Genomic DNA, 72,089 nt, shown 5'->3' with positions numbered 1-72,089 from the left:
TCTTTTCCATCTCCTTTACTAGAGGAGGAAAGACAAATTACGATCTACATTGAACAAAAAAACAAAAACATGGGGAAAGTTCTAAGGGACACACCACACAGCCCAGCATAATTCATGCCTACACAGCTCAGAAGAGAAAAAGAAAAAGATCACTGTGCTACATGGTCTACATCACAGAAATCAATAAAAAGTTATTGCATCACCTGTTGCCCACAAGTGACTGACTTCCTGTCGGGCAAATTTTGGCATATATTTTGAAGGTACTAGAATGATGTAGAGGGGGGTAGAGAACGGGGAGGCCAATTGGAGCTGAACAGGATTCCAGGATATGTCAAAGGTCTGAAATTCAATTATCTGACATTTTAATGTACCTAAAGAGACTGAGGTCACTTCCCTAGCTCTAGAGTGTTTATGCATATGTATTTATATCATATTTATAAACACAAATATGCATATGTAGATCACAGATGTATATAACATGGTGGCTCTAATCCTATCCCTCTGAGGCTCAGGTATGTTACACTTTATCCCATCCTGGACAAGTCACTTCATTTCTCTGTGTCTCAGTTTTCTCATCTGTAAAATGGAGACAATAACAATACCTACTTCCCAAGATTGTTTCGAATATGAACTAATACAGTGATACCTCGGTTTTCATCAATAATTCTTCTAAAAACAATCATTGAAATCCAAAACCAATGAAAACCAAGGCAATTCTTTCCAAATGAATCAATGTAAATTCAATTAATTTTTAGACCCTCCAAAATACATACCAAAACACATTTTATACAGAATAAATAGTGTTTAATACTAAAAACAACAATAAGAAATTAACTTGAAATGAATATGAAAGACTAATGTGAAGAATAAATGAACATTTAACAGGTCATTTACCTTTCTGAAGACTCTTCTTGGTGTATGGAAGACAGCAAGGAGGAGGGAGAGAAGTTATTGTTTGAAAGGAGAATCCCCCTCCATAAGAACCTTAGGTATCATGGCATTATCTAGAAAGACTTTGGATAGAAGCTGACATGTAGAGGAGTTGTTATCTTGATTATGTCCCTCTTCTCAGCTGAAATACTATGGGGAATTTCTAATTGACTGAGATGAGATATCTCACTCCCAATAAGAGGGCTCATTCATTTCAAATAATTAGGTATATATTCTCCTGCATATACTTCATCTGATTTTCATTTTCCTATCTTTATGGATAAATGCATTTATTTGCTTTCCAACATATGTATTGTTCACACTGAGCAGGAGAAAGCATGAGTTGTCCTTTGTTTTTGCAAAATTAGCATCAAGGTCAAGTGGGCATACTGACAAAATCCAAGGCAACTGACAAAACAGAGACAAATTTTTCACAGAAAAAATCCACAAAAACTGAGACCAACAATAACCAATGTCAATAAAAACCGAGGTATTACTGTATTTGTAAAATGCTTAGCATTATGCCTCACACAGAGCAGGCACTTAATAATGTGTGTTTGCTTCCTACTCACCTCATATTCACATATAATATATACACATATGTGTATTCATATCATATATATATATACATATACATATATACAACACACTTTATTAAGGTATCTAGACCTAAGATTTCATCAGTGTGAGGAATTTTCTCCATCATTTCATATCTTCAATTAATTCTTAATTCATACATTTTATACATAATTTAAATTGTGGTTGGACTGAGATATATTAATTATGTGGTCTCCAGGGATTTACTAAATCTCAAAATGAATTACTAAAGTAAATGGAATTTATTTACAATATTTACAATAGAAGGAAGATATTAAGGAATGAGAGAGAGAGAGAGAAGAGAGAGAGAGAGAGAGAGAGAGAGAGAGAGAGAGAGAGAGAGAGAGAGAGAGAGAGAGAGAGAGAGAGAGAGAGAGAGAGAGAGAGAGAGAGAGAGAGAGAACTCTGGCTTCTTCTGATACCAATTAGAATTTCTAAGCCCCAGCCAGGGGAAGAGAGTCTCAAGAGAATGGGCCTTTCCTGGAGGCTTTATGCCTCCAGAAAGGCTTGGTCACTAAGTCAGCCTTTCACTCACCAATGGTGACAGTTGAAAAGAAGTCTGGGTGTCTGTCTTCCAATCACTCCTCTGAGTCTGTCTTCTAGTTACTCCTCCAAGTCAGTGCCCAACTGTCCGAATACCTGAATGTCCGAATGTCCATCTTCCCCCCAGCTCCGAATGACTGATCCTTCACTCTAAACCTGGGTGACTGATTGTGTTTCTTCAGTGTTTGTTTCCTCTATTTTAAAGACCTTTTTTTCTTGTGTCAGCTCCCCTATTTTCATGCCTACCAATCACAGCAGACACTTTTCTACAGGACCTTCTTTGGTTAGATTTTCTCCAGGACTGTCCATTCTTTAGTTCTCACCTTCCCTGGCTAGATTATATCTTTTTGGGTTACTTAACACCTTTTTTTGGTAAGTTCACCTTTTGTAGTTACTTAACACCTTTTTGTAGTAAAAATCTAAAATAGATTGTAACTTACAATTCTAGTTTCACTATAAAGGAAGAGGTACATACCTTCATTGTTACAATCAGGAGATTACAATTTTATCTTTACAATAAAGAAAGAGCTAAGTATCTTCATTGTTACAATCAAGAGATAGCTAAATCCAGTCTTCACACCATTAAAGAGGTTGCCTCAATTATTGAGAAGTTATGTTACTTACTCAGGAACACACAACCCGTGTGAGCCAGAGGCAAGATTCAAACTCCCAGTTCCTAGACCATACCAAAGTTTAGGTATAACTTGTGTCTAGGATCTCCTTCTAAGGGATTAACAAGTTTCTTTCTAGAAAAGGTTCTCCTCTACAAAGTAGATCTCAAGTTTAGGATTGCTATGTATTTCCTATATTCCCCCTACACACCCTATACCTCCTTTTTCAGGGCTGCTTTCCCACCTTTGGTGTCTACCTGTCACTCAACTCTAACCTATGGCTCCAAAAAGCTTGACTAAACATTGAAGATGCCAAGATCATCCTCCTTCTTTTGAATAAGATATCCCATCCAGAACTGTATTCTAGTCAAGGATCACTCTATCAAGCCTCAGTAATAACTATTGGGTTTCACTGCCTCCTTGTGTTAGGAACTCTGATTCATATTGTGTGGTGCCTAAACTTTGGGCATAAGTATATAAACAAACAAATGAGAGACCATAGGTTTTATTACATGACTTCTCTCTTGGATTTTTTCCTGGTTGTCTCAATTTCTATTCTTTATTTTCTTTCTCTTCTTTTTGTTACTATACTTTTTGGTATCTAGCTGGGTAAAAATACATATTTGCCTCCTTCCATAATCTTTTTATTCTAAATTTATTTTGACTTGATTTGCAAAAATATTTTAAAAGGCAAATACATTTTTGCAATCCTTTGTTTCATACATTCCAACCCTGCATTAGAAACTATAGTGCACAGATGAAAATTCCATTCTCGCATCATCTTCTTATCCGATTCATTTCCCAAACCTTTTTTTTCTTTTCTGCAACCTTATCTTTAATGGGGAGAGTTAAGGAAAACACAAACTGAGCCCCTATTTTATTCTGTTTCTTGCTCTACTTAACAAACTTTGGCAATAGTTCTTGATTCTTTCTGGCAGTATCATTTGTGACCCTGTGAATGACTGGAAGTCGGTTGTATTGATCTATTTAGACAAGTCTTAGGAAGTCATATGCTATGTCTTGGAAACATGCCATAGGAAGACAACAGACATCTCTATTGTTATTAGATCAGAAAATAGCTACCTCAGGACCTCCTGAGCAGGGAATCACCAGCCAGAACTATTACATTCCTCCTTTGACTCATAATGGATGAGTTCTCACCTGTTAGATTCTTTGGCTCCACTCTATCATTCCTGGGAGGATAAAGAGTTGCTTCCTCCTCAGATCATCCAGTTCTTTTCACTTCAGGAAGGGCTTCAAATTTCCTTGAGTTCCAAACACACAATGTTTCTTTTCTTTCCCTTTCTCCTCTATGGGATTCTTCCAGACTCCAACCTCTTGACAAAGGTCAAGTTTTCCTTCTGCCAATTCTAACAATTCCTCCTCCATATCTCCCCTCATTATGCCCCAAAGCTCTGTTTCTGGTTTGGGGATTTCTCTTTTTTAAAAGGAACATATCATTATACCTGAACATCTGGAACACATAAAGCTGTTTCTTCATCCTCTCTTACAAGAAGAAGACCAGCCTACACATGGAACATAGATAATAGTTCTTTGGTTATGGAAGAAATACAATCATCACACTTTCAATACAAGTCCCTGCAATATTAGTCTTCTCCCCATACTGTTTTGGATTCTCCGTCTTGTTTTTGGATCTTCTTGTAGCTGTTTACATCTATCTTCTAAACATGTGTTAAGACATTTACAACCTTTTGTCACCTTTTAACAAATTGACAGCCATGTCCAACCTTCTTTTCTCACAACCAGCTGACAGGCAAACTTACTTCATTTTGCTTCTCTGACAAACCTCTAATTGTTTCTTCTGATTTGTTTTACTTGGCTTTCATTACTTACCTTACCCCACCTTCTCCTTGAATCCCTCTCTTTAGAAATCTTTTCTTTAGTCCTTTTCTTCCTTCAGACTGAGAGTTTCTCTTCCCAGTTCAAATTACTTTCCTCAGTTATCCTCAAGTTCTCCCAAATTTCTGCTTCCCTAAATTCCATCTCTACCCTTCTGCATAGATCCAAACCCTTCAAAGTCATCATTATAACTTTTTTTTTCTAAATAATCAGGCTAGGTCTTTCTTCTTGTGTTCATCTTCCTTTTACTCATCCTGAAACTCTTGAAAGTAACAAATGGGGGGCAGCTGGGTAGCTCAGTGGATTGAGAGCCAGGCCTAGAGATGGGAGGTCCTAGGTTCAAATCTGGCCTCAGCCACTTCCTAGCTGTGTGACCATGGGCAAGTCACTTGACCCCCATTGCCTAGCCCTTACCACTCTTCTGCCTTGGAGCCAATACACACCATTGATTCCAAGACATAAGGTAAGGGAAGAAAGAAAGAAAGAAAGAAAGAAAGAAAGAAAGAAAGAAAGAAAGAAAGAAAGAAAGAAAGAAAGAAAGAAAGAAAGAAAGAAAGAAAGAAAAGAAAGAAAGAAAGAAAGAAAGAAAGAAAGAAAGAAAGAAAGAAAGAAAGAAAGAAAGAAAGAAAGAAAGAAAGAAAGAAAGAAAGAAAGAAAGAAAGAAAGAAAGAAAGAAAGAAAGAAAGAAAGAAAGAAAGAAAGAAAGAAAGAAAGAAAGAAAGAAAGAAAGAAAGAAAGAAAGGAAGAAAGGAAGGAAGGAAGAAAGGAAGGAAGGAAGGAAGGAAGAAAGGAAGAAAGGAAGAAAGGAAGAAAGAAAGAAAGAAAGAAAGAAAGAAAGAAAGAAAGAAAGAAAGAAAGAAAGAAAGAAAGAAAGAAAGAAAGAAAGAAAGAAAGAAAGAAAGAAGAAAGAAAGAAGAAAGAAAGAAAGAAAGAAAGGAAAGAAAGAAAGAAAGAAAGAAAGAAAGAAATGAAACTGGCCACATTAAGGTTTTCCTTGAAATCTCTTGATTTGTGGACCATTCATTCATTAGTTATCCCTAACTCTTGTACTAAGACCTGTCCAGATCTTTTGCTTATCACTTATCTCAGAAGTGATATATATGCCACTTTGGAAAAACTTCATTTCAAAATTTTTGTAGCCCACAAAATATTTGCTATAGGTCACTCTAAACTTGAGACATCAGAGTATCCCATGACTGACATAGAACCCCAGAAAAATATTAGTTTTTAAAAGCATATAAAAAGCAAAAAATAAAAAAAATCAATATTTGCCAGTGGTTTGACTGACTAATGTCATAGTAAGAAAGATGAAACCATTATCCCCAACCTGTACTTTTATATATTGAGAATCTGCAGAAATATTTCTTTATCAGATTATTTATCTTAATATACCTTACTTCACTATTTCAACATCAGTGGATCCCTGGCAAAACAGTAGGAATTTGATAAATACTTATTGAATCAGATTGGATTGAACTAAGTGAATCAAATCAAACCCATGATCTCTTTACTTTGGATATTCTTTCCACCTACCCTCTCCACATTTTCTCCTTTTGAGATTATTGCTTGTGTCTTTCTTTACATCTTTCATTTAGAAGCTGTCCCTGTGCTGGACCTTCCTCTATATCTTTGAATGTTGTGAATTTGTGAATTCCAATGCAACCTTCCTTCTGTCCATTGGTCTTTCCTCTTCTCCACATGTGACTGTCCATTCCCACTACAGGTCTTTCACACCACCACCAGCATACAAGCAACACAAGTAATGTGTCTTTTGCTTCTTGTACCCAGCATAGACCTTTCTGTTATCTTTTGCACCACTTGAAATTTATTTAACAGAGATTTTTTAATTAAGTCAAATTAGGCAAATCAATGTCAAAATGGGGCTCTCTAAGATAAAAAAATGGGAAAGGGTTTGTTTGTACAAAAATATTTATAGCAAAAACAAAAAGATTTATATTAAATCTTTGTGGAGACAAAGAATTGGAAACTAAAGGGATGTCCCTCAATTGAGGAATGCTGAACAAATTGTGGTATATGATGGTGATGGAATACTATTGCACTATAAGGAATAATGAACTGATGATTTAGAAAGAGTTGGAAAGACCTCCATGAACTGATTCAGAGTGAAATGAGCAGAACCAGGAGAACATTATAAACAGTGACAGGAATATGGTGAAATGATCAGATGTGATAGACTTAACTATTATTGCAATATGATGATCCAGGACAATTCTGAGGGACTTATGAAAAAGATTATTATCCACCTCCAGAGAAAAAAAAACTATTGGAGTAAGAATACAGAGAGGAAGTATATGATTTTTCACTTGTGTATTGGTTATATTTTTAAATTTTTTTAATCCTTACATTCTTTTTTTTGTTTTGTTTTTGTTTTTTGAAATTTTTATTTAATTAGTCAATTTAGAATATTTTCCCTGGTTACAAGAATCATGTTCTTTCCCTCACCTTCCCCCACCCCCTCCCATAGCCAGCACACAATTCTACTAGGTTTTACATGTGTACTTGATCAAAACTTGTTTCCATATTATTAACATTTGCACTAGGGTGATCATTTAGAGTCTACATCCTCAATCATAGCCCCATCGACCCATGTAATCAAGCAGTTGTTTTACTTCTGTGTTTCTACTCCACAGTTTTTCCTCTGAATGTAGATAGTGTTCTTTCGTAGATACCTTCAAGTTGTTCTGGATCACTGCATTGCCACTAATGGAGAAGTCCATTACATTTGATTATACCCACAGTGTGTTTGTCTCTGTGTACAATGTTCTCCTGGTTCTGCTCCTCTCACTCTGCATCACTTCCTGGAGGTTGTTCCAATCTCCATGGAATTCCTCCACTTTATTATTCCTTTGAGCACAATAGTATTCCATCACCAACATATACCACAATTTGTTCAGTCATTCCCCAATTGAAGGGCATCCCCTCATTTTCCAATTTTTTGCCACCACAAAGAGCACAGCTATGAATAGTTTTGTACAAGTCTTTAAACACTTACCTTCTATCTTGGAATCAATACTGTGCAATGTTTCCAAGGCAGAAGAGCAGTAAGGGCTAGGCAATGGGGGTTGTGACTTGCCCAGGGTCACACAGTTAGGAAGTGTCTGAGTCCAGATTTGAACCCAAGACCTTCCATCTCTGGATCTGGCTCTCAATCCACTGAACCATTCAGCTTCCCCCAGTATATGTTTTAAGGTTTTGGTTTTACAAGAGTATTCACTTGCAAAAATGAGTAATATAGAAACATGTTTTGCATGATAATATACATATATATATATGTATGTATATATATATGTATATATATATATATATATATATATATCCCAGGTTGAATTGCTTGCCAGTTCTGGGAGGGAGTGGGAAGAAGGGAAGAAGACAATTTGGATTACATCACTTTGGAAAACTCATGTGGAAATTTGTTATTAAATATTTTTCAAATGGGGCTCTCTGCAAGTGGCTGCAGTACCCATGACATGTGGAAGAATCTGTGAAGAACTCATGCCCAAGTCACCAATGTATTTTAAACATTAAGTCAATCAAAGATGATGATGGTAATTAAATGTCCTATGGATAAGGAGAAAGAAAATAATTATATTGTGCTTTTTCTTCAGTCAAAAAAGCAAAGAGAACTATGGCTTGATATTTGAGCATATTGTCCCCAAAGCTTCTGGGCCACCAGAAGGACATTGGGTCTCCTACTGTCTTCCTTTTTCCTCATGGTTATCTTCACAGGCTTGCTCACATAAATCTGGCCTGAGAAATGATGTACAGCAAAAAAGAAAGAAAGAAAGAAAGAAAGAAAGAAAGAAAGAAAGAAAGAAAGAAAGAAAGAAAGAAAGAAAGAAAGAAAGAAAGAAAGAAAGAAAGAAAGAAAGAAAGAAAGAAAGAAAGAAAGAAAGAAAGAAAGAAAGAAAGAAAGAAAGAAAGAAAGAAAGAAAGAAAGAAAGAAAGAAAGAAAGAAAGAAAGAAAGAAAGAAAGAAAGAAAGAAAGAAAGAAAGAAATGTGCCTTCAAGATGACAATGAGAAGTCCTGAATTTTCAAGTCAGTTTTCAGAGGACAAATGCAGGAGGCTGCTGGGTGGGGAATATGAGCCATACTTTGCCCAAATAGATTCTGTGTCTCCAAACTGTGGCTAAGATCCATCTGTTTGTCATTGGGTACAAGACAATTGGAGACAAAATGCCCTGTCAATGAGTTTGGAGAGGGAATGGGGGAGATAAAACAATGGAAATGAGGTCCCCACATCTACCAGGCTTGCAACAAACAACTGTTCATCCATGACACAAAAATTTGGCACTGGACTCTTTTCCCCTTCCCAGTCAATCCTGCCAGATCCCAAACATGACTATTCTACCAAAGGGATATAAAGACAAAGAAGAGAGGTCACTTGGAATACTTTTCTTTCCAAAGAAATGCATGCCTCAAAAAATAAAAACTCATTCCCATAAAATGACCCAACTGGATGAAATCAATTTTGAGAAAATACACATTTGGAGACATCCACGCCTTACTTTGAGCCTCAGTAAAAATGCCACTTTCTTACAGGAAGTTCATCCCAGTTCTTCCCCTTTAGCTTCCCTTTATTTGCACTATATCTTTTTGAAAGCATGCTCTCTGTCTCATGAGAATGTAAATTATGAGAGGATAGGAATTGTATTTCTCTCTAACCAGTACTTAACATAGCACTGAATAAATGCTTGTTGACTAATTACCTGATTCAACAACTTTCCCTGAGAGGGCAGCACCATGAGTGACAGTAAAGGTCATGAAGGGCAAATGTGGACTTTAGTGAGGAGAAGATTTCTTAACAATTGATGTTGTTGTTGTCATTATTGTTGTTTAGTCATTTCAGGCATGTCTAACTCTTCCTGGCCCCATTTGGGATTTTCTTGGCAAAGGTTCTGGAGTGCTTTTCCATTTCCTTCTCCAGCTCATTTGACAGATGAGGAAACTGAGGCAAAGAGGGTTAAGTGACTTGCCCAGGATCATATGGCTAGTCAGTATCTATGGGCACATTTGAACCCAGGCTTTCCTGACTCCAGGCCCAGTGCTCTATCTAGTGTGACACCTAACTGCCCTCCTAACAATTAGACCTGTCTAAAGTGGATTAAACTATCTTCAGTAGTTGTGGTACTCCCTCACTAGATTTCTTAAATCTCCAGCTAGATAGCCAAGGGTCAGCTGTGGTAGAGTAGAGGTTCTTTTTAGGGTATGGGACAGCCTAGCTGTCTTCTCTGCTTTTCCTCCTGAGAGCCTATGATTTTATGGAATCATAGCTCCAGTAGTTAGGAAGTCCTTCTTTCTTCTGCAAAGGTACACCAACATAAAATAGGGAAGCAGTCAAATGGTTTAATGGATAGAGCCCTGGAGTCACAAAGATTGGAGTTCAAAACCAGTCTCAGTCACTTACTAGCTACGTGACCCTGGCCAAGTCACCTTGCCACTGCCTGCCTCATTTTACTCATCTATAAAATAGGGATGATCTACCTCCCACAGTTGTGGAAAACAAATGAGGTAATATCTGTAAAGCACTTTGTACATCTGAAGGCACTCTATACATGCTAACAAGCATTATTAGTAGGGGCAGAAAAAGAAAATTTTTTTCCAACTCTTGCTAATCTATCACACTTCTTCCTCTAAAATCCCTCAAAGAAACTCCAGGAATCTGAATTAGAAACTGATAGATAATTTCTCAATCAACATTTAAAAAATAAAAATCAACATCACAGAGCATTTAGGTAGCACCGTGGATAGCGATGAGTCTGGAGTCAAGAAGAGCTAGTAGGGGTTTGGGGTTAGATTTAAACTCAGGTCTTCCTGACTTCAGGTCCAACCCTCTCGTCCCTGTCTATCTCACTTTCTTCATCTGTAAAACTGGGAATAACAATAGTACCTACCTCACGGGCTTGTTGTAAGCATCCTGTCAAAGGTTTTGCAAATGTGAAAGGACTATTTGTAATGTAAACATTATCACAATCGTTATTATTATTTATGTTATTATCTTCCAAGGTGCATGCCAACCTAACCACACTGTAGATTAGGTCCCAAAAAGCCAAAGCTTAGCACTCCCACTTTATCCTCTCTCCCAGCTATCTACCCCATGCTGCCCAAATTGATACTATTTGTAGGTTATACATATACATCGCCTTTGAATGGTGACCTCAGCACCATTAGGAATACAACCACCAACACAGGTATGCCCTGTGTCCTGGAGAGGAAGTGTGGGATAACGGGAAATGTCACAGTCAAAAGACCTGGGTTTTTGCTTCAGCTCTAACATCAGTTGAGTAATACTGGCAAGTCCCTTGGAGGACTTCCTTCAAGGGAAAGCTGAATAAGTAGTGGAGATGCTTTTCATTACAAATTTCGTAAAACTGTCACTTTTCTCCAAGTCTCAGTTTCCTCTCCTGTAAAGAGAGACAAGCATTCTCTTGTGCAGAAGGTACTCTGTAATCAGTCTTGAAGTTTAATAGAAAAGGACCTGTTTTCTGCTCAAGTAGTCTGCCTCTGAGCTACAGCCTGAAGTGTGAGCTAACAGTCTTACTCAGGGCCATATGGGCATCTGGCAGGGGAGAGAAGAACAAGCAGCCCAAAGAAAGGACCAAAGATTTAGAGACTCAGATCAGTTCACATCAATGGTCCACTCGTTGCCACTCGACAGTTTTGCTTTCTAATCAGTAACCTGGCCCCAAAACCCGGCTTCCCTCTCATGTCCCTCCTTGGGATCTTGCCACTCTGTAGACAAGCCTTCATGGCCTTTCGGTTTATAACTGCTCCCAACTCAGGACCTGCCTCCCTGGCCCCGGGTACGCTCCCTCCCCTCTAGCCTCAGACCTGGGTCAGCACATGCCAGCCTTGCTTGGACCACAGCCTCGCACACAGTCACAGGCTAGTCTTTACCACTGAATGTGGATGGACACGTTGAGGACGGTGACACACCACAGAATGAGAACGATCAGTCCGCCCTGAGTTAGAGGATCAGAGAGGCTGACGCAGCTGATGACCCACTCTTAGCCTCAGCTTTCTCGCCCCTCTTGGAACTGAGTTGAAAGCAATCAAATCAAACATTCCCCCTCCGGCATTCTCTCCAGGATAATCGGTAGGACGCTTAGCCACCTTTCAGGGAACTGCGTTACTGTCTCCAGAGGGACTTCCTCTCCTGTGGAGCCAGCATGACCTCTCTCTGATGGAGGGGAGTCTCAGAGAGATCGTGACTCGTGTCCGGTGTCACAGGGCAGCAAGGATCCAAGTTGGGATGGTACCACGAGCCTTTCTGTCCTCTAGCCATTGCACCACTCTGCCTTTCATTATCTCATGTATGATAAGCTCCGGATGTGAAGACACCCTATTAAGTTTCGTTGTTCCTGGTAAGGGGGACGAGGGTGAGGAGAAGCTCTGCCTAGGAGGAATCTAGGAAGACTGCCAGAGGGGGTGGGATGAGAAAGCCAGGTGTCGCCTATTCCTGTCATCACCAACAGGGACCCTTTCTTCACGCTCTCTGCTGTACACATCCATTTGGCTGAAGAGCGAGGTAACAGCAGAGCCGTCTACAGCACTCCAAGGTGTGCGAGGCACTTTCCATGAACTCATGTGATCTTTGGTGAGCTGGGCGCTATTATTACCCCCATTAGAGCAAGGATGAAAGCAACCACTCAACAGAGAGGGTAAGAGTCCTGCTTAGAATCACAGCGTTATTAACACATTAAATCAGATGCTCCAGTGGACAGAGCGCTGGACTTGGAGTCAAGAAGACCTGAATTTGAACCCTGGCTCCCACACTTACTTGTTGTGCGACCCTCAGGCTTCGTGGCTTCATCTGAAAAACAGAAGAACCTCACAAGGGGCAAACTGTGAGGGTCAAGAGAGAAAATGTTCATAAGGTACTTTGCAAACCTCCAGGAAGACGATGATTCTCATTTCACAGATAAGAAAACTGAGGATGAGGGGAATTAAGTGACCTGCCTGAAGACATACAGCTGGTAAGGGTCTGAGGCATGATTTGAACCTGGAGCTTCCTGGCTCTGAGTCCAGGGTCCTAAACACTGCAGAGTTGCTTCAAAGAATGTGTGAGCTCTGGAGAGGAGTCTTTTCATAGTGAAGCTATGAAGGGAAGACAGCTTCTCTGGATGACCTCTGGGCACAGGGGAGGCCAGGCGGAAGAGAGAGGGTGGAAGGGAGGGAGTCAAGGGAGGGGAGGAGATCCTACCAGCTGGAATTTCAACTGGCAGGCAGGTTTCTGGATGGGGAAATGAAAGGAGTTTCAGTTGGGCGCCATCCAACAGGACCCAGGGCCGGAAGAATGGCTTGGGGCTTGCCATACGAAAATGAGTTATGTAAGCGGAACAAGTGGCTCTCTCTTTCAGGAATGTCTGATACAGTTTCACAGACTGTCAGAAGCCTTGGCGAGCCAGCCAGGGATCAGACTCTCCATCCAGTTCTCCAAGGCCGGCCGACATTACCCACAACCCTTTTAGGTGTCCCGCCCTTGGAAGCGGGGGGCGTTCGGGCCAAAGACCAATGGATGGGAAGGCTTGGCTGCCTCTTGGCTCTTCAGGGAGCCTGCCTCCGGGTCGGGGCTGCAGGCCGAAGAGTGCCCAGTGTGGGAACCCTTCCTCATCGCTCCCTGGGTCACACCTGCTCCCAGCGTAAATAGAACTCCGACTCTGACCCTGGGAGCCTGCTGAAAGCTGCATTGTTTCCAACAGGACTGGGGAAAGCATTATGAATTGTCCCTCAGAACAGCTTTGCACTGGGGGAGAGATGGATTAAATGGCCTAAGAAGTCTGGCCTGGCTCTAATTTCTTTCATTCCATTGAATTCTTCAAGGAACTAAGTTAGGTTGGGGGTGAGGGGAACGACATGTTTAGCTATCCCAACCAAAATGAAATTCTTCTCTCTCCAGGGCTGCTTAACCCTAATGTCTCGGGGATTCACTTAATGGGGCCAGAAATAGGTGCTACCCAGACACTTGTTGTGGGGTTCCAATGAGCTCGTATACCAAAAGAGCTTTGATAGAGCCTTGATGGATTATTAAAAATATACACTGTTAAGCCACACTCTGAGACGCGGCTTCGTCATCTCATCCCCTTGTAGTGGCATAAAACGTGGATCGCCATTGATTGCAAATAGCACACTGAGCTTGAGAGCTAGAGAGAATCTTAGAGGTGGCATCAGATCCTTTTGTTTTACAGATGAGCCAACTGAGGCAAAGAGGCCTGCCAAATGTCACACATAGAGTTAGAAAGGCCGGATGGACCCACCAACTCTGATTCCACATCTAGCCTGCTTTTCACTCTACCCCACTGCCTCAAGTGAGAATACAGCCAAGGATGCTCTGGCTGCTGTGATTTGAGAAAAACCAATGCATTCCTTCAATTTGAGCATTTAACATATGATCCTCAAATTGATAGGATTTTGTCAAATGGATCCTAACCCTACAGAACATAAGTGGGATACTAGAGCATTTTTTTTAGCTCAATGGGCCCCAGTTTGCTCATCTACAAAATGTGGGAATTGGATCAGATGACTTCAAAGCTCCCTTCTAGCTCTATATCCTATAATTCCCTCTCTTATTTCACGAGATCATAGTTTTAGAGTTGTGAGGAACCTTAGAGATTGACTAATCTATCCTCTTCTTTTAGAGATGATGAAAAGGGAAACCGAGAGAGGTAGACTTGCCTAAGGTCAAACAGAAGGTCATTTAGAGCTAGAGGAGGGACCCCTCCTTTAATAAATGGGGAAACTGAGGCACTAAAACTGCCTTATCCAGGGGAACAAAGGTAGTGAGTGGTAGAGCTAGGATATGAACTCAGGTCTTTTGAACCTAATCTAGGGCTCTTTCCATTAAGATTTGTCCCACTTAATGGAATAAGGAGAGAAAATGATTTCTTTTCTTGCCTTTGCAAAGTGGGGCTACTTTATACACACAGTCATAGTTTTCATGAAGTGAATGTATCTAGATAAATAGTGCAAACCCTGCCACATTCAAATGCAGAGTCAGGGAGCAGGTCTCAGTGAAGAATTAACTGGACTTGATATCAAGAGATCAAGTTTCAATGCCCGGCTCTAAGATTTATGGGACATGTGGTCTTAGGTGAAGTCCTTCAATTCTCTAGTCCTGATTTCATCATCTATAAAGTACAGATAATTTTATTCATTTCATACATCTCAGGACTGTTGCGCATAAAGAGTTTTGCAAACTTTCTGTCTTTTAAAAATGGGAGGTATCATTCAATGATGAATCTGTATTCTGGATGTTCTTGCTTGCAGATGTCATTATTATAGCTACATCAAGCCTAAAGAGTAAGCTTCCTGGAAAAGATGAGTATCCATGAAAAAGAGTCTGCTCTGACTATCTATGAGGGAAAGACCAAGTGGATGAAGTATATCTGTTTCCAAGAGAGGAGGAAAGTCAGACAATGAAGGGGTTGTGGGCCATGAGAACAAGAGAGAGAAAAATGAAGACTGTGGAAAATTAAAGTGTGGCAGATGGAGAGATTATATCAGAAGATTATCAATAGAAAGGGGAATTTTAGAATTTGTAATCATAGATATAGAACCAGAAGGGAACTAGAAATCATATAGTCCAAGACCACATTTACTGATGAAGAAACTAAGGCTCAGAGAGAAGAAATTAATTATTCAAAGTCATGGCATAATATACAGCAGAGTTGGCTCCAAATCTGGCTGTCTTCCCAGCATTCCATGCTTCCCTGTACATTTAAGATCATAGCCCATTGTGGGGGCCAATAAGGTCTAAAATGTAGTCACCATCATGAGTGCTAACAAAGGATCAAGATGGAGGTGTTGTGGTGTGAGAAGTAGAACTACCATGAATAGGCACCAAGGATTAGAATGGAGAAAAAGGTGGTAAGCCAGGCACTGAATTCCCTGAGAAAAAGGGTGAGTGACCCAGAAATTGGTAGATGACAACCACAACAGTGATATGGCTGGAGAGAATGATCTTCCAAGAAGGGGAGGTTCTCAAGTAATGCCAGGATAGACAGGGCCTTTAATGAACTACCTGCTACTTTGAGGCCTATGAGTCAAGAGAGAAGGGCAGGTCAGCACTAGGAAGGGTGATGAGTAGACCTAGAAGACTGATCAAGTTCTACTCCATGAGTAGAACTCATGGAGTTCTAGAAGGAAAGAGAGGTTGCTTATATGGAGGAACTGAAGCACTGTTCTAGAATGCACAATGGAATGAGACAGTAGAGGATGATAGGAAGGAGAAGAAAGGAAAAAGTATTTTTTTGGACTTAGTTTATTGATAGCAGTGCGGAAACATAGGGATTAAAGGGCAGGAAGAAGAAACTCATAGCTCATTGGAGTAATATCCAACTCCTCGAGGACAGGCACTTTTCTGCATTTGCATGTGTGCTCCCAGGGCTAAGTACATTACTTAGAATGTAGCAGGCACTTATTGAGGCTATCCACTTTGACTCCATCTTGTCCTCAGTTTCATACTTCAAATCACTTCAGCATCATTCCCCATGATCTCCTCTTTGCTCCAGTCTCTGAGGATGAGGTGACCTGTGGAGAGAGAATTAGACTCTCTTAGTTTATTTTTAATGAAATCCATCAGCAACCTTTAAGTTAATCAAATTAAGAACTTAAAGCACCCCTATTTAGCACCTAGCTAACCATTAAGTAAGAGAGTTGATGAGTCACACTGTGATTAGTTCCCAGGAAGTGGGGGCACAACAGGAAGTGACATCAAGAAAACTACTTTAAAAAGGCCAGCCTGAGCATTCATTGACACCCTCTGCCTCGATGAGCTGAAGGGAGATTCTTCTTAGATTCATTCTGCATTGGTGACCTGGACTGGAGGAAGACTCTTGGAAACAGTCACTTTGTCCTAGACTTGTCATTGCCTGGAGCTCTCTAAGCTGGAGAGGCTTGCTGGGTGAGTGACTCAGGCTGAAGGAAGAGGCTTGCATGGGTGGATTTCTGGCTGAAGATGCCACAGGGACTTCCATGTAGAGATCAGGACCTGAGGGAGTCCTTGCAGAGGGCTGAGCCAGACTTCACCAGATCAGCACTTTGGCTGGTAGACTAGACAAGGCTCTGTCTCCTTCCTACCTTTCCCACTTATCGTAAATAAAAGCTGCTAATAGTCATTTTTGACTTAAGGGCTAATATTTTATAAATGGCGACCACAATCTCACTTTTATAACTCTCATATTGAGTCAAACCTAATTTAAAATCTTACAGACCCTTCTTATCAGTGACAGTTTGCATCTTTCATCCCATCCACTCTTCTCTAGGAGCATGCCCCCTCTCTGTCCTCTGTTTCTGCCTAAAAGCATGCCCAGATCTTCCCCACGCCTAAAAACCTTCACCTGACCTTGCTCTCCCTTCAAATTATCGTCTTATATGTCTCTTCCATTTTTCAGCCAAACATTTAGAAAAAGCTATCAATAATCTTTGTTTCTACATTTTCATCTTAACTCTTGAAACTTGGCTTCCATCCCCACCATTTGCTCGAAGTTGTCTCTTCAAATGAGATATTATGTGTAAAGTGCTCAGTTCAAGTGCCTAGCTCCTAATAGGCCCATAATAAATACTTCTTCTCTTCCTCTTCTTCAAGATCACCAATTTTTACTTTATTGAGCATAACTTCCTCATCTTCCCAGCCTTTCCAAAACAATCAACACTATTGAATACATGCTCCTTCTGGACACTCCTCCTCACTTTTTCTTGTCATGACTCTGTAAAGATTCTCTTCCTTCTTTGCCTACTGTATAGGAGAATCATGTACAATTCTGATGTGAAGAATGTCCCAAGGACTGTCCCAGTCTCTCATCTTTTCTCTTTTGGTGAGTTCATAAGTTCATAAGATGACTTATAAATCAACATATTCTCCATATTACAAATCTCCACCTGTGTATCTTATAAGGACATCAAAGATAATTCATTATCTTTTACCCAAAACTCCACTCTACCTTCTCGATTCCCCATTTTTGTCAAGAGTGTGCCCAATCCCTTCCAATCTAGTTGACAACAAGAAGTCTCCCACTCCACTCTCATATCCAATCAGTGGTCTATTTCCCTTCCTGGGTATCTCAAATGTCCATCCTCTTCTATTACTATCACAACCACACTTAAAATTTCATGTCCTCACCCTTGAACTATTGAGATAACCTCCTAATTGATCACTATCCCTCAAGTACTCTCCTTTCTTGAATCCACACAGTTGACAAAGTGATATTCCAATAATACCAGTCAATGGCCTGCTCAAAAAATCTCCATTTGTTCTGTATTGCTTTTAGAATAAAATTCAAAATTCATCTGTTTGGCATTTAAAGGTCTTCACAGTTCAACTAACTGACCTTTCTAGGCTTATAACCCATCACTCCCCCTCATGTACTCAACATTCCAGAAATTTGGCCTTATTGCTATTCCTTATATACAACAGCCCTTATACACAACAGTCTCCTCTTTATGCCTTTACTCAGACTTTTCTCCATTCCTGAAATGCATTCCTTCCTTACTTCATCTCTTAGAATTTCTAGCCTTCAAAGCTCAACCTTCCCTGATCCCCTTAGCTACTAATGTCTACCACACTGAAATTACCTCATATTTACTTTTTTCTTGTATATATATATTTTTTATTTCAGTAACAGTGGAAGGGTCATTTGTGTAACCAAAGAGTTATTCAACGATTCTGATTTGCCCCTTCTTCACCTTCCTGTTGATTCATTGCCTAGATAATATTTTCAGTAAAAATGTTCTTTCTCTGCTTTAAGAAGCTTTATCAAAGGATTTGTAATTCTTTCTATATTTTGTTAGCTCTAGGCCCCTAGCCAGAAATAGGGATCTGGCAAAATATCTCAGTGTTAGATATCTCTTCTCTGGGGATATTACCCACATGTGCACACCCAACTGCCTCCTTTCAAATAAATTTCCAATAAGTACACACAGACTAGCAAAGGCCTGTGGTTAACACCATTCGTAGAGGCAAGGGTAATTGGTTTGTTTTTTTTTAATGTAGGAAGTGGAGCAAGAATCAGACTTTCTTAGAAGGAAAAGTTTCAGGCTTCCACAATGGATGCCAAGGGGAGAACGGAGATATAGGATTACTGCCTTGGAGTCCATTGGCCAGAGCATTGTTTTCAGAAAAAGTCTATAATCTCACTCTCCCTGTGCCTGATCTGCACAAGTGTCTTCACTCCCAGAGACAGTTTCTCCAAACGAGCCCTTTCTTTCCGCGGGCTGCCATTGCCTGCTCTCCCAGCTCCTTCAGGCTCCTCCACTTTCTCCAACTCCATTTGTCTTCTCATCAGGATCCATGTTCTCCATTGAGCCTCTCTTGTGGAACTGTTTCCTTTCTGATTCCTTTCAGAGATTCATTTACACTCTATAACTGGATCATCTGGGGTGGAGGGATTTTTCCAACTAGCTGAACTCCCTTTTATCCTACCTCCTTCAAGTGATCAGGTATGTGGAAAGCCAACTCCCTTCCACTTTCATGTGTACATAGTATTTCCCTCTCTGAACTGCAAACTCTTGAAGTGCAGAGACGTGTGCTTTGGCCTTTCTCTTTCTAGTACCTAACAGAGTATCTGGTATGTTGGGGGCGCAGCAAGGTGGTGCAGGACAGAATGGCAGGACTGAAGTCAGGAAGACTCATCTACATTAGTTCAACTCTGGCCCCAGATACTTGTAATCTGTGTTGCCCTGGAGAAGTCACTTAAGCCCTTTTGCCTCAGTTCTTCATCTGTCAAATGAGCTGGAGAAAGAGATGGCAAACCACTAAAGTCTCTTTGTCAAGAAAATCCCAAATGGGGTCATAAACAATCAGTCACAAGTGAAAAATAACTGAATAAGAGAACATTCTTGACTCCAGGCCTGGAACTCTATCCACCTCACTACCTAGCTGCTCCACTGATCCTGCATATAGTGTTGATGGTGGTGGTGACTGAAAAGATCAAATGATGAAGGAGGCCAATGGTCATGGCAACTATTTGGGCATCTTCTCAGCAAACCCTTACAGTGCCTGCAAAACCATTCATTCAAAACCATGGAAACTCCATTTGCTTAAATGGCTTGAGTCCCAGAATCTGAGCCAAAACCCAGGACATCTGCAGCTTAGATCCCATCAATTCCTTTCCTCTTTCTAGAAGAATGTGCTGTAACTTAACCTTTATTGGCGACACCTGACCTTTCCATTCTCAAAAACATTGAGAGCATCCTCAGAAAGAACACATGTTACCGGTATGTCATTGTTACTCTTTTGACAGTTCTCTCAGACTGAGAGGCTAAAGAAAGTACTAAAATTCCTCTGCCTGTTTTCCCCATAAACAACTGATCAATCTCCTTTAGAATGTCAGATTTCAAATAGCAGAAATGAAGGCAATGGTGAAAGGAATTAAGAGTGAACATGGATTACATGAGAATAACAGCCCAATAAAAATAAATTATCAGGTCCCATAAAATGCACAAGTGGGCTGCAAGTGTTGGACGAAACATACATCATCAGCCAAAAACATGTGGTACCAAGCCCCAAGGAGGGGAGGCTGGGTAGGGCTGAGGAGCAACTGTTGTCTTGTATCAACTCTGCACCTGCAATCATGGATGGAAAAAGGGGTGAGCTGGTGAATGTTTAACAACCATCTTTCCTAAAAACAAAATGCATATTCTACTTACTTTTAAGTTTAAGCTGCATGATCAGCATTTTATCCATCACTTTTTAATGTCTAGACACTCAATACTAGATCAAACCTTGGTTTATGACTTGGTTTTGCTGATTTCCCAGGTGTCCAGGCTCTCACCAAAAATTTCAGTTAGTTCTCCTGACGCAGGCTGGAGCTGCCTCCAGCACCACTCTGACTAAAAGAAATTTTACCAGTCATCTTGACCCGCCTTTTCATTTTATAAGTGAAGGACTGAGACCCTGAAATAAAGGACATCCACAAAGACACACATGATAAACAGGGAAAAAACTGGAATTCAAAGAATGGTCCCCTTTCTCTAAAGCTGCTGTTCTTTTCAATTCCCCACAGCTGATTCTTGGAAAACTAGCTCCATCCAATTCAAGCCAGCAAACAGCCATTAAGGTACAGTGCTAGGCACTGAACACAAAAAGACAAAAATGAAATATTCTCTGCCTTTGAGATTACATTATACTGTTACAAAAGTCATTCTACTCATACTGCAGTAGGTTTCTGTTCTATTCAGAACATACTTTTTTTGCCACCTTCTGTCTCAATTCACTTTGTTATTGTTCAGTCATTTCCATAGTGACTGCATTTGAGATTTTATTGATGAAGATAATGCAGCATTTTGCCATCTCCTTCTCCAGATCACTTGACAGATAAGGAATTCGAAGCAAACGAGTTAAGTGACTTGACCAGGGTCACACACCCAAAGAGTGTCTGAGACCAGATTTGAACTGTGTCCCTCAGAGACACCTTCAGTTCACTATTGAATGAAAATATCAAGAGTTTTATACTGTTCTTGGAACAACTTTGCAAGGTAGATACTATCAGGATATTATTTCCATTTTATAAGAAAATGAAATCTCCATGAATTAAATTATCCCAGGTTATAAAGCTAGTAAGCAATGCTAGACATTTACACCCGGGTCTTCTGACTACAAGTATAATGCTTTTCCAATACCCCACAATGTCCTGCAGGGTCACTATGGGTACATGATTTTAGAAAATTCTCCCTTCTAATGTGTTTTTTTCTTAACATTTTCATCTGCGTGTATATCCTCTCCAAACTATTGCATGCTTCTTTATATTAGGAGAGGCAAGATTATATGAGAAAACATAATTTTTGCATATTAGAAACCTTATTGAGGAAAAAAAGAAATAATGGAGAGGAAAAATGAAAAATGAAAAGAAAGAAAAAGATAGAGAAGATAAGGGAGATAATAATAAATTTCCCCAAACCTGAGCCATGATTGAGGTAGAACAACTGGTAATTGGCCCCAGGAAACCAAAACCCAGGGGATACTTTCTCCCAATGTGATAGAGGAATGATCCAGAGACTTTGAAGGGCAGAACCTGGCAGCCATGCAAAGGTTTGCATCCACAGCAGGGGATGGTGGAGGAGGCTTGGAATCTTGAGGGAAGAGAGATTCCAGGTGGGAGACAGTTGATCTCTCTCTCTATCTTGAGAAAGCCAATGTGGCAGTTGGTTCAGAGATTTCTCTCCTGAACTACTCAAATCCCTCATTGAACCCAATCATCATTTCCGCCCTCCCCCCCCCCCAGACACCAAGAATTGTGGCAGAACCTGAGAAGAATAAGAACAACATCACAAGATCTCACACAGCTCCTGTGACCCCCTGGGTCTGGACATTGGCTCTGCTATGATAGACCAAGGGTCACAAAACCCTGAATCTCTCAGAGACCAGGCTGGCAAGCCTGAGTCTCTCAACTTTGTCAAAATTGGTTCTGATCTTCTTTTTTTTTTTACCTTTACCTTAATAGAAGAATGATAAGAACTAGGCAATTGGAGTTAAATGATTTGTCCCCAGATCACATATCTAAGAAATGTCTGAGTCCAGATTTGAACCCAGCTCCTCCTGACTCCAGCCCTAGAGCTCTATCCATTGTGCTTCCTAGCTGCCCCAGTTCAGACCCTTTTAAATCTCAAGTGTCATCAATGACAAGTTAGTTTTTTCCTATTTTTTCCAAGCAAGAGTCCTATTCTTCTCTCCTAGATTTGTATCAACTGCAGATTTTGAGTATACCATCTATGTCTTCAATCAAGTGACTGAAAAAGCTATTAAATAGCACAGGACCAACTAAGCCCAGATCCCTGTGGTGCTCCACTGTAGAACTCTTGCCATTTTGACATGGAACTATTATTATCACTTTGAGTCCAGCCATCCTGAGACTACCTAGTTGTGTAATCATCCAGTTTATACATCTCTATCTTGGCTAGGTGGCATGGTGGATAGAGTGCCTGGCATAAAGTCAGAAAAGTGCAAATCTGCCCTCAGACACTTGCTTCCTGGCTGTGTGACCCTGGGCAAGTCACTTTACCTTGTTTGCCTTGGTTCCTCATTTATAAAATAAACTGCTGAAGAAAATGGTAACCATTCCAGTATCTTTACCAAGAAAACCCTAAATGGGGTCACAAAGTGTCAAGCATGGCTGAAGAACAGCAAATCTAGAGAATAGCATGAGATATTTTATCAATGGCTTTGCTAAAATCAAGGTAAACTACAGCTACAGCATTCTCCTGTTCCACTATTTTAGCAATCCTCAAAAAAAAGAGAGAGAGAATAAAGTAAGTCTGTCATGTCCTGTTGTACTGAAATCATACTAATTTTGTAATCTCTTCTTTCTTTTCTAGATGTTCGTGTTTAATTATGCATTAACTTAATTTAATTTCCCATGAATCTAAGTCATGCTCACCAGAGACTACGTTACAGACTTTTCTCTTTTCCATTTTCTAATTAGCACATTTTGGAAATGCCTCTCATTTTTTTTTACTATCCTTCAAATATCCCTGCCAGACACTCACCAATAATATCTGCCAATTCTTTCAGAATATGGAAATAGACTTCATCTGGGTCAAGTGATCTAAATTCTTCATTGTGCCTCTTTTATGATGAACATGTGGGATGGCATTAAGCAGAAAGATAAAGAGGAGAAACAGACATAGGTAGGTCAAGCTTAGCACCATTAGGAGGCATCTCCATGCTAATTAAATCATAAACTCATTTGAGCCGCAGAGTAATATGTCTCTACCCACTATAGAGCTCTCAGTTGCCCTTTGGGTGACCCAGAACTTTGATTCATCATAGATTGGTTTTCTTTGAGCCGTGGCCACATAGAATCACAAGAAGAATGCTGATAGCCCTTTGTCTTAGGGAGAAGTTTGGGGTCACCAAAACTACTCAATATCAAAAAGTCAAAACAGCTTGCTCTCCTCATCGTCTTCAGCTTTGGATCCAGGTCAATTGAACAGTGCGGGGTAGGAATCCCCACTGGTCCAAGATATACTTACTTATGGACTATCTTTTCTCAGATTAGGTATATCATTGCACAGGAACCTAGACATTGGGCATTGTTCATCCACTTGGTTTTTCTGATGCAGATAATCAGAGAGAAATCTTTGAATTCTTTAAAGATCTCTAGGTCTGCTTCCCAAGGAGATCGGGGAAAAAGTAAAAGCATCTACATGTTCTAAAACTTTTTAGAAGCAATCTTTGTGGTACCAACAAACCAGAAACTGAGAGGATGGGGATGCCCATCAACTCGGAAATGGCTGACCAAGTTGTGGTATATAAATGTGAGGAATACTAACGTGCCATAAAGAAATGAGGGGCACGTCGATTTTAGAAAACATGGAAAGGCTTGCATGAAAAAATGAAGAGTGAAATGAGCAGAGCCAAGAGACTGTTGTATGTGGAAATATATATTGTTCAAAGAATAACTGTCAACAGCCAAGCCGTTCTGAGCATTATGAATATTTAAGTCAAGTACAAAGGATCTACCAAGGAAGAAACTATCCACCTCCAGAGAAAGAATTGATAAACAGAAGTATACATGATATAGTTTTACTAAATCTATATGAGCGTAGTGGTGTAGGATAAGGAGGGAAGAAGAGAACTCAAAACTTAAAAGGTAACAACAAATAATTGAATTAACTTTTTTTTTTAATTGTGGATCTCTCCAGGCTGAGAGACAAGAAGTCTTGGGTTCAAATCTGGCCTCAGACACTTCCTAATCCTGTGACCCTGGGCAAGTCACTTAACCCCCATTGCCTAGTCCTTACCACTCTTCTGCCTTGGAAAAAATACACAGTATTGATTCTAGACAAAATGTAAGGAGTTTTTAAAATGATGGATCTCATTCCATAGGTCCTTCAATATTCATGTTTGATGAAATCAGTAAAATGTCATCCACAGCCAGAAATAGCTAGAGGACCTAAGCATCTATTGGAAATCCTTTTTCTGCTTTGTATGTTCTCCATGGCGGTGTCTAACTCTGGTTCTCTCCTTCTTTCCCAAGTATCTGTGGCAAACTTTTGATAAAAAGCATTCATATCAATAAAAATAAAGGACAAAGAGTGGGGGTTTGGGGAATCCCATTGGCATAGAGAGAAAGATATTATCAGTTTGATACTATTGAACAAACCACCTCAAAGTATTCTAAACCGAGCACTACATTCGTTGGTTAATAATACTTGTTAGCATTTATAGAACTCTTTAAGGTTTGCAAAAAGCTTTACACATATTATCTCACCTGATCCTCATAACAACTATGGGAAATCACTGCAGTTAATATCCCATTTTACAGATGAAGAAGCTGAGGGACAGAGAGGTTAAAGGACCTGTCCAGGCCACACAGCTAGTAAGTATCTGTGAAACTGGATTTGAAATAAGGTCTTCTCAACTACAGATCCAGCATTCTATCCACTACTGCACCAACTAGCTGTACAAAACCATTAATTCAGTTCCATATTCATGGCTTATTCATAGACTGCAAGTACATAAAATAGGGACCAACTAGGTGGTATAGTGGCTAGAGCACCAAATCTGAAGTCAGGAATACCTGAGTTGAAATTTGAGCTCAGATACTTAGTAACTGTGGTATTGGGCAAGTTACTAAACCCTATTTGCCTCAGTTTCCTCATCTGTCAAATGAGCTTTTGCATTTCTGCTCACTGAGGTGGAACAGACAGCGGTTAGAATGTGATTGGAAGGGGGATTGGAGTGAGAGAAGAGGATTGTGGGAAAAACTGCTAACTGAAGGGTCTTTGCCCTCTGAACTCAGCTGAGGGTAGAGCATAGACCAGGAGCTCTATAACTCAACCCATGGAATACCTTGCCTCCATTCCCTTCCCCTGGATAAGAAGAAGGTTCTTGTATGTGTGAGAGCTTCTATTAGAGGAAGAACAAGACAAGAGTAAGCTGTTGAAAGGGGTTGATCCCTTAACTTCAAGGAGTCACCCTGAAGACCCTTTCCATCCCTTGACCTTCCCAAGAAGGACACTTGCCTTTTGTTTAATAAGATAGAGATAGTGACTAGCTAGGTAGAAGGCAAAGAAAGCCAAAGCCTAGCCATCTTGGCTCAACTGAAGAAGCAGCAAGGGTCTCCTATTCCCACTTATCTACCCCTTTCTTGATTTATGCTAATTATTAAACCAGATACCAACCAGATTCATACTGAAGTGAAAATAAAGAAAGAGAAACTGGTGGCTAAGCTAGCCTTTAGCCTAGCATAAAACAATGAAAGCCAACAGTGACAGTCTGCCTGCCAGAGAAGGGGGACTTCTGGGGGTCAACTACCAGTCAAGCCTTGAGGAGTAAACTCCCCTATTTCCCAGAAGTCATTCAAAACACTGGTCCTGTTGTCCTAAACCTAGCCTTACCCAGGGATACATCTCTTGTGGGTTGAGAGAAGAGAGGAAATTTCAAAGACAGTCTCTCAGAAGGAGGTACCCCTCTCCTTTTACCTCACCAGCAGCCATATTCCCTCTGTCCCTTCAATGCCTCTATTCCCTATTACAAACCCTTCCTATCCCTCTTCAATCCTTTTCATCAACTTCATTATTACACAAAAGAGCCATTATATGGTACCAAGGAAGCACAATGTTAATCTGCACAATGCCTATGAGCACAAAGTCAAGGAGACCAACCAATACCGGTGGGATTGCTGAGAATCTGCTCCAAGACAGAAGACTTGTTTGGGGGTTTGAGGAAGTGGCTGTTTGACATCAGACACAGAATTTCCCCTTGCCATATTTTGAAGAGTCCCTCAGTTTGGCTAGAATATTGGTTCCCCTGTCCCTGAGAGCAAAGGTAAAATCAGACCAGGGAATGCTATTTCCTGTCTGCTACAAAAATCTAGTCCCTTTTCTGTTTTTCATAAGTATGACAATTTTCTGTAATCCTGGTTGCTGATTGGGTAAGTGCATATTTTTGCAATGGTCCTACAGGCTTGTGGAACATAAATCACTTTAATCTGGCTCTGATTCAAGAACCTGTTATAGGTTTATTTTTCCTTACATAGAATTTTAACACATAAAACTTTGATATTTTATATTTCATCTAGAAGTTACTTTTTCCCATTTATTTATATTTTTTATGTTTTTTTTTAATTTTCTTTTGACAATTGATTCATATACCTCATAACTCAGACATGTATCCCTGGATGATCCATGTGTTTGTCAACACCCTCCTCAAGAGGGATTAGATATTTGTTATAAAATTGTAGTTTTATAATTTTTTTTTGTTTGAGAGTAATTTTAGTATAAAAAACTTGCTACTTCCCCAAATTAAGAAAGTAAACTGCTTGGAGAAGGTGCCACAAAGATGCCTGCAGAAACTACACACTGCACCTAAAGATCCAGAATGCACTTTGGAATGTAGTGAAGTTGAACTGTGTGGGATTGAACACTTCTATTTTGAATGTAAATTCTTATGTCAAAGGGAACTGCCCCCTAATTGACTTTTTATCAATGAGCCTAGCAAACATTGGTTTTGCTCTCTCTCTCTTCTATTTCCCTCTAATCTCTAACTACTATAGTTTCCTCTTGGAAAGAGTTAGTTAGAAGATCTTTAGAAGTATAAGATAGCTATGTTTAATGATCCATTGGGGAAACTAGTCTCCTAAAGGATCTCAGGGGAGATTGTGTAATTAGAATCTGTTACCCTAAAAACTACAATTCCCAGCACCCCACTCTCCTCATATTATGTGCTGACTTAAGGAGGATATAAATTTGGTGTAAGCCCACTTCTCACTCTCTTCTCTTCCTGTTGAAGCTTTGGTAGAGCAGGCCTTTTAAACAGGCAAGAAGAGCTTAGTAACATGCTCTTATTTTGTTAGATAATTACATTTTTATTCCTTTACTTCTAGTGATTATTAATAAACTTCATAAAAATATAATTCTTGGAGTATTGGAAATTAATTTAAATCCTACAAAATCAAGCAATGGAAAGAAATCATTAAAGTCACTAATATCAATGCAATATCAATCTTAATATACATTTTCTGCAACTACAAAATAGACCACCATAATTCAGCTCTGAATAAAACCTATGAAACAGCTAAGATATCAAATGAAAACTGGAATTTGTTTCAATGTCCCTCTTCTCATGAACTTTGCCAATAGAATTTTAACAAAGAAGCATTAGGTAGATTTGTTTAGTGAAATGATTAAAACTGTAAAACATCATTACAGCTGCAAAAATTAAATAACTTCCAAATACCTACAAAGACATTGGTATTATCCACATAGGGATGGTTAAGGCATAAGAAGTTTTTGACTGAGGGAGAGAATAGTCACTCCCACTCCAGAGTCCACATTGGTGTGGGTGGCAAAGTATCAACCTTTCAAATATCCCTAAGAGGACAACTTTCCCCTTTATCAGTGTTCCCATTATCCCATAAGGAAAGGTACTTCTTTTAATCTGTTGCTGAGGAAAGACTCTAGGAAAGTAAATTCCCTGAGTCCACTGTCTCAGATGGAGAGGAAAAAAGAAACACTTCTGGGTTATGTGTTGTCCAGAAAGGCACAGATTTATTCATTGTCCTCTACTTTAGGGAAGCTATGATAGTAAAAATCTTTTTTAGGTCAGCTCAAGCTCCCAGATGGTATTCCCAATAATTAGCCTGCCATTTTATTGAGCTTTTCTCTTACTCCATGAACTTAGAAAACCATTTCTTTCCTCTCCTCTGTGCTTAATACCCTAGGGACAAATGTGTGCATGTGTGTGTGTGTGCACATGCGTGCATGTGTAATAGGAAGGAACTTGGAAAACAAAAAGAGCTATACATAATATTGCCCAAAAAAGAAAAGAAACAAAAATAGGTCATTGAGTCACTTCAAAAAAGAGCAGAAAACTGAGAGGGAAATGCAAAAGAAACAGGCTATCTTTGCAAGTAATAAATTTAATATTCTAAAAGTAATCAAGATTGGCAGTTTCATTCTGTCTATTTCTGTTGTCATTTTTATCCAGAAATGTTCTCCCTTTCTTGATGAATTTGACAAGTAAAAAAAAATTTTTAATAAAATTTAAGGAAGAAAAAAGTGCTTTGTAAATCTTTAAAAAATAAAATCACTTGCATAATTTCTCAAATATATTTATGTATGTATATATGCGTATTGATAATATATATGGACAGTGACCAAGAGAAAAAGAGAAGAGAAATTGATCTATGAATCTAGGATCATAGAAAACTAAGGGGTACTGTGGATAAAGTGCTGAACATAGAGTTATGAAACCCAAGTTTGAATGCTGTCTCAGACACTTAATAGCTGCATGACTGAATAAATCATTTAACTTCTGTCTGCCTCAGTTTCCTGATCTATAAAATGGGAATAATAATTCCTCCCAGAGCTATGATGATCAAGTAACACAATATTTGTAAAATGTCTTTCAAACATTAAAGCACTATATAAATGCTAGCTTAACTTTTATTATTATTATTATAGCTGAAGAAATCAAAATCATGTGGGAACAATCTAAAGTACACATTAGTCTTGTGGTACTATCTGATATTGGGGCTATACTGAGAATGTTTTCAGGGACCCTAAAAAGGATGAGCTTCCTCCTAACACATTTGCTCAACTAATAACAACAACAACAACAAAAGACAGCTGTTTTATCCACCTTCCCAAAAACCATGAAACAGTAAATATAAAAGAATAATAACAGAGTAATAACTTATCCCAAGACTTTCTATCTAAACTCCACTGAAAAAGATAAGAATGATTTGTTTTGGGGGCAGCTGGGTAGCACAGTGGATTGAGAACCAGTCCTAGAGACGGGATGTCCTAGGTTCAAATCTGGCTTCAGCCACTTCCCAGCTGTGTGACCCTGGACAAGTCACTTGACCCCCATTGCCTAGCCCTTACCACTCTTCTGCCTTGGAGCCAATACACAGTATTGACTCCAAGACGGAAGGTAAGGGTTTAAAAAAAAAAAAGAATGATTTGTTTTCTATATTAACTGAAGCAGTCGTAGTAAAAGTACAGTTGGTGGTAATAACTACAGAATTTCCATGGTGTGTTACAGTTTGCTAAACACTTTATAAATATGATCTAATTTGATGAAGAAGACTTTCAGGCTACCTTTTCATTGAAAGGTATTTATTTTTTCAATAGCATAGCAGATAGTAAATCCTAGTTCATTATTTGTTTATTTCTTTTTAATATTCCTTTTGGGAATAACTTTTTGTGTCAAAGAAGACCTGAAAGCCAGTTTTTATTTGGTAGGATCCTAATTAGCCAAAAGAAGAATTTGAAAATCCACCCGTTGATTTCATTCATGAAATTTCCAAATAAAAGCCAGTGTTCTTGTAGTTGAGCCAAACCGCTGTGCTTTGAGACCAGGTAAAATAGCCAGAACTCTGCATGCCATTTTCCAGATTTGCTGTCCCTCTTACCTTTCTGATAAGCTTTTCCTATGGTCTCAAGGATTTTTTTTTGCGGTGGCTGGAGTGGGAACATTTGTACATGTCTAAAATATTTACAAATACCCTAACATAGCACATGATGGCTAAAAAAGCATTTTCTCTGCAAACGAAAACCGTGTTTTAGTGAACACTCCACATGAAAACCGTTGCCATCAACCAGATGGCCTTTGGTTACTGAGTTCTCTCCCAGCTTGGATCAGAGCAAACGTTGGCCATTGCTGTGAAGAGCATTCACACTTTTCTGTGAACTGTCACTGGAACCACCAATAACTAGAAGAGAGCTTCTTACAAAAGTTCAGCTCTTGGTTTACTACAGGTTTGGACCACAGATGAATTCTGGAAGAAAAGTGCATTTCTAACAGATGGTTCCAGTTCATTGTTCATTTTTTTAAGGACATTTGTTTTCAATTTGTCTATAAATAATGGAAGAAAACACAGCTGAGGGGCCCAGTGTGATTTTTATAGAAGGTTCATTTTTGGAAATCTGATAAGCTTATAACCACATGTGTTTGAAATCATTCTTGTATAAAATACAGAATCTTGGAAAAAATTCTCCTTGTCAAGCAGCTCCATGTTTATTTTATCTCTCGAAGACTTAGCTCCAGTTGGCAGATATTTTGTGTTCTTGGAAATTTTAGAACCCAACTTTGAAAATGCAAGCTGAATTTCTCCCTGTATATCACACCAATCTACATGGGTAAGGGGAACACATCTTCATTAACAAATTGAAGGGAGAAGGGAAAGCATGTGCGTGCATCACAGAAAATGAGAGACTCATACCCTCAAATGCTCGATGGACTCAAGTACACATATCAGTCTGTGAGTGATTGCTAAAATGAAATAATCATTCATTGATGTGTTATTTTTAATACTTACCTTCTGTCTTAGAATCAATACAGAATATTGGTTCTACAGGGGGGAAAATGGTAAGAACTAGATGTTAGGAATTAAATGACTTGCCCAGATTCACATAGCTAGGAAGTATCTGAGGGCAGATTTGAACCAGTCTCTAGGCCTGGCTCTCAACCCTCTGAGCCACCTTGCCGACCACACCATCTCTAATTGTTAAGGTGGTGTTTTTTGGGTTTTTTCCCTGAGTTTGAGCTATAATCAGCCTCTTTACAGCCTACACCCCTCGCTCTTGGTTCTACTCTCTGGAGTCAAAAAGAACAAGTTTAATCCAGACACTCCTCCTGTTCTTCCTGAGGCATCACTAGGCAATACCCACCGAGGTCTTTCAACTAAATTTCATATCACTTCAACTCAAGAAATACCGCCATTGTGGTGGCCGCACTCTATTCTGCAGCTTTCTGACGTCCTTCTTAAACCCTGAAGTCTGGAACCCAACATGACATTCTAAATGATATACAATGATGGTAGAGGACAGTGAGACTATTTGTAGAAGGTCTGCCCCTCTTAATGCAGCCCAAGATCATTTTAGCTTTTCTTTTCTTTTTTTAAACTGCTACCTTCCATCTTAGAACCAATACTAACTATATTAATCCCAACAAAGAAGGAGCTAGGCAACGGGGATTAAGTGATTTATTTGGCCAGAGTCCCAGAGCTAGGAAGTATCTGAGGCCAAATTTGAACCCATATCTCCCCATCCCTGAGCTTGACTCTCTAGCCACTGAGCCACCTAGCAACCCTTATATTAGTTTTTCAAGACAAATGCTACCTAACCATGCCAACTCATATTGTCTTTTGCTTGTTTTATAAACGTACAAAATTTCATGTTTATCTATATTGAATTCCATCTTTGAGGTAAAACCCAGTGCTTTGACCTGTCAAAATCATTTTGGTTCATCTGTTTTGTTCGCTATCTCTCCCAGCTTTGTGTCATCCTTAAATATGATGAGCATATGTTCTATGCCTCCGTCCAAGTAATGGATAAAAAATGTCAAACAGCAAAGACTAAATACAGATCTCTGGGATATACCGCTGTACACCTGATGCCACTTTGACATGAAATCATTAATAAAGCCCTCCCCTGGTCCTGGATGCACCTAACAATATCAACACAGAGTCCGTATCCCTTCATCCTCTCCACAAGAAAAATGTAAGATATTGTATCAAAAGCTCTGCTAAAATCTAGGTTAACTCTATCAAAAGCAGTCTTCCCATGTACTAGGTTAGTAATCTTGTCCAAGAAAAAAGAAAGGAGGCTAGTCTGGCACGGTCTGCGTTTGATGATGTCAGCTTGGCTCTTCATGCTCTTTCAAGAGGCTTGTCAGCCACGATTTTAATGATTCATTCTAGAATTTTTCCAGTTATCAAAGTCAAATTCACTGGTTGATAGTCTTCAGATACTGTTCTCTTCCCTTTTATGAAAAAGATCAGGCAGTTCTGCTTCTTCTCTCATATCAATCATCATCATCATCTCACGTGCCCTAAACAAATGACCTATCCATGTTGATGGATATCACGTTGATGAAATAATATCTCATTTCCCAAACCAATATTTTAGCCACTTTCCTTGGTCTGAATATAGGTCTTAAATTGGCTGATGCTGGAGGTAGGTTTTTAAAAACAAGCATCAATGGGAATGCCCATTTACTTCATTTCACGTTTATTTATTTATTCATGCTTATTAAGCCCTAAAGACTAATCATGTGTAGGGGTATCTAGGTGGATCAGTACATAGAGAGCCAGGCCTATAATTAGGATTTGAGTTCAAAGCAGACTTCAGATACTTCATAACTATATGACCCTGAGCAAGTCATTTAACTTCAATTGCCTAGCCCTTACCATTCTTCTGCCTTGGGACCAATATTCAGTATTAATTCTAAGACCGAATGTAAGGGGTTTTTTTTTAACTAACTAATCATGGTCTGTGGCAAAGATCTCACTACAGAGATCACTAGGGTGTCAATTAAAATAGGGTTCTTGCTCTAAATGATCACCCTAGTACAAATATCAATGATATGGAAATAGGTCTTGATCAATGATACATGTAAAACCCAGTGGAATTATGCTTAAGCTATGGGAGGGGGTGGGAGGAGGAGAGAGATAGAACATGATTCATGTAACCATGGAAAAATGTTCTTAATCAATAAAATTAAATTTAAAAACTAAAAAATAAGCCGGGTAAGCATGGTGGCAGTCTAGACATGGGACTCTTCCTCTCCTTAGCACCCACCAATATAGACTACATCAAAAGATTAAAAAAAAATCATAAGAACGAAGGGACTGTAGAGTAGGGTTCAGCATTGAAGGTACATGAGATTTAGGTATTTCCACACTATAAGGGAGTGAAAAAGTTCCTACCCAAATGTGAGCTGATCTTCCCTCCCCAACCCCACCTACGGAGCCAGAGTCAGAGCCAGCACATGCAAGAATCAGTAAGTGAGCAAGGGACACCTCTAGGTACTTGAGAGGTGGCTAAGACCACCAAAGACCTACCCCTGAGAGCAGTTACACCTGAAACCCCAGCAGGCTGGGCAGCGCAGACCATGGGTGTTCTCGGCAAGGAGGTGCAGAGAAGGGCAGCAAATAGCAGAAGCTATGGAGATTCCAGAGCTTGCCTCAGGCAAAATCCTTGCTCCTTAACTCCATACACAGAAAGCCTGCAGAAATACACATACACATACAAATAGTGGTAGTCTCTCAGTGATTGAGAATGACTATTGTCTTTGTGCATTATCATCTATTGATGTACCCTCATGTGGCTTTGGAGTCCAAAGGCTGAGGCGCACAGTGTGTGGCACATGGGGCCTGGGACGCCAGTTGTTACGGGAGGTGCGGCTGTGGCCTGGTGTCGGCGTTCACGCGCAGCAGCAAGACGTCGACGTCGCTCATCCTCAAAGGTGGCGGCGGCCTGGTGAATGGGGGCTCGCCAGCTGCTTCTGTCAGAGGCAGCGAGTTCTAGTTGCTTTGGTGTCATGCCAGCCCACTTCAAGTTGGACTTTAGCTGATCCTTGAATCTTTTCTTTGGTCAGCCTTGTTTCCTGAGTCCAGCTGACAGTTCCCCATAGAATACCTGTCTTGGTGTTCGCTGTGGGTCCATGCGGATGACGTGTCCAGACCATCATAGCTGGGTTTTGAGGACCAGGACTTCGATGCTGGTGGAGTTGGCTCTGTCGAGGACTTCCTGGTTGGTGATTCAGTCCTGCCATTGGATCCTCATGATTGACCAGAGGGAGCGTTGGTGGAATTGCTCCAGCTGTTTCATGTGCTTCCGGTACAGTGTCCATGTCTCACAACCCTACAGGAGCGAGCGGAGGACCACTGCGTTGTACACTTTGAGCTTCGTCGCAGTGCTTACACCGCTGTGTTGGAGGACTTTGAAGCGCAGCCTCCCGAGTGCCTGGCTGGCCTTTTGGATCCTGGCATTGATCTCATGGTCTAGGGACCCGTCGTTGGCGATGGTGCTGCCCAGGTACTTCAAAATGTTAACGTTAGAAAGCTGCATGCTGTTGATTGCAATGCATGGCTGGTTCGTTGGCCTCCCTGGTGCAGATTGGTACAGCACCTCTGTTTTGCTGAGGCTGATAGTCAGGCCAAACAGTTTTGTTGCGGTGGAGAACCTGTCCACAATGGTTTGGAGATGATTTTCTTGGTGGGCCATGAGAGCACAGTCATCTGCGAAGAGAGCTTCCAGGATGAGTCTCTGTTGTCTTTGTTTTTGCAGTCAGGCAGCGAAGGTCAAATAGTGAGCCATCCAGTCGGTATTTGATGTAGACATCCATCACAGCATGTCGTAATACTTGTGTGAAAAATAGGTTGAATAGTATCGGAGCGAGGACACAGCCTTGTTTCACGCCATTGGAGATGTCGAAGCGATCTGAAGTCTCTCCACCAGATAGGACTTTCCCTGTCATGTCAACATGAAAGAGCTGGATCAGTTTGACGAATTTTTCTGGGCAATCGAGCTTGCTGAGGATCACCCACAATGCGTCCCTGTTCACTGTGTTGAATGCCTTTGTCAGGTCTATGAAGACAATGTAGAGACTCAGGTTCTGCTCAAGGCATTTTTCCTGCATTTGCCTCACCGTGAAGACCATGTCGATGGTGCTGCGATCTGGTCGGAAGCCACATTGTGATTCAGGCAGGTTCTGCTCTGAAAGAGATGACAGGGGTCTGTTGAGTATGGGGTGCTCAGGGAGGGGTAGTATCCCTGGTAAGGAGGGCTTGTTGTGCCCTCCTAGGGCAGCTCTCTAGCCTCTGATCCCCACCTGACACCCAGCTCTCACTTGTGGCTCCCAGTAGCTGCTAAAATGTGGCAGTGGCCACACCCCAGGCAATGGCTTCGACAGGCCGGCCAAACCTTGTGAGGGTAGCCATAGGGTCATCGACCCCTGATGAACCAGGGCTTTGCTCACCCAGCATGTGAAGACCTCTTCAGCTGAACAGACAGAAGAAACCAATAAGAAGGTTCAACGCTGAGAGGGCGACGCAGCAAAGCACTGTGGAGTGCTTAGGGTGTGTTGGAGCACAGAGTACAACACAGCCATCTAATGCAGCTGAGGAAGTCTCCAGATGTAACAATTTTTCGTGCCACTGGACCCAGGCTTCCAATGCCAAGAGAGTGGGACTGTCTCTGTGCAACATACAAATACACACACCTTAACTCCATACACAGAAATCATTCAGATTTCTGACTAAAAGGAGAAGGAAAAACATCCACAGTCATGGAAAATTGTGCCCAGGATCTACATCCTCCCTCCACCCAAAAAAAAAGGCACTGACCCTGAAAAATTATTACAGAGGGAAAGCCCAGGCTACAGAGGAAATAGAGGAAGAAATTCAAACAAAGCCAAAACCTTCCCAAAAATGGAAATTGTCCACAAGCTCTTGAAGAATTTAAATTGGAGCTTATCGAAAAGATGGAAGCCTTCTGGCAAGAAAAGTGGGAAATAGTTCAAAGAGAAAATAATAGTTTAAAGGACAAGAACTCCCAATTGGAGAAACAGCTGGATAGATGAAACCAAAAAGGAAATTCAAAAGATTATAGCAGAAAATGAAAAGATTAAAGCAGAAAACCAAAAGATTATCATAGAAAATCAAGCCTTAAGAACCAGATTGGGCAACAAAAAACAAATGATCTTGCAAAACAGCAAGAATTAATAAAGCAAAGTCAAAAGACTTACAAAATAGAAGAAAACATGAAATATCTTACTGACGAGATGACAGATCAAGAAAACAGATCACAAGGACACAATCTGAGAATCATTGGTCTACCTGAAAAGCCAGAAATAAGCAGAAATCTTGACATCATACTACAAAATTTCATCCAAGAAAACTTCCCTGATGTTCTTGAACAAGGGGGCAAAATAAACATTGAAAGAGTTCATAGAACACCGTCTACACTAAATCCTCAAAGGACACCTCCAAGGAATGTAATTGCCAAATTCCAGAGCTTTCAAGCTATGGAGAAAATTCTACAAGAATCCAAAAAGAGACAATTCAGATACCACGGAGCACCAATCAGGATCACACAAGACCTGGCAGCTTCAACACTAAAGGACCACAAGACCTGGAACATGATATTCAGAAAGGCTAGAGAATTGGGTCTTCAACCAAGAATCACTTATCCATCAAAACTGACTATATACTTCCAGGGGAAAGTATGGGCATTCAACAAAATAGAAGATTTCGAAGTATTTGTAAACAAAGACCAAAACTAAGTGGAAAGTTTGATATCCAAACATAAAGATCAAGAGAAACATGAAAAGGTAAATTAGATAGAGAGGGAAAAGGGGGGAAATGTTTTTTTTAATTATTCAAACTCTCTTCTTTAAGGGCTACAATTAGATGAAATTATATATATTAACATATGGGGGAAATATTATTTGTAAATCTAAAAAATTGTACTCATTATTTTAGTAATTAGAAGAATCATTCATAGGAAGAGATGGGAATTAAGGGATATAAGAAGATATGCAAAAAAAGAAAAGGGGAGGGGGGCAGCAAAAATGGCACCAAGAGATACTTGAAGAACTAAAATAAATAGGATAATCTTTATCACACAAAGATACACATGGGAAGGGGAGGGGGAAAATATTCTTATAAGAAGGAGAGGAAGAGAGCACTAATAGGTAATACTTAAACCTTACTCTCAGTGAAATCAATTCTGAGAGGGAAGAGCATCCAGATCCATTGGAATCTTGAATTCTATCTTATCCTACAGGGTAAGTGAGAAGGAAAAACTAAGGGGACAAGGGGGAAGGAATACAAAAATGGAGGGACAGAGAGGGGGAGGGAACTTAACAGACCCTAAAAAAACAAGAAAGGAACAAAAAGGGGGGCCCAGAAAGGGAAGCACATTAAGGGATGGGGGTTAGAGGATTTATTAAAAACAAACCACTGGTTTAAAAGGATATAGCAAAAGAAGAAAGACAGAACTAGGAGAGTATATCAAAATGCTAGGGAATACACAAGTGACAATCATAATTTTGAACATGAATGGGATGAACTCACCCATAAAACAAAAAAGAATAGGAGAGTGAATTAGAATCCAAAATCCTACCATATGTTTCTACAAGAAACACACCTGAGGCGGGTAGATACTCACAAGGTTAGAATTAAAGGTTGGAGCAAAACCTATTGGGCCTCAACTGATAGAAAGAAGGCAGGAGTTGCAATCATATCTGACAAAGCCAAAGTAAAAATAGATCTGATTAAAAGGGATAGGGAAGGCAAATGCATCCTGATAAAAGGGAATATAGACAATGAGGAAATATCAGTAATCAACATGTATGCACCAAATGATATAATATCCAAATTTCTAAAGGACAGACTAGCAGAATTGAAGGAGGAAATAGATAGTAAAACTATACTAGTTGGAGACCTGAACCTACCACTTTCAAATTTAGATAAATCAAATCAAAAAATAAATAAGAAAGACGTAAAAGATGTGAATGAAATCTTGGAAAAATTAAAGTTAAGAGATATATGGAGAAAAATAAATAGGAACAAAAAGGAATACACCTTCTTTTCAGCAGCACATTGTACATTCACAAAGATTGACCATGTACTAGGTCATAAAAACATGGCAAACAAATGCAGAAAAGCAGAAATAATAAACGTAACCTTTTCAGATCATAAAATGATAAAAATAATGATCAGTAAGGTACATGGAGAGCCAAATCAAAAATTAATTGGAAATTAAATAATATGATTCTCCAAAATCGGTTGGTTAGATAACAAATCATAGAAACAATAATTTCATTGAAGAAAATTACAAAGATGAGACATCCTTTCAAACCTTATGGGATGCAGCCAAAGCAGTACTCAGGAGAAAAGTTATATCCTTGAGTTCATATATTAACAAATTAGGGAGGGCAGAGGTCAATGAATTGGACATGCAAATCAAAAAACTTGAAAGTGAACAAATTAAAAATCCCCAAAAGAAAACTAAATTAGAGATCCTAAAAATTAAGGGACAAATTAAAAAAATTGAAAGTGAAAGAACTATTGAACTAATAAATAAGACTAGAAGCTGGTATTTTGAAAAAAAAAATAGATAAAGTACTAGTCAATCTAATTTTAAAAAAAAAAAGGAAAAAAGAAAACCAAATTAAGAGTATCATAGAAGAAAAGGGAGACCTCACCTCCAATGAAGAGGAAATTAAGGCAATCATTAAAAGCTATTTTCCCCAATTCTATGGCAATCTAGGTGATATGGATGAATATTTACAGAAATATAAATTGCCTAGATCAGTGGTTCTCAAACTCTCAATTTGTAGCAATGAGAATACATAATGCATATCAGGTATTTACATTCCGAATCATAACTATAGAAAAATTACAGTTTTGAAGTAGCCACCAAAATAATTTCTTGGTTTGGGGTCACTGCAATATGAGAAATTGTATTGCAGGGTCACGGCATTAGAAAGGTTGAGAACCACTGGCCTAGATTAACAGAAGAAGAAATAGAATTCTTAAATAATCCCATGTCAGAAAAAGAAATTGAACAAGCCATCAAAGAACTCCCTAAGAAAAAATCCCCAGGGTCTGATGGATTCACAACTGAATTCTATAAAACATTCAAAGAACAGCTAATCCTAATACTATAAAAACTATTTGACAGAATAAGCAAAGAGGGAGTTCGACCAAATTCATTTTATGACACAACTATGGTATTGATTCCAAAGCCAGGTATGTCAAAAACGGAGAAAGAAAACTATAGACCAATCTCCTTAATGAACATAGATGCGAAAATCTTAAATTGGTATACTTGCAAAAAGACTCCAGCAAGTCATCACAAGGGTTATTCACTCTGATCAGGTGGGATTTATACCAGGAATGCAAGGATGGTTCAATATTAGGAAAACCATCCACATAATTGACCATATCAACAAGCAAACTGACAAAAATCACATGATTATCTCAATAGTTTCAGAAAAAGCCATTGACAAAATACAAAACTCATTCCTATTGAAAACACTTGAAAGTATAAGAAGAGAAAGATCTTTCCCTTTAGACAAACAGTATTTATCTAAAACCATCAGCCAACATCATCTGCAATGGGGATAAACTAGATGCATTCCCAATAAGATCGGGAGTGAAACAATGATGCCCGTTATCACCTCTATTATTTAGCATTGTACTAGAAACACTAGCAATTAGAGAAGAAAAAGAAATTGAAGGTATTAAAATTGGCAATGAGAAGACCAAGCTATCACTCTTTGCAGATGATACTTAAAGAATCCTAGAGAATCAACTAAAAAGCTAGTGGAAATAATTAACAACTTTAGCAAAGTTGCAGGATACAAAATAAACCCACATAAGTCATCAGCATTTCTATATATCTCCAACACATCTCAGCAACAGTAATTGGAAAGAGAAATTCCATTTAAAATCACCTCAGACAATATAAAATACTTAGGAATTTATCTGCTGAGACAAACACAGGAACAATATGAACACAACTACAAAACACTTTCCACACAATTAAAACTAGATCTAAACAAATGGAAAAACATTAAGTGCTCATGGGTAGGACAAGCTAACATAATGAAAATGACCATCCTCCCCAAACTTATTTACTTATTTTTTTAGTGTGATACCCATTGAACTACAAAAAACTTTTTTGCTGAATTAGAACAAAGTATAACAAAGTACATTTGGAAGAACAAAATATCAAGGATATCCAGGGAAATAATGGGGGGAAATGGAAAGGAAGGTGGCCTTGCTGTACCAGATCTCAAACTATACTATAAAGCAGTGGTCATCAAAACAATATGGTACTGTCTAAGAGACAGAAAGGAGGATCAGTGAAATAAACTTGGGGTAAGTGACCTCAGCAAGACAGTCTATGACAAGTCCAAAGATCCCAGCTTTTGGGACTAAAATCAAATAGATAAAAACTGCTGAGAAAATTGTAAGACAGTGTGGGAGAGATTAGGTTTGGATCAACACCTCACACCCTACACCAAGATGTACTCAGAATGGATGAATAACTTGAACATAAAGAAGGAAACTATAAGTAAATTATGTGAACACAGAATAGTATACATATCAGACCTTTGGGAAAGGAAAGATTTTAAAACCTTTAAGCAAATCTTAGAAAGAGTCACAAAATGTAAAATCAATAATTTTGATTACATCAAATTAAAAAGGTTTTGTACAAACAAAACCAATGTAACCAAAATTAGAAGGGAAATAACAAATTGGGAAATAATCTTCATAACAAAAACCTCTGACAAAGGTCTAATTACTCAAATTTACAGAGCTAAATCAATTGTACAAAAAATCAAGCCATTCTCCAATTGACAAATGGTCAAGGGATATGAATAGGCAATGTTCAGGCAAAGAAATCAAAACTATTAATAAGCAAATGAAAAAGTGTTCTAAATCTCTTATAATCACAGAGATGCAAATCAAAACAACTCTGAGGTATCACCTCACACCAAGCCGATTGGCTAACATGACAGCAACAGAAAGTAATGAATGCTGGAGGGGATGTGGCAATGTCGGGACATTAATGCATTGCTGGTGGAGTTGTGAATTGATCCAACCTTTCTGGAGGGCAATTTGGAACTATGCCCAAAGGACACTAAAAGACTATTTGCCTTTTGATCCAGCCATAGCACTGTTGGGTTTGTACCCCAAAGAGATAATAAGGAAAAAGACTTGCACAAGAATATTCATAGCTGCGCTTTGTAGTGGCAAAAAAATTGGAAAATGAGGGGATGCCCTTCAATTGGGGAATGGCTGAACAAATTGTGGTATCTGTTGGTGATGGAATGCTATTGTGCTAAAAGGAATAATAAAGAGGAAGAATTCCATGGGAACTGGAACAACCTCCAGGAAGTGATGCAGAGGAAAAGGAGCAGAACCAGGAGAACATTGTACACAGAGACTGATACACTGTGGTACAATCAAATGTAATGGACTTCTCCATTAGTGGCAATGCAGTGTTCCTGAACAACCTGTAGGTATCTATGAGAAAGAACGCTATCCACATTCAGAGGAAAATCTGGAAGTAGAAACACAGAAGTAAACCTGGATATGTAGACTCTAAATGAACATCCTAATGAAAACACCAACATCATGGAAATGGGTTCTGATCAAGGACATATGTAATACCCAGTGGAATTGTGCGTCGTCTATGGGAGGGGAGGGGGGATGGGAGAGAGGAATAGAAAATGATTTTTGTAACCAAGGAATAATGTTTGAAGTTGACCAAACAAAATAAATAAATAAATAAATAAATAAATAAATAAATAAATAAATAAATAAATAAATAAATAAATAAATAAATAAATAAATGAATAAATGAATAAATAAATAAATAAATAAATGAATGAATGAATGAATGAATAAATGAATAAATAAATAAACAAATAAATAAATAAATAGATGAATAAATAAATAAATAAATGAATGAATGAATGAATGAATAAATAAATAAATAATAAAATAGGTCTTTTTGGAGCTCAGGTTATTCCAATGTGGACATCAATGATATTGCTTTTATCTTCTCTTCAATGACATCAGAAGGTAAAAACTGAATTATGGCTGAAACACTCCCACTAATCTGTAAAGACTCAGCAGAATGAGATGGAAAGAGTTCTGGAATGAAAGAGAAGCAGCAATAAGGCACAGGAGATAGCAAAATGGCTCAGTGGCCTGAGATCCTAGGTGCAAATCTAGCCTCAGATACTTCCTAACTGTGTGGCATTAAGCAAGTCATTTGACCCCCCCTTGTGTAACCCTTACCATTTTTCTGCCTTGGAACTAATACACAGTATTGATTCTAAGATAGAAGGTGAGGGTTTAAGAAAGATCTGGGTAAATCCCTAGATGTGTGACCCTCAGCTAATTCCTTCACTTCTCTGGACCTCAGTTTCTTTTCAGAAAGATGATAGAGTATGATTCAATGGCCTCTAAAACCTCATCCAAATTTAAACCTCTCGCCCCTTTGGCAAACTCTTTGCATTAGACTCACAAGTTAGTTTCTCAGAGGGTAGAATACTGCCTTCCTTGGGGTTCTAAAAAATAATGAACAATTATGGTTTCTAATGCTACCATTCACGAGCACCATCCAGTGTGCTACCTTGTCTAAGTTGACATTAACTAGCTTTTACATAGGGATACATACTGAGAACATATAGCAAGAAAAGAAAGATGCAAAAAAATTCCTTAAATGTGTTCCTGGGGATAGTAAGTTCAAACTTAAACATGGTACAAATATTCCCTGACTCTTCATTTTCCTTTCCCCACTCTCAAAAAAACAATAAAAGGCCCTGGAAAGAATCAGTTCACATTTGAATCATACAAGTAGTTATGCACACATATAGGGGACGTGTGCGACCAAGGGGCACTTTTCAACTACTGGCCCTGAGAGTCCTTTGAATCCTACCAAGTTAACTTCTTGCAATGATATTGGTGATGGAGGAGTTGTTACAGGCTGTCTCAGCAGGCGGAGCGATCCACTATTAGACTGGAATAAGCAGGGCCCTTGGGTGCAGCACTAACTTCTCATTAGATTTGTCTGCCATTAATAGCGACTCTGGTTTTCAGTGAGGCATCTCTGTTGGTCCTCATGGATTTCCTAGATTCGGCTGTGACTTGGGCAGTTTACTCTCAGAATACTCATTTACCAAAAACCAGTTCAGAATGAACATAAAAGAACAGATATGTACTCATGAACATGTGGCTACCAGGTGGGAGATAAAGACGATGCCCTTCTCCTCCCTGAGACCTCACAGGGGCACTTCTTAATGGAAGTCAGCAGGTAAGAGAAAAAGAGGTTGGCCACTGAAATTCTTTCTGCGGACTGGACTGTCTGGCTCAGACTCTCATGAGTCATCAGTCTATCCATCTCCGAAGCCAATTAGAAGGCTTGCCATCAACATGTTAATACTGAGTCATCATGGACTAAACTTGATTCTGATGTCCCATGTGTAGAATTGGCATTAGGCAAGAGTATATCTATGCATGCTTTAAGGACTGGATCTTCCCTGGCCAGCTCTCCTAGCCCCCCCCCCCCCCTCCCTTATGCTGTGCTTCCATTATCTATCCTAGAGTATGTGGTAAAGAAGATTCTTATTCAGGTATGAGTTAGATGCTATGGTCTCAGAAGTCCTTCCAGTTCTGTGATTTTATAATATTTATAATTAGATGATATGTTCCCATCTATAAATCTAAGTTACTCATCCCCTTTCTCTCCCTCTCCCTCTCTCTCTCTCTCTCTCTCTCTCTCTCTCTCTCTCTCTCTCTCTCTCTCTCTCTCTCTCTCTCTCTCTCTCTCTGTCTCTCTCTCTCTCTCTCTCTGTCTCTCTCTCTCTCTCTCTGTCTCTCTCTCTCTCTCTCTCTCTGTCTCTCTGTCTCTGTCTCTGTCTCTGTCTCTGTCTCTGTCTCTCTCTCTCTCTCTCTCTCTCTCTCTCTCTGTCTCTCTGTCTCTGTCTCTCTGTCTCTCTGTCTCTGTCTCTCTCTCTCTCTGTCTCTCTGTCTCTGTCTCTGTCTCTGTCTCTCTCTCTCTCTCTCTCTCTCTGTCTCTCTCTCTCTCTCTCTCTCTCTCTCTCTCTCTCTCTCTCTCTCTCTCTCTCTCTCTCTCTCTCTCTCTCAGACACACACACAGACTTTAATCTTTTTGCCAGTGTTGTTGGCCAAAAATATTAGTTCGGGAAATTAGACCTTGCTAACTCACTGCCATGGATTCAGACTTTCCTGCCAATATTTATCCTATCAAGTGAATTATCGGTGCCATGGGCTAGCAGTGAATCTTTACTCGGGGAAGGCTAGTTTGTTTCAGGGTCTCTCCCAAGGTCTAGACAGGTTCAAGGTTAGGCTTTGGCCCTGAGTGGTGTGACAGAACCTTGTTTTGTTCCTGTCCCTGCTGGGGTCTTTCCTCTTTTTAGGCACTTGCTTGCTTTTCATGCTTATTTACTCATGGTCTCACATCCTCCTCAAGCAAATCCCCCAGACAGGCATTGTTTGGTGTCCCTTGAGTGGGGGGAGCCTCCAAATCGTCTGTTTACCGATGGGAATCTTCTCCAGTTGTGCCCCAGAGGGCAAGCAAGAGAGGAGGAGCCAAAGAGGAAAGCAGGTGCAGGGTTTTCTATTCAGCAGTGCACTGACCCTAGGCAGGGGCATGACAGGGCTTCAAAATAGGATTAGACATTCAAACAAGAAGGAGGTCACACTTGACATTTCCATGGCAAACTAATACAAATCGATCTGGGCTTGGCTCTCGTCCACTGGCGATTTTAGATATGTTGAATTGGTGGGAAGCTTGCTCCTCATAGGTAACGGCAAGGGAGAGGACTAGTTTTTATTATCATGCCTAAGAGATTCCTTTAAAAACAAAAACAAGACAGAACACATGCTAATTAAACCTGGAAAGACATTCAATGATCTCCCTCTCTTCATCCTCTCATTTCGCATAGGTGGAAATCAAGACCTAAAGGAGGAAAGCAAGTTGCTTAAGGTCATACAGGTTCTAAGCATACCCGCACCTCAATTCACACTGCTTTTGGTAGGAATGGTCCCCAAAGGAGTGGTTGCTCCTCTTTTCAGAACTCTTAATGCTACACCAGCCAATGAGAAATGAGATGGATTTTCCCAGGTCTCCTTGACTCACCCATTTACTGACTGTGAGACCTAGAATGAATCATGCCCTTCTCTTGGCTGTATTTTCCTTATCTAATAGCAGGACAGATCAGAGTATTTCCCATTGAACTGGGCATGGATGCTGACCCTTTCTGTTGAGTTGTGTACTCTGGCCTCTTGAAAAAGGACATTTATAACAAGCAGGAATTGTTTAAATCTTTGTATCTCTAGCACCTAGCACAGACTCAGAGCTTGCTATGTGCTTGCTAAATTGTAGGAAGAATTGTTGGTACTGCTCCCCTTATTACTCTGCAGGCATACTTTCCTTCTCCTGGCTCTTTGACTCCAGGGAGAGAAAGTCCAGCTGTTTCCTCCATTTTGCTTGCTCCATTCTGGGGTCTGGGATTCTCATTGCTCTTGTCTTCAGTGCCCTAAATGCACCTTCTGAAGGGTAACCAAAAAAGCACCAAATAAACCTTGCACATGAGAAAGATTTGAAGAAGTTTGCATCTGAACTAGGAGGGAAGATATAACCATTGCCCATAGGGAATTGGACCCTGTGAAATATGGCAGAAGGGATTTGGAGTTAGTGAACCTGACTTCTAGGCCCATTTCTGCTCATTTACCACTTGTGTGACTTCGGGATGGTCATTCTCTGGGTTTCATTTTCTTCATCTCCAAAATGAGGACGTTAGGCTTGACCTTACAATCTCTTCCTCCTATAAAATCTCCCATCCTGGAAGAGATTGTGTTTTCTCTTCTGTCAACCTGGCAAACAACCACACAGATGAGAACTGAACCGAAAGATGATAAAGAGGGATATGGAAAAGACAATACTTTAAGAAGTCGGTTCACTCGGTTTTATTCCTTTTCCATTTCTGTAGTCAGGAGGATATCTCAGTAGAAATGGCCTTCAGGGTAAGTCAGTTTGGTGACAGTGATGACAGTCATAATGGAGCTATCTGGTAGTGTGAGTTCTTCCCAAAAAGTAGCATGGAAAGAGATGAGCAAAGGAGAAGGATCTGGTCTTGAGGAGACCATGAACTAACTCAGCAAACTGACAAAGATGAAAATAGTGCTGGACAGGTTGTAGAAATCCAAGCATGTTTGTCCACTGTTCGTGGAGCTGTGAAATGGCCCAGTTGTTATAAAGTCAAATATGGAATTAGGCAAGAAATTTCTCTAAAGAATTTATACCCCTTAAGATACCACTTCTCAATGTATATCCTAGAGGCAGAAAGGTCCAAAATATACCAAAATTTCACAGTAGCATTTTTTATGAAAATATAAAAGAGGAAATAAAATTGACACCTCTTGATTTGGGGCAGAAACTATAAAGAAATTGTGGCATCTAAATACAATAAAACATTATGAAGTGATATGACAGAACGAAGATGAAGAATTCAGAAAAAAACATGGAGAAATCTCTCTGAACTGATGCCAGCTGGAGTAAGAATAATGTGAAGAATATACATAATAGCTACAATAAATAATAGAATTTTTTCATGGAAGACTGTGACCAAAGCTGGCCTAGAAATCATCTCCATCATTCCCTCAGACAAGTATGGAACTATGGATGTGTAATGAGGCTGTGGCACATAATGTTAAAGGTACTGGTTTTGCTTAATTGGTTTTCTTCTTATGAGGGAAGACTCACTAGTGGATAAAGGAGAGAGGGCATATATGCAGAAATGGGTGGCATGAAATCAAATGGAATCAGTAGAAAATTTTTTAAAAAGAACTTGAGAATTTTTTTAATTAAAGCAATGAAAAAAGAAAAAGGGAAATCAAAGTGTCCCTGAAATAAAGAGCATTAAAAAAAAAGTCAGGCGCATCAAAGGAAAATCAGAGATATAGAGGGATAAGAGAGAAGCCTGGGATTTGGACTGAAATTGGGAGTTTCAATGACACCAACCCGTGAGAATGGGAGGCAGATTTTAGTGTGTCAAGCATGAGGACATAAAAGCAATGGTGGCGATGACTCACTGTGGACTTAAAATGAAACCAGTCTATTGAAATCCTTTTTATCTTTTTTTGCCCACAATCTAAGCATGCCTCATTGATCTTTTACTTGTAAAATTGAATTTTTGAACCAGACTTCAATCTCCATTATATTTCATTTTTGTCAGAATTGATACCAAGTTATTGTGCGTGTGTGTATCATACACACATGTACTTCCTCATGTGTGCCTGTATTGGGAATTTATGATATTAATATTTATGTGGAGATGGAGATATATATATATGTATATATGTGATTCTATCATCCAGTGTGTTAACTATCCTTCCCAGCTTTATATCTACTTGTATATGTGCAGATTCTTTCCCTCAATAGAATGAAAGCTTCTTGAGGACAGAGAATATTGCAAATTGTTTTGTCTTTGGTTCCCTAAATCAAGTTCCATTCTGGGCATATACATTAGTTGAATGATTTACAAAAGAGAAGAGATAAAGGATTAAGCTACTAGTTAGTAACAGTTAACCCTTCAGAGTGGATTTAATTTGTTTTTTTAAATAATACGCCCTTGCGTCACATTGCAGCTTTCACCTCACGCTGAGGTTGAGCGTTGGGTTTTAGTTTACTGGTCTTTATGAAGCAAAGTTTTTCTTTTCCATTTTGCCTTTTCCTGCAAGAACTCAAACATAAAGCAATGCGTTCATCATCTCAGGGCCTGTGATTCCCTCTGTTACCATGACTCCCTCACCTCCATGACATTTGCCTGCTGTGTTCCTTGCTTCAAAATATTACTTACCTTTTTCAATGGAGATGCAGCTTGATATGTTAGTCTCCACTCCACTTAAACCTTGCAAGTTAAAAACACAGATAAGTATTATTGAGCTTGTTTTAGTCAGGCCCAGATTATGCCATTGGCCCAAGTGATGGTCAGTGGGCTCAGAATCACATGATTTTAGATTTAGATAGCTTTTTCATTCAACTCACACAACAACAGTAATAATAATACCCCCAATAAGTAACCAGCTAGCCTTTGCCTAAAGACATCTGATGAAGAGGAATCCAGTGGTTTTTCGGTCAGCACATTCCATTTTTAGATAGCACTAATTGGGAGAAGTCCTGACATCAAGTCAAAATTTGCCTTAGCAACTTTCGGCCCATTGTTCCCAGTTCTGCCATCTCAAGTCAAATAGAACAACGTATCTAACCTCTTTTCCACATGACAGTCTTTTAGGCACCTAAAGTCTGTTACGATCTTCTTTTCCCCTCCAGAATGAAACATCCCTAGTTTGTTTGTTTTTTAACCCATATGCCCATGGAATGATTCAAGCCCTCAGTTGCCCTTCTTTGACTGTTACCAGCTTTTGGGTGTTTTCCCTAAAAAGTGGTACCCATACTTAAAGTTAGGTTGGCAGTGTGAAAGGTTATGGAAAAGTCCAGGTCTCCCACATGAACCTCAGAGAACATCTAAAAAGGTCTCCATAAAGAATAATGAGAAAGATAAATTAAAATTAATAGAAGTAAACTCTTTCATCCAAGATAGAACTACACCAAAAAAAAAAAAGTTTGTGGAGACAAGGAGAGGAGCCACCCCAAGGAAATCACACAAGTTCTCATCAATGAACTTAAAGCTAAATAGAGAAAATGGAGGCCCCAAGCCAGCAAAGGCTGCAATAACAAGAGACTTGAAGACCTTCAGGATCTGGCCAGTCATCGCAGAATCAAGGGATGCAAAGCCAGCAGCTGGGGCTCACTGAAATGAGACATTGCCATGAACTCAATACTTGGCATCTGCCTCAGTCTCCTGGGAGTATCCTGCAGGTACTAATTTGGATGTTTCCTATCTTTTTTTTCTCTTTGCAAATCCTAAGTGGGATTTGGTTCTATCCTGTGATGTTCTTTCTCTCTTAGTCATTGCTGGCAAGATTCTTACCAGAGTTCTCCTTAAAATACTGATCCTTCATTTGGAAAATGGTCATCTACCCAAGAGCCAATGTGGCTTCTAACAGGGCCAAAGGACAGTTGAAATGGTCTTTGCTACCCAACAACTCTAGGAGAAATGCCAGGAACGGAACAGAAGGCTGTACACATCATTTCTCAATCTCTCCAACACCTTTGATACTTTGATACAGTCATGAGGGATTATATAAGATCATTGCAAAATTTGTTTGCCCAGAAATATTAACTGGTGTTATACAAAAACTCCACAATGACATTCTCATATGGGTTCTAGATAATGGACAATGATGCAATCATGCTTTCCCAGTCACCAGGAGAGTGAAGCAAGTCTGTGTGCTCACGTCCATGCTTTTTAGCATGATGTTTTTAATGATGTTGTCATATGCCTTCAATAAGGACAAAAATAACATAAAGGTCAGCTACCATCTCTGGTAATAAGTTATTGAACTTGAAAAGGCTACAAGCTAAGACTAAAATGGTGGGATAGTTAGTACATCAATTTTCTTAATTTTTAAGAAATTTATTCATTTATTACTTTGTTATATTAAAATTCCCAGATACCTCCCTCTATCCTTCCCCTCCCCACACTAGAGAAGGCATCATTTGACTAAAAGAAATGTGTATATAAATATATATATATTATATGTTATACATATAATATATATATAACTATATCTTGTTTATTTCTATTTATCAGTTCTTTCTCTGGAGGTGGAGATACACAAAACATTCTTCAAATAGTATTTCATTTGCTATATAGAATGTTCTCTTGGTTCTGCTCATTTAGGTTTTTTTTTAATTAACCTGCTCATAATTTCTTATACTACAGTAGTAGTTCATCACAACCAAATGCCACAAATTGTTTAACCATTTCTCAATCGATGGACATCTCCTCAATTTCCAGTTCTTTGCCACCAAAAGAGAACTGCTATCAATATTTTAGGACAAATAGGTTCTTTCCTTTATTCCCTTGATCACCATAGGAAACAAACCTGATAGTGGTATTGCTGAGTCAAAAGATATACTTCGTTTTATAACTCTTTGGTCATAATTCCAGATTGCTCTCCAAAATGCTTGGATACGTGCCCTCATTTTTCCACACCTCCTCAAAAATTTTTCATTTAGCCCTTTCATCATTTTAGCTGTCCAGGCCTTTTGCATAGAGATCCATGATCTAATTCCCCCTTCCCTTAACTAAGCAGCTGATAGGTATGAGATGATATCTCAGAGTCGTTTTGAGTTTCATTTCTCTAATCAATAATGATTTAGAGCATTTTCCTATGGTTATATATAACTTTGATTTCTTCATACCAAAACTGTCCATTCAAACATTTGACCATTTTCAATTGGTACAATTCTGAGACTGAGCTGCAACAGAGGAAAAATCAATTCTCTGTTACTTAAGCTAATTTTGGCTTGATAACTAATACCAAGGAAACGGGTTCTTCACCAGTCACCACCACACTATTTATATATGGAATCATTGGTTACAAAAAAAAATGGGGAAATTTGGAATACTGGTACTAAGTTCACTTTCCTTGACAGGTTCTTCACCAGTCACCACCACACTATTTATATATGGAATGATTGGTTACAAAAAAAAAAAATGGGGAAATTTGGAATACTGGTACTAAGTTCACTTTCCTTGGCAGTATATTTTCCAGACTTTGAGTTTGCTGAAGAAAAGAAGAGCAGATGAAATAAAAAATCAAGAGTAACAATTCTGATGACAGGTATAGCATCAGTTAAAATGGAGAGGTCAGAGGAGGTGGAGTCAAGATGGCACCATAGAGGCAGCAAAAGTTCAGACCTCTGAAAACCCTTCCTTACCAATTACAAAATAAATGCTCCTAGGGGACTGAAAATCAAACCTAGCAACAAGACAGAGCCAAGGAACCCTCCTGCTGGACTCAACTTAAAAGGTACACCCCCCAAAGCCAGAATTCAAGAACACTCCGGTTTAAGGGGAAAGAAGAAGAATGTCCTGGGACCACTCCCCCACCTAGAGTTCTAAGCCTCCAGCAGCAGCTGGAACTTCTGGGTGGGCAAAGGTGCTGGTCTGGAGGGAGTACCTTGCAGGCAAAACTGTGCCAGGCTCAGAGAGTCCAACACAGGCAGTTGGGAAGCAGTTAGAGAAGAAATGCACAGTCCAGAGTGGGCATCAGTTGCGGCAGCTGAGACACTCCATGTTGCCCCCCCCTTCCTGAGGTTTTGGTCTCAAGGCTCATCCAGCAACCCAGCCAGACTTAATCCCATCAAAGACTTCAGAGGGAAGGGAAACTCAAGCACCAAAACCCCTCCTCCACAGACTGCACTGAGAGATTTACTGACAAAACTCCAAGGGTGAAGGAGGAAAGAAAAGCCCAAAACCACAAAAAAATGAGAGAAGCAAGAGCTCAGGCAACTGCAGGGAGAAGAGAAGGGGTAAACATGAGCAAACAACAGAAAAAGAAACAAGAAATTTCAATCGACAGCTTCTATACAGGCAATAAACAAAGAGAAAACAGAACAGAGAAGGAAGAGGGAACACCAAACAAACAAACAAAAAAAAAAAACAGGAAACCCAGCAAATTGGATACAAGCTCTGCATCCTGTACGTGATACTGTATGTGATACAGAACTCAAAACACAATTGAGAGAGGCTGAAGACAACTCCAAAAAGAACTTAAAAACTAAGATAAGTCATCTGGAAACTGAAGCACTTGAACTAAAACAAGAAAATAGTGTCATGAAAGCCAAAATCAACCAGCTTGAAAATGAGGCAAAGGAGATGAAAGACAAGGCAAAGAAGATGAAAGCTGAGGCAAAGGAGATGAAAGATGAGGCAAAGAAGACAAAAGATGACCAACAAAGAAAATCAGACCAGAAGGAGAAGGATGACCAAAAAATCAGGGATGAAATCCAATCTTTAAGAGCCAGAATACAACTACAATCAAGTGGCTTCAGAAGGCAGCAGGACACTATAAAACAAAACAAAAGAATGAAAAAATTGAGGAAAATATGAAGCACCTCATTCACAAAACAGAAGATTTAGAAAACAGGTCCAGGAGAGACAACTTAAGAATCATTGGTCTACCAGAAGACCATGACAAAAGAAAAATGCCGGACATCATACTATAGGAAATTATCCAAGAAAACTGCCCCGATATTCTAGAACAAGAGGGAAAAGTGGAGATTGAAAGAATCCACAAATCACCTCCTGTACTTAATCCCCAATTGACAATACCCAGGAATGTTATAGACAAATTCAAGAACTACCAGACCAAGGAAAAAATATTACAAGCTGCTAAGAAGAAGTCATTCAGATACCATGGAACCACAGTGAGGATAAAACAGGATCTGGCTGCATCAACAGTGAAGGACCAAAATGCATGGAATATGATATTCTGGAAAGCAAGGGAACTAGGTCTACAACCAAGAATCAAGTACCCAGCAAAACTGACTATATTCTTACAGGGGAAAGTATGGTCATTTAACAAAATAGAAGAATTCCAAGCATTTGTAAAGAAAACACCAGACCTGGACAGAAAATATGATGCCCGAGCACAGAACTCAAGAGAATCATCAATCATAATTTAAAAAGAGGAGAAAAAAGAAAAAAACAACCAAAAAATCCTTTTATTAAGAGTCCCAATAAGTTAAAATGATATGTATCCCTATAAGAAAGCAGGTCAAAATTGTTATTATAACCTGGGAAGCTACAAGAATTACAATTAGAGGTAACAATGATAAACTGTATAGGATGAAATGCCAAGACATAAATGTGTATGTAGATATATGTATGCATAAATGCATATATGTGTGTGTATATGTGTATATATATATTATACATATACAAAGAGAGCTAAAAAAGAGGTTAATACTAAAATACATGGGAAAAGAAACAAAAGGGGGTGAATTTATATGTAACAAAGAAGCTCAAGGTGGGAGGGGGGAGAACATCAATACACTGGAAGGGTAAAGAGTTTGGAGATAGGAAATACTCAACTCTTACATGCATTGAAATTGACTCAAAGAGGGAAGAGCAATCCAATCCATTGGGGCAGAGAATTGATTTGTGCCCTATAGGGAAGTAGAAGGGTAACAAATGGACTGGTGCAGAGAGAAGCAGTACAAGGAAGGGAGAGGGTGGGGTAGTTTAAAATGACTTTAAAGAAAATAAGGGGGGAATAAGAAGGGAGGGGTATAAAGGGAAGTAAAATAAGGGTGGGAATTAGGGGAACTGGTTAAAAACAAAACATTGGTGTAGAAGGAAATAGTGAAAGAAGAAAAGACAGGACTAGGAGTAGAAATCAAAATGCTGAAAAATACACAGCAGATAATCATAACTCTGAAAGTGAATGGAATAAACTCACCCATAAAATGCAAATGAATACCAGAGTGAATTAGAATCCAAAACCCTACCATATGCTGTCTACAAGAAACACACATGAGAAAGGTAGACACACATAGGGTAAAAGTGAGAGGATGGAGCCAAATCTATTGAGCATCAACTGATAAAAAGAAGGCAGGAGTCACAATCATGATATCTGACAAAGCCAAAGTAAAAATAAATCTAGTTAAAAGATATAGGGAAGGTAATTACATCCTGATAAAAGACAGTATAGACAGTGAGGAAATATCAGTACTCAACCAAATGGTATAAGATCCAAATTTCTAAAAAAGAAACTAGTGGAGCTCCAGGATGAAATAGATAGAAAAACTATACAGTGGGAGACCTGAACCTTTCTCTATCAGAACTAGATAAATCAAACCAAAAAATAAATAAGAAAGAGGTAAGAGAAGTGAATGAAATCTTAGGAAAATTAGAGTTAGTAAATATGTGGAGAAAAATAAATAGGGACAAAAAGGAATACACCTTCTTTTCAGCAGCACCTGGTACATTCACAAAGAATGATCATGTATTAGGGCATAAAAACACTGCAAACAAGTGCAAAAGAGCAGAAATAATAAAGGCAACCTTCTCAATCACAATGCAATGAAAATAATAATTAGTAAAGGTACATGGAGTGGCAAAACAAAAATTATTTAGAAATTAAACAATATGATTCTCCAAAATCAGTTAAAGAAAAAATTATAGAAATACTTAATAACTTCATTGAAGTAAATGAAAATAATGTGACATCCTTTAAAAATCTATGGGATTTAGCCAAAGCAGTACTCAGGAGGAAATTCATATCCTTGAGATCATATATTAACAAATTAGAGAGAGCAGAGGTCAAGGAATTGGGCATGCAAATTAAAAAACTAGAAAGCGAACAAATTAAAAATCCTCAGATAAAGACTAAATTAGAGATCCTAAAAATCAAAGGAGAAATTAATAAAATTGAAAGTCAAAGAACTATTGATTTAATAAATAAGACTAGAAGTTGGTACTTTGAAAAAAACAAATAAAATAGACAAAGTACTGGTCAGTCTAATTTAAAAAATGAAAGAAGAAAAACAAATTGATAGTATCCAAGATGAAAAGAGAGATCTCACCTCTAATGAAGAGGAAATTAAGGCAATCATTAAAAACTATTATGCCCAATTATATGGCAACAAATGTGGCAATCTAAGTGATATGGATGAATATTTACAAAAATATAAATTGCCTAGATGAACAGAGGAAGAAAAAGACTACCTAAACACACCCATATCAGAAAAAGAAATTGAACACACTATCAAAGAATGTCTGCACCATACTCAAGGATTAAGTATCTGAGAAGATGGTCTTCAACAGACATGTGCAGAAACAGCAGACAGACCCCTGGGCTGTCCTAAGTCAAGCTAAGCTTGCATTGGTACAGATGAGACGCATGAAAGTGATGTAAAACCATCTATATAGGACACGTCACTTCCTCTCTTCAGCCCCTTTTCCCAGAGAGGCGTCTCAGGCTGGCAGCATGCTAAGCGTTCTGACATCTTGGCGTGGTGACAGTTATTTGTCTGGGTTTTGGCAGTGAATTTTCCCTTGAGCTAATTCAGGTTCAGGCATCTTGACTGAGCCCTCTTGGAGTTCAGGCTGGTTCCTTCCTCTTTTACTCTCCAAAACCTTACCTTCTAGAGCCTCTAATCTTCCTGCCCGGCACAAGCCAGGCAGAAATCCTACACCCTTTCCTTCTCCCTTCTTCTTAAATTTCTTTCCACTATGTTAATTAAATCACCATCAATTTCCAGACTGACTTGGGTAAATTTTTTTTTATTATTTGGGATATCTTTGATGACCAATAATTAATATAGTTTAGGTCACAACGCCAAAATTATCCTTTACACCATTGAGATAGAAATTTTCCTTGTATGATAGATTGTTGGATTTTCAGTCTCTAGCTAGGATGCTTCATCTGGAAAAATGTGGGAATTATACTTACTCACTTGTGGCTCGTTTCTACCTTGGCCTAACTAAGTTTTGAGCTTGGCTTTTCAACTTTCAAAAATAATTTTAAAATTATTAAATTTTACTATTTGCAAAGCAGCTAGGTGGTGAAGTTGATAGAGTGTCAGACCTGGTGTCAGGAGGACTCATCATCCTGAGTTCAAATCTGGCCTCACACATTTACTAGCTGGGTGACTTGGGAAAGTCACTTAACTCTGTTGATCTCAGGTTCCTCATCTATCAAACAAACTAGAGAAGGAAATGCCAAAACCACTTCAGTATCTTTGCCAAGAAAATCCCAAATGGGGTCACAAAGGGTCAGACACACCTGAAAATGACTGAACAAAACTTTATGCAAGGCTCCAAACCTGGCACTAGGGCACAAAGCCAAAAATGCAGACCCCACGTTCAAGAAGCTAACTTCCTAGCAAATGAAAGGGTACATCATAAGTATACAGATAATTAATTTCAAAGACTACACCGAATAATACAATGTAGTCTCCAGAGGGAAAGAATGTTCAGAGGAGACGAGGGACTCAGCCTTTGCAATGGAAGGGAGCAAGAGATGAAACATTTTATATGAAGAAAGACTAGCTAGCCTTTTGTTGTTGTTTGCCAAGTCAAGAAGAGCCTGAAATGTTTGGGGGAAAATGACTAAATAACAGCAAGGACAAAATATGGAGGAAGGCTAGCTAGCCTGTTTGACTAGACTGGAGACTATGGAAAAGAAAAGGGGAGGAAATAAGAGTGGAAAAGTAAATAGGAACCAGATTGTGAAGGGTTTTAAAAGCCTTCCCCAATCCTTGTATCTCCATATGCTGCATAGTGCCATCTACATGGCAGGTATTTAATCAACACTGGTTGCCACTGACATCATTGTGTAGTGATCTGTGGTGGAATACACTAGGGCTGTGCTTGGCTCTGCTCTCTTTAACACTTAATCAAGTTAATCCATCAGAATAATTGCTTAATCAATGACTCAGACAGAAGATCGAAGTCCTGCTGTATTCTGTCCTCCTCAGAACTCAACTGGACTTCTCACCACCAGTAACCCTGTTCATCCTGGAAGATCACTTTAGTCTTGAATCTCCTCCCAGAAGGACCTTCAGGCCCTCTGGCTCTTCTTTCACATTGGCTGGCTCCTTCCAGAACCTTCATCTTTAATGGTACCCAAGGCAGGTCTCTCCTTTTCTCACCTATCTTCCCTGTTCCAGATTTCTCCACCTTTATCCCAGTCAAGTATGTTCTTCCACCCTGCCCTTTTTAGCTTCCCTTCATGTCCCTTCCGAGCAAAGCCTAACTTTGCTTTTGTTTGTATTTGTATCCTCAGCACTTAGAACAGTACCTGGCACATAGTAATCTCTTAATAAATCCTTATGGACTCATTGACTGACTGACTGGAGTAATGGGTTGATTCCTAGAAGCCACATTTTAGGAAGGATAGAGATCATCCATGGGATGCTGGGCAAAATGATAACAGCCTGGAAATTATTCTTACTGGAGAAAGAAAACTAGGAATGCTTAGCCTAAAGAAGAAAGCACTTGGGGGGGGGGGGCAGCTAGGTAGCACAGTGGATAAAGTGCCAGGTCTGGAGTCAGCCGGACCTGGGTGAAAATTTGGTTTCGGACACATCCTAGCTGTAGGACCTTGGATAAGATACTTAGCCCAGACTACCTAGTCCTCTACACTCTTCTATCTCACAACTGATACTAAGACAAAAGGTAAGGGTCTAAGAAAAAAAGAGGAAGGAGAAAAGATTTGGAGGGACAGGAGGGCTATCTTCAAATAATAACAATAACCTTATAATGGCCTGCATTTATAGATCACTTTACATAGGTCATCCCACTTGATACTTGCAATAAGAACAAAAAGTCCTCAGTCATTAAAGCTAACCAGAAACAAAAAGGAAAAGAAAGAATGAGAGAAAGGGAGGGAGGGAAAGAGAAAATGAGAAAGGAAAGGAGGGAGGGAAGGAGGGAAGAAGGGAAGGAAGGAAGGAAGGAAGGAAGGAAGGAAGGAAGGAAGGAAGGAAGGAAGGAAGGAAGGAAGGAAGGAAGGAAGGAAGGAATAGTATTGATTCTAAGATACAAAGTAAGGGTTAAAAAAAGTCCAATATGTGGTCAGAGGATGATAGATGACCTTCCCTTGTAGAGTTTCTTCTCCTGGAAATTGGTTCCCCATATCAGTGAAATCAGGGCTCTAGTGACCTATACATATCCATTTAAACCATTTCTAACGTCCTAATTTTAAACAACTCTAAGACAGAAGAACAAGGGCTAGGCAAATAGGGTTAAGTGACAATGCCATTACAGTGCTTCCTTTTTGTTTGCTCTAATATTTGTCTTTTGTTTCGTCCTTATTATGAGATACACTCTAGTGTGGGTCTGGCCCATTCTGGAGCAGATATGGCGGTCTCGGACAGATTTTGGCTAAAATGCTGGGGTTTTCTTGCACATTTGAAACAGAATCATGATCTGAACTAAATTTAGCCTCAGCCTTTACCCAGAGTCCTGGTGAGGTCCCCTGGTAAATTTCTATTTGGTATGGGGAGCAGAGGATGTGTCTGGGAACTCGAGTTCAAAGGAAGCCCTGAGGACAAGTAGGAAGGATCCCAAGCGTGGAATTTCTTCATTTTTAATTCGGGGAGTACACAAAGCCGAGAAGTCATCTCCTAATGTTGAAACGTGAAAGGTGGGAGGAACTGTGCCCACAAAGTTACTAAACTGTGCCTAGCCTTTGACCTAGTGATACTACTGTGTCCACCCAAGAGGTCTAAACTAGAGGGAGAAGATCGTTGTGGATGCCTCTTCCTCCAACTAGTAAGCTGAGATTTACATACAACTTTGAGGTTTACAAGAGTTTTACAAAGACATTCTTTAATCCACTCAGCCCCCTGACGTAGGAGTTGTCAGGATCCCCACTTTCCAGATGAGAAGCCTGAGGTCCAGAGGGTAACTGTCCGGAACTGGATTTAAACTCAGTTCCTCTCTTTCTGCCATAACGCCAAACTGGAAAGCTTGCAGAGTCGCTGAACAGATTGTGGTTCTTGTTATGGAACTCAATTGCTGGGAAGGAAAACTCGTCTGGGGTGCTGGAGAGCGAGCAAAAGCCGGACGCCGCCGTTTGATACCGTCACGACCAAGTGAACGGTTTGGTAACCGAAGGACCAGCTGGAAATCCTGTTCCCCGCTCCCTGACCCAGGGGCTAGCCTCAAGCTCAATCCCGCCCCTCGAGGAGCTTCTCGAGGCTTTTTTGGCTTTGTTTTTCTGTGTAGCCCCAAAGTCGAAAGGAGTGCCTGGCACGTAGTAGGCACTTAAATGCCAGAGGGCTAACGGGAGGCGGTGTGCGTTTGGGGACTGTCGGTCTCTCCTAGGGGCTTTTGCTTTCCCGCTTTTCAGGAGAAGAGGAGAAAGAGCCGAGAAAAGCGTTCTTACTAGGCTGACGCGTAGGAAAAGAAATCCATTCGGTGCCTTAACCTACCGCCGGGAGCCTCTACAGAGAAGCGTGCCGCGGGAATGTGGCTGCCCCGCCCGCCTGGCCGTCGGCTCGCTGCCTAGCCCTGTCCTTTGGCCCAGTGCTGAGGGAGGCCAGGTGAGTGCCGGGAGCCAGACGGGACTGTGCCCTCCGGCCAGGCCTCGAAAGCTGACGGGCGCGCGCTGGGGGTCGTGCCCCCATCCTCGCCGCCCCCTCCCCCCGGAGGCCTGCCCGGGGCCGCCCGCATTGTTCCGCGATGACTCGGGATCAAGCGACACAAAGGAGCGCCGGGCGGCCGGGCCGAGCGAGCCAAGGGCAAGAGGTCACTTCCGAACAACTGGGCCAGAAAAGCTCACTTCCAGGGGCGGGCCCCAAGGGGCGGGCCGGGGGAGGAGGCGGCTCATTGAAGAAAGGTAGCAGACGGGAACCAGCTGGCCGGGTCTCCAGCCCCTTCCAGGGGCCATGTGGGGGGCCGCCCTCTATGCAAAGGAAGGGCAGCTTTCCCAGGCACCGGGAATGCCCCGCGGGGTGGGGGTGGGGGGCAGGGTCCCCACAAGCCGCTTAGACTCTGCCTCAGCATCCCTCGGGCAGGGTGCTGTGTTGGAGCCCAGAAGGCCGATCCAGCCTCCTCCACCCTTTCTGCTTGACCAGGTCAGCACCTTCTCTGCCGTCAGGGCCCTGCAACAATGAGCCTGAACCCCTTCTGGGTCCTGGCCCCCTTGGGCCGTCTGCTGAAGCCTTTGGATGCTTGGTGAAGTGCTGTCTGTAAAATGCAGTGCTTGGGGTCACAAATGAAGGAAATTCTAGAGTGCAGTTGGGAGAGGCAGAGAACGAAGAGCACACAGCGGGGCAGTGGGAGACTTTGGGGCCATTCTGTCTGTATATGGGTAACTGGGTGTATGCTTGGCCCCCTGTGTGCATCCAAAGGACACACGTGTATGGTGTCTAAACCTCACTGTACTCCTTGTACTCCACATGCCCACCAGGGCTGGTGCATGAGATGTGGAGGTATGGACACATGTGTGCACCTCTGTGGCTTTGTGTACCTAGGTGAGGATAAAACCAGGAAACCCCGAGTAGTCCTAAGGGTCACTGCCATAGACACTCTTAGGGACAAACCACCTCCCTTTTCCCAGGCTGTTGAATGGAGTGGCTGCCTTTTTTTTTATTTAATTTTGAAGTGGCATTTTGGGAGCTTGAAAGTGACATTGTTAGGGAAAAGAGTAGTGTGAAGTATTAATGAATGGAAGGTGGGTTTGGGGGGGTGTGATAGAATGAATTGTATTGGGCCAGTATCAAACTGTTAACTGTGGGTGGAAAGGCCAACAGAAACTCAAACCAGGGCAGAGGCTGGTCTGAGATCAACACACAGATCACTTAGTAACTGGGAAAGCATTTTAATTAAATAGGGACAGGTTGAACTGGAGATAGGGTAACCCTGATCCTAATTTTCTCTAACTAAAGTCCCCAGGATCTAAATGTCTCCTCAAGGTGAGTCTTCCCAGAGTTGGTCTACACTACTCCTCACTTCAATTATCTAAAATTCCCAGGCCCTGCTCTAGCTAATCCTGCTCTAACCCCACCCCTCTTAGTAAGTATTGAAGGGTAATGATCTGTAGTGAGCTTGGCAGGGCCCAGGGAAAGATCCCAAGTCCCGAGGGGCTCAGATCTCATTCACAACCGCTGCACTTGACAAGGCATTGAGTCAGGCTAGCTGTAGTTCAAGCATCTTCTCAAGAATGGAAGGTCTTAACAGCAATGGACAGGTAAAGGTAATCCACCAGGTAGCTTGGCAGCAAAGCCTCCCAGATGCTTACAGTCAGCAAACCCCCAGAGAGACTGACTGCTTCTCAGGTTTTCAGTTCAACCCTCTTTTCAACATTCAAGATTCCTTTCCCTGCTTCTGTCCTCTGCATCTGTCCCCTGCAGACCTTCCTCTCATGCTGTACCCTCTCTTACTTATAACAGGAGCCATCTTTGTTCTTTTCCATCTTCCTATTTCATTTAGAAGATCATTGGTGTAGGTGAGGCTTTCATGTAGGGGTTACTATAAATAAAATGCTCAGATACCTGGATTTCCCCATATGTGCTCATCCAGAGGTGATACCGAAGACCACAAGGTTGGGGCTCATCCAAAAGCACTCAAAGAACTGTCATACAAAAAGGACGAATGCCAAAGTAGCTGGGGTACCTAAAGTCTTAAGAAAGCATCAAATTTAGCTTAAAAAATGCAGATGGAAATATTCTAGTATGATAATATTTATCATTTTTATTCAAGGAGAGAGTGGAGGCAGTTTGGCTCAGTGGATAGAGGGCATCCCATAGCATCAAGAAACCATGCATTCAGATGGAGCTTCTGACACTGAGCAACTGCAGACAAGTCAGTTGTCCTAGAGATGCTTGAATCAATCAACTCCCTGATACTGTGGGCTGGTGGCTATCATATACGACTTAGAGCCAAGAAGACCTGGGTTCAAATCCTTCCTCTAAGCCTTGCTTTTTATGGGACTCTAGTAAAGTCAGTAAACCTACAAGTTTCTATTTCTTTGTTAGTCAAATGAAGACGTTAGAGTAGATAGCTGAGAGGCTCCCCTTCAGCTCTAAATCTCTGATCTAAGAAGTCAGAAATGGGCCAGGATTGGTGGAGGGAATCTCCACCCTGGAAGTTTCCCAGATCCACAAAAAACATATTTGGGTATCTAATGCAAAATGTGGAACATGTGCTAATATCAACCAAGTAATCATTTAAAGTCATTTGGTGAAAGCAAGCTACTTCTGTAAGGCAACAAGCATTTTATTAAGCAACTACCAGTGATCATCATCATCATTCTCTTGTTTCACTGACTCTTCCCTCCTATCATGATGTCTAATCACTTAAATTGTCATCGTATTCTTATCTTAGGATTTTCTCTCCCCCCCTCCCCAGGAAAATATGAGTTCCTTGAGGGCAGAGACAGAGAAACTAGATGGTAAAGGGTGAAAAAAGAACCTGGGTTTGAATCCTACCTTTCCTACTTAACTATTTGGGAAACCTTGGGTAAGTCTGTGCCTCAGTTTCCTCCTCTGTAAAATGAGGAGATTAGACAAGGTCCCTTCCAGCTCTAAGTCAATAACTATTATTTGGCCCTGGTGTCCCTGGTGCCCAGCACACAGGACGTGCTTAATAAATTCTTAATAACATCACAAAATACACATATATATCTTGTCATCTTTTTGAAGATGTTCTCACACAGTACTTCCTGACAGTGAAGGAGAATCTGCTGATTTTGACAGCCATAAATCTGGTTACCTAATCCCAAGCCAGTTCCCATCCAGAAAATGATGAGCTCTGGCATTCACCTGGGGAGACAAAGCTCATCGGAAGTCGTTAAATGTTTTAATGTGACTCATAAAGAAGGAAGAACTGGCCAACCAACCTACTAGCCATGGCTTTCTCAGCAAATCAGGGTGTGCACCTGCAGAAGCCTTTTCTAACAAGGTTTGCTTCACTTTGCAATTGGTATTATTAAATATTTATTGACCTTCTTGAACTCGGGTATAGTGTTCTTACCATAGAGTCTTTGGAAACTCGCTCAGTGAGCAGCTGACATTTTCTCAGCTTCTAGTATAAATAGATGGGATGGATTGGCTTGACTGATAAAGAAGGATGATTGGAAACTTCTCCCACTCAGCTCTGAGCTGTGGTGTCCTATGGGTGGGCTATGATGGTATCTATTCCAGGAGAAAATGGGCTGCCTCCCTGGAAGCCCCAAATTCATTTTCCTCCTGAGGTGAATCCAAGACATTATGGCAGACCTGAAGGGTAGAGATCTTGGAGTTGTCCCTGGAGTGGAAAATGGAAATCACTGGAATGTCTCTTTAACAACCTCATTTGTCTCCTTCTTGAGGGGAATCCAAATGTGTGGGTAATACTTGTAAGGCTGGAGAGTTGCATAGTCCCCTACAGGACAAAGGAAGCTCTTGAGCATCAGATACTTATGGGTGACTGTGAGTCCTTTGAGCTGGCTGTGGGAGGAAATTAAAGGCTGCCCAGTAGCCAATAAGTACTGTGACTACTTCCCCACATCTGTGAAGACCTAGGTAGTAGCTGTAGTCCAAGATTCCCAGAGGAAACCCTGAACTGAGACAAAATGAGCCAAAGAGATGGGATCAGGGCAGGGAGAGCTTAGGGATTCTGGGCTCTGGATAGCAGTAGAAAAAGGGAAAATGCAATGTGTTGGAGTTGGAATGGTACAGGACAAAGAGAGAGAAAAGAAACAACAGGGACAAGATTGAAACTCAGAAACCCATCACTGCTTTGTTTTTGGATGAAGAGGCTCTAGAAAAGAGCCTCAGAGGGTGAGAAGTATGAGATCATCAGATCTAGCTCTGATGGTTCTACTTACAACCCTTTGACCTTGGGCAAGTCTCTTCTTTGAATTCATTAAAAGTACAGTTAAAAACAGACAGGCATTTCAATGAGAGGACTTCAGTTTGAATCTCTGCGTATCTCTCTATCTAACCTTAGGTAAATTGCTTAACTTCTCCAGACCTCAGTTTCCTCATCTGAAGTAGATGGCCTCGCAGGTCCCTTCCAGTTCTAAATCTATACTCCATAAGCTCCACTGTAGTGACACATGACAGCAGCTAGGAGGGCTCCTGACCTGGAGCCAGGAAGACTCCTCTCCCCAAGTTCAAATCTGGTCTCAGACACTTATTGTATGACCTTGGGCAAGTTGCTTAACTCAGTTTGCCTCAGTTTCCTCATCTATTAAATGAGCTGTAGAATGGAGATAGTGACCCACTCTAGTATCTTTGCCAAGAAAACTCCAAATGGGGTCAAAAAGAGTCAAATGACTGAAAAGCAACAGAACAAATAAGCAGACAATTAATTCTGTGATCTAATATTCCCTCTCAAGTAAGAGGAAATGGGTCTAGACCCCACCTCTGCCACATACTATGTATATGACTCTGGGCTTAACCTTCATAAAACTCAGTGCCCTCAACTGTCAAATAAGGAGCTTGAACTAGATGATCTGAGAGGTCCCTTCCAGCTCTCTATCATTCTATGATGTTATCTAGACATCCATCCACATCTAGCCCTCTACTGCCCTCAGGTAATGTTGTATTTGACAAATGGAAGGAATCTTGGGCCCAAAAACATTTCTCAGTGTTCAAATACCCTTGTTGTATTTCTCAATCAAATCCCTTAAGAAGCATCTTCAGTAAGAAGGAGGGTCCTTTGATGGAAGCTGACTCCAAAGCAGAGCCAGTACCAGCCTCCTAAAGACTACTTCCTGACTTTTCCAAAGAGCCTGGAACTTGGGGATATGAAATATGCAACCTCATCCACCTGGATCAGGGGATGGCCCAAAACCAAGACCCTTTGCTGATCCTTCCACCACTGTCTCCCAACCAAGAGGAGGTAGTTTGAGAGATAGATACTGAACTACATGGTATCCCACCCTTAACTAGTTTCTCACTGATGAGAAAGTCACTGCAACAGTTCATTTGAGTTTAGAGAACAAAAGGGACTGGACCAGTGATATAAGATGATGTAGGGAAACTTCTTCTGCCAAGATGGCACCTTGGTACCTTTCCTACAACCTCTAGTCTTAGAGAGTTCTCTAGGGTACTGAGAGAAGCAGTCAAAAAGTATTATGAAAAGACATAGAAGACCCATTTTTAGCGCATAGAAGACAAGAATCAAGAGGAAGAAAGGAAAAGACTAACCCATCCTCCATGCTTAGCTTATTAATCTGATTCAAGAAAGGGATTTTTTTTTTGCTACTTTTTTGTTTGGTTAGTTGGTTTTTATGTTAACGTCTAAGACTTTAAACTGGTCTAAATTTTTAAATGTAGATTATTAATAAGCAGTCACAACTTTATTTAAAATAAGTGCATGATTTCTTCTGATATATTAAAAAAAAACACAGAATTTGGAGTCAGATTTCAAAACCTGGTTCTCTACATCCTACCTATGTGACTATGGATGGGCAAATCATTTGTTCTCTGCAGCCTATTTCCCTTCAGAACAAAACAAGGGCATCAAATTAGATATTTCTAATATCCCTGGCAGCTTGAGCTCCCCACACTTACATTTTCATGGCTAAAAGAGTGGAAGGAATTGTTTAAAAGATACTTACTTGCCTTGGAACCAATACACGATATTGATTCTAATATAGAAGATAAGGGCTTAAATTTTTTTTTAAATAAAAGATTCTTATTGCAGGTGGTTTACCAGAGCAAAAAAAATTCCATTTCAAATATTTTATAAATAAATTTTCTCCACTTTTTTCAAGAAGAATATCCATGTGGTTTTCCATTGCCAATGACAGGATCATTCTCCTAATTCCTTTATTAGTGCAAATCGATTCCGGCACAAGAGGTAGGAACCAATCCAACAAGCACCTATTAAGCTCCTACTGTCTGCCAGGCATTATGTTAGGCACTGGTTCTCCCAAGGCAAGAATGAATATCCCAACTCAAGGACTTGCATATTTTCTGTGTCCCACACAGCACAGAGCTGAACACAGGAAGAAGCACAGTATTTATTGGCTGATTCATGTGGGGACAGATGTGAGGAAGTTGAACATATACCCTCTGGGCTTCAATTTTCCCATCTGCAAATGAGGAGACTGGACTTGAGGGCTGCTAAAGCCCCTTCCAACTCTAAACCTATGATCCTGTTATCCCTCTCTAACACTCTGATAGCTCTCTGATCTCCTTCATGGGAGTATATCCTCCAGGGATGCAGATCACAATCCATCTATGGCTGAACGTCTTGTCCATGTTCTTCCAAAAGTTTGCCATGAGAAGTTGACCCAACTTGCTGGCGGCCTTCCTCACATTCTCTTGCATTTCCAGGATGCTAGAGGAATCCAGATGTTATCTGTTGGTTATCCTTTACTCTCACCATTTAACCAACCTATCTTAATTTGTGGCTATCTGTTTCACTGATGGCATCCTTTACCCAGTTTCTTCCCTTGTGATGTGCTGTAGCCACCTCATCGTCACCATAGACCTCTCCATTACCCTTTGGAAAATCAAAACTTCACATCAGAGTCTGTTGTTGTTCAGTAGTCTTCAGTTGTATCTGATCCTTTGTGACCCCATTGGGGGTTTTCTTGGCAAAGATACTGGAGTGGTTTGCCATTTCTTTCTTCAGCTCATTTAACAGATGAGGAAACTGATACAAACAGGGTTAAGTGACTTGCCCAGGGTCACCCAGCTAATAAATGTCTGAGGCCAGATTTGAACTCAGGAAGATGAGACTTCCTGATTCCAAGCCCAGTGTTAGATCCACTGCACCACCTAACTGTATCTCAGAGACTCTAGTTACATATTATTGGAAGAATTTTTTTTTTAAATTTTTCTTCTTAAGCTTTTCCTCACCTGGAAATACGTGTAGTATTGTTTCTGAACGACTCAATAGTAGTGTGAGAAGGAAGAGAAATTTTGTCTGACTGGGTTGCCATCTTGTTTGGCAAGGGTCTACCTTTTTCACGTCCCCTCTTCAGTGGCTTCCCTGCTGCATTCTGTCTTCCCCATAGCAGCCAAAGTGACTTTCTGAATGCTCAGATCCAATCATGCCATTCTTCTGTTAAAGAAGGTCAGAAGTTTGATGTTACCTCCAAGACCAAATACAAACTTCTTTGTTTGGCATTTACCATCTGGCTACCACCAAACTACCTTTCCTGCTTTGTTATGTATCTATTCCCCTTGAGGCAGTTAGGTACCATGGTGGGTAGAGCATGGGGCCTGGAACCTGAAAGACTTGAGTTCAAATCCAATCTTAGATATTTCCTAGCAGTGGGGTCCTGGGCAAGTCACTTAACCTCTAACTGTCTGAGTTTCCCTGTTTGTACAATGGGGATAATAATAACCTATCACCCAGGGTTGTTTTGAGAACAAAATCAGGTGATCTTTGCAAAGTGTTTAGCACAGAACCTGGCATATAGTAAGGACTTTAAAAACCACATTCAGGGGGCAGCTGGGTGGCTCAGTGACTTGAGAGCCAAGTCTGGAGTCAGAAGGATCTAGATTCAAATTTGGCCTCAGACATTTCCACCTATGTGACCCTGGGCAAGTCACTTAACCCCTGTTGCCTAGCCCTTACCACTCTTCTGCCCTGGAACCAATATACAGTACTGATTCTAAGACGGAAGGTGAGGGTTTTAAAGATAAATAACTAAAATAAAATAAAAACCACTTGCTCCTGTGCCCGTCGCTTACTTCTTTACAAGAGAGCCAAATCAATCTCTTCTTTTTCTCACAGATAGCATTCTATCTGCCTTCCATATGCTTGTTTCCTCTGCCAAGAGCATTTTCCCTGCTTACCTGTACCAGTCTGAGACTCTCAAGCTTCCTTGAAAGCTTGGCACAAATGTCTCATACGGCATGATGCTTTGCATCATCTACCCAACTGCTAGTTCTTCCCCCATCCAAAAAGGCATCTGGTAGGAGTCATTGTGTCAGTCCAGTGCTCTTCGAGAGGTAATTCCGGGCATCGTGGCCTCTCAGTGTGTTGCTCTGGTCCATTTTGGTTCTTTTACCATAAGTCGAGGCATCTATATGCATAAGCATTTGTCCATTCTTCTTTGGCAAGAGATGTGGAGTATCGGACTCAGTGATGATTGACCAACACCTTCTTGAGCTGGCCTTTGGGGTCATCCGTCATAGACATTGCCTGCTACCTCATTCCTGAGATGGCTGGAAGTCGGTGAGCTGGATCTTTGGGTTGCTCCCTGGCCACAGCCCGGATCCTCCACTTATGCAGTGAAAACATGCTTCACCCCTTGCTGAGCTTTGCTTTGGCTACAACGAAATAATAATGGTAATGGATGATAGCCATCATTTTATAGTACTTTAAAGTTTGCAAAACTCTTAACAAATGTTACCTCGATTGATCCTCACAGCAACCTTGAGAGGGAGGTGCTATTATCATCTCCATTTAACAAATGAGAAAACTAAGGCAGTGTGAAGATCCAATATGATCCCATTCTGGACTTTAAGTCCAGACATAGCCCACCATTTCTGTTTTCTTGGATCCCAAAGGTATTGGCTTCGGATATTTCCCATAAAACAATTCATCTCACCCCTTTCAGAAGCCTGACGGTCCTGTAGGAATTCTAGTGCACACCCGCCTTCTACCAAGTCTTCCTCAGGAGGACAGGATTTCCTTCTTGAGATCAATCTTTGCTTGCATGTATTTTTGTGCTCTATAACAAGGTTGCATCTTAATCCCCTAACAGGTCAGAATTCTCTCTACAACCTCGGGAATTTAGCCACACAATGATGCCCCAGAGAGCTATTTTCACTGTAGAGAACCTTTTCACAGGTAATGTTCCTTCATCTGACCCAGGGAAGCTAGCCTTTAATTTAGAGAATGCTCATCCTTGGCAGAGAGAATAAGGAGTGGGCTTTCCTTACGGATGAGGTCTCTGATTCAGATGGCAAAAATCTTGGCCCACTTTCCCATTCAGGTGAGATACATGCATTCAAATACAGGCACATCTGTACCTCAACTGTTGTGCTCTTTTCACTCCCTTTTTCATTTGGGCTTTACGTTTGCTTCAGAACTCCATCACTGCCAAACAAGCCTTCTTTGAATCTTGTCAGCACTTTCTCAGGCTTCTTTTAGGCCTGGTAATTCACAGAACATATTCTTAGAGGATTTTCCTGGCCTCATCCCAATGTAGATCATTCCACTCTCCCCAGATTCTTTTATTGTCTCCTTTAAGTCTTTTATTCTAGCCTCGTCTACAAACCCAGTGTCTGATCCAACAAGTATCAGTGATTCCCCATGACTCTGTCCAGAAGACAATAAATAGTACTTTTCAGAGGCCAGACTGCTATTTTCACAATATTGACCCAGGATGGCAGGATTCTGCCAATTGAGGAAGGAAGAAGTACTAGCAAATCAATCTTTTATAGACTGTAGTAAGAAATACTTTAAGGCAACTGACTCATAGCCAATAAGCTGCATCCACAGAGGGATCATTGACAGCATGCTGATGCCAGTGAAACATGGGGATGTAGACATGGCACCCAGAGGAAAAGGAAAACCAAACCAATGCAAATGAATGAAATCCAGACATTGAAACAATGTTCAAGGCCAAAACCCGGCTACAAAATTTCAGTGAGGAAGAAAAATAAAATCTACAGTGTAATTCAAAAAGGATCAAATGTTGTGTCACAAAATGTTTGGAAATTCAACCAGCTCAGCAAGCTGTTATGACTATCTATTCACTTTCTGGGTTGCAGCCTCTGTGTTATGCTCTGGGAAATAAAAGCAGAGAGCCCTTGCCCTCAAGGAGCTTACTGCTGTCCATTTGAAAAAACCCAGAACTACCAAAGTTGTTCTACTACAACCGGACAAGGGAGGCCATGCTCAAATGGCCACTCCCCAGGCACTGCTCTGAGAGCTCTGGGACACTATCTCTGGAGAGAAGGCAGCAATAATGGGAATTTCCACCAAACTAAAGAACTTGCCATAAGTTCGGGAGTATACCCAAGGAGGAACAACTGCTCTTTACCTAGAGGCTTGGGGAAAAGGTTATAGCCAGAGGCTAGACAGTCTAGGACAGTGGTGGCAAACCTTCCCACCCCCACTCCCAGTTCTGGTGCCCAGAGGGCAAATTCAAGCTGTGAGCCCCACATTACCTGAATTTCAGAGAGAGCCAAGAGAAGAAGTGCTTGCTATGGTTGGCTGGAGGGGTGGGACATGCAAAAAATGTCCTCCAGTGCTGGGAAGAGGGGGGACGGAGCCCAAATGCCGGCTCTGCACATGTGCCACATCTTCACCAATGCTGGTCTAGGACAAGAGTCAGTCAGGGGGGTTCTTGAAGTCAACTTATCAGAGACAAAGGTCAATTGGGGTTTTATAAAACAAGGTTGTCCCTTCTGATAGAGGGCAATAACATATAAAAGGAAGCAGAAAATAGGGGAGAAGATAGAAATGGAATTTGGTTCCTAAAGAATGGGTATGGTGGAGGAGATATGGGGGGGGGGGGAAGGTAGGGGAGGGAAAGGCGAAGGTGAAAGACATTGTAGAAAAAGTTCTAGAAAGTCAAAAGTACAGCGTGGAGAGGAAGGAAAGCATGTGGCCACTGGCCTCTTTCTCGAAGAGGAGGTTCTGAGAGAAATCAGCCAATTGAGGGAGAAATTGCAGGGGTAAGAGGGTGCTTCTAATATGTCAAGCTCAGGGGTAGAGTGATATTCCAGGGCCAGGAGAGTGAGAAGAACAGTCCAAGGAGGAATGAAGGAGAAAGATAAGTGAATGAATGAATGAATAAATAAAAAAACAAACAAAAATGAATCTTTTCTACCCCAAAAGTAGCAAGATATTCAACTGAATTCCACTCGAAACTCAGAGCTATGAAGGAAAAAAAAGTAGCAGAAAAGCAAAAAAGAGATTTCAGAAAAACCCAAATTAAAGCATTCACAGTGCAGATATCGTCAGTGCATACAATAATAATGCAAGAAATTCTGCGTATTAAGAAACAATAAGAAAGATTAGAACAGAATTAAGCTCCCCAAGCAGAAAATAACATAAAACCAGCCTCCAAATATAACAGTGTGGGGTTGGAGATATTTAGGTGAGCAGAGGCCTCCCTAATCCTCCTGAGATACCTCTCCCCTACCTTGGTGTAAGTGGAGTTACCTCTGCCTAATTCTTCCTTACCTCCTCTGTCTTTGGAGAATTAGGGACCAGGAAAAGGGGTGATTTTGATCGAATTCAAAACCTTGATTCAAACTCTGGACCCTAAACTACTCTTCTAGAAAAAGAATTGGCCCAATGATGAAGATCTCCTCCCTACGCAGAGAGAATGGGCTTTTAATGTCACCATAATGTCATAATAATGAACATTTTTATGGTGCTTACAAGTTCATAAAAGACTTTATTTGTGTTCATTCATGTGATCCTTACAACAAACTGGTAGGATACAACTGTGCTGCAATGTACCCCTAGTTTACAGATGAAGAAACTGAGGCAGACAACTCTTAAACCTCAAAGAGATAGCATGGTGGAATGGAAAGAGCTCTGGATTTGAATTCTGAAGACTTGGGTTCAAATCCTGTCTCTAAAACTACTTCTGTGAACTTGGGTAAGGTACAGACCCTTCTAGGTCTCAGTGTCCTCCTCTGTAAAATGAAGGGATTGGACAAATCCATGACATCCCTTCCAGCTTGAAAACTGTAATCCTCTGACTCCTCCCAAGAAAGAAGAATGGAAATAAGCATTTATTAACTGCTAGGCACTGTGCTAAGTGCTGCTTCCCAAATATTAACTCATATGATCTTCACAGCCATCTTGGGAGGTCAATGCTATTGTTATGCCCATTTTATGGTTGAGGAAACAGATGGGTTGCAGGTCTTGCCCAGAGTAACCCAGCTAGTGATTTTCAGAGGCTAGATTTGAATTCAGGTCTCCCCAACTCTGGCCTCAATGCTCCATCCACTGAGCTACCTCTAGTTTCCGGATGCATTCCTCCCCCATAGAGGTTTGGCAATCTGAATGGCAGTCAAATGGAAAAATAAACTATGGGGGCTTTGGTTGAGTTCTTGTTCTTCTAAGGGGGAGCGCCTCAAAGGAAGGCTTTTCCCTCATACTTGCCCGTACCGCACATTGTGGAGGCACAATGAACTCTGAAAACAGAATTTTTACATCCACCTTTGTTCTAAGACCAGACAGGAGATGCTGAAGCAAAGTGGGTGGTAAGTGGTGTTCTTCAAAGATCTCCTTCAGCGGCTGCTCCTATTTCTTTCTGACTACGTACGGCTAATGATTAACCCCGGTGGCAAAGAAGACTGATGAACCCAGGAGTACACCGATCCGTGGGAGGATCAGAAAGACCTGTGATGTCAGCAGCAGAAGGAGCTCCCCGTGTGGGAACTCCCTTCACAAACACAAGTAGCATCCCACCTATGACTTGGTAAATACATGCGAGGGAGCCTATCCCCAGGGCACTGGGCCAGCAATTTTAGGTCTTCCGACTGTCAAGCCCGATTCTCTCGTCTTACTACATGGCGATTAAATATATAAAATGCCAGAAGAGTATTAGTAGGTGCCACAGAGAGTTCCCTCTAAGACATGAAGGAGCTCAAATAAATGAACCACAAGAGGTACCGCCTACCTTCCAAAAGAGCACGCCACAACCCCAGGCCTGCCTATCCATGCTGTGCAACTCATCGGACCCCAGAAATAATGCCAACAGGAAGCATAACGAACATTTAATTAGCAGCCGTGATGGGCCAGGTGCCGTGTTAAGCACTTTACAAGAATTCTCACATTTGATTTTTACAATAACCCAGAGATCTCCATTTTCCAGATGAGGATACTGAGGGTAACAGAGGTTAAGTGACTTGGCCAGGGTCATACCTGTGTGAGTTGGAAGGACCCCCAGAAACCAAGGTTT

The 72,089-nt window shown here is 40.5% G+C and overlaps 1 protein-coding gene across 1 annotated transcript; it reads left to right on the top strand.

Moving 5' to 3' along the window:
* The first annotated feature begins 12,856 nt into the window (after positions 1-12,856).
* On the top strand, positions 12,857-62,219 carry LOC103093520 (uncharacterized). The gene is made up of 4 exons (XM_007495767.2): positions 12,857-13,202; positions 58,231-58,439; positions 58,525-59,102; positions 61,909-62,219. The coding sequence occupies exons 1-4, from the start codon at positions 12,857-12,859 to the stop codon at positions 62,009-62,011; spliced, it is 1,236 nt and encodes a 411-aa protein (XP_007495829.2). The 3' UTR covers positions 62,012-62,219.
* The last annotated feature ends 9,870 nt before the right edge of the window (positions 62,220-72,089 follow it).

Source organism: Monodelphis domestica, chromosome 6 (assembly GCF_027887165.1).
Source record: "Monodelphis domestica isolate mMonDom1 chromosome 6, mMonDom1.pri, whole genome shotgun sequence".
Classification (NCBI taxonomy): Eukaryota; Metazoa; Chordata; class Mammalia; order Didelphimorphia; family Didelphidae; genus Monodelphis; species Monodelphis domestica.
This window is presented reverse-complemented; position numbering and strand designations above follow the sequence as displayed.

Bases quoted from the DNA above. Each gene is read 5' to 3' on its own strand.
- LOC103093520 (XM_007495767.2), top strand. From the start codon at position 12,857: ATGGCTTGGGGCTTGCCATACGAAAATGAGTTATGTAAGCGGAACAAG. The intron at 13,203-58,230 runs GTAAATAGAACT...CAAACTGGAAAG, and splicing joins GGGTCACACCTGCTCCCAGC to CTTGCAGAGTCGCTGAACAG. The intron at 59,103-61,908 runs GTAGCAGACGGG...ATCTTTTTGAAG, and splicing joins AGGCGGCTCATTGAAGAAAG to ATGTTCTCACACAGTACTTC.